This window comes from Chenopodium album, chromosome 20 (genome assembly GCF_948465745.1).
Source record: "Chenopodium album chromosome 20, dcCheAlbu1.1, whole genome shotgun sequence".
Classification (NCBI taxonomy): Eukaryota; Viridiplantae; Streptophyta; class Magnoliopsida; order Caryophyllales; family Amaranthaceae; genus Chenopodium; species Chenopodium album.
Genome location: NC_137853.1, coordinates 9,049,177 through 9,110,124, shown reverse-complemented (window position 1 = coordinate 9,110,124; position 60,948 = coordinate 9,049,177). Strand labels below are relative to the sequence as shown.

Below are 60,948 nucleotides of genomic sequence, written 5' to 3'. Positions count from 1 at the left end.
ACAGTGAGATGGATATAAATAAGTTATTGGACATTTCATATAAATTTTTTAATATCTCGACTTTTAAAATTCAATTCATCTTGGGTGAACCCAAAGTCTCACGTGCCCAAACCACCAAACAAAAGACACTGAAAATCTTCAGCCCAGCCCACTAACCCTTAAACTCGTAAAACCCCAAACAAAAGAAAAAACACTGATCTCTTTTCCATACATCTTCAGCATCGACGCCATTAACAATTCATCATCAGAGCCCAAATTTTTTTTATCTCTCCTTCCAATCAATATCATGATTGGTTTCGAAAATGAAACATACAAAATAATTAATGAAAGATGTGATATAATCACAATTGATATCTTATAATCATATCTATATTGATATAGGGCCTGTTCACTTCAGCTTAATTTTAGTTCAGTTCAATTTAGCTCCAATTTGTTCAGTTTAGTTCAGCTCCAATCAGTTCAGTTCAGTTCAGCTACTAATTTCCTTCTCTCATAAAATATTCATTTCAGCTCTAATCACTTCAGTTCAGTTCAGTTCAGCTCCAATAAGTTCAGTTTAGCTCCAATCAGTTTAGTTTAATTTAGTTCAGCTCAAACGTGAACAGGCCCTATGTCACTTTTATATTGATATAATCACAATTGATATCTTATTATCATATCTATATTGATATAGTCACTTTTATATTGATATAATCACAATTGATATCTTATAATCATATTCATATTGATATAATCACAATTGATATCTTATAATCATAATTATATTGATATAATCACAATTGATATCTTAGAATCATATTCATATTGATATAATCACAATTGATATCTTATAATCATATTCATATTTGGTCCAGTAATTGTTTTCTTATATTGCACGCATAAGCACACATTCTGCAATTTCTAATGTTTTTCGACTGAAATCAATACACTAAAACTACGAAAATTCAGGAGAGAAAACCAAAACTAAAAATTAAAAAAAAAAAAAAAATAGTAGAATTAAGCTAATAAAAACTAAACCCTAAAAATCAAATCAAATACTAAAATACTTCTTGAAAATGAAATTTAAACACTAAAATTGAAAATCTATAGTTAAATTAAACTAAATCAGACGATTTACACAAAAAATTGAACTAATTAATCGAAAACCTAATTAAATACCTTTGCAAGGCTGCCCGATTGATTATCGTTATCCTCTTCGTTTACTCCAATTTGATGATGAAATTCCATGTCTCGCCTTCACCATTGTTGATTTTAATGAACTTCCTTCTCTCACCTTCACCATTGTTGAAGTCTAATACATAGAACATAAAAGGAGGAGAGAGGAAAAAAAAAAAAGAAAGAAGAGAGAGAAAATAATCTGTCGGAGAGAGGAAATTAGAAGGAAGCTTCCAAAAAAAAATCTGTGATAAGTCACGTGATTTTACTCGGTCCACGGTAATATTAATGTGGACCGAGTTTTAGTTTCTAATTTTCTTCTCTCCTAAACAATTCATTGCAGCTCAATTCAGTTCAATTCAACCCAATTTAGTTTAGTAAATCAAAACAGACCTTAAAAGAAAAAATAATGCGTTTAAATTAAAACATCTACTACAATTAAAAACAGAAAAAGTATATTTAATGCTTATAGCAACCCGTCAACCTCAAGTAGCGAATTCGATTTAAGAAAGACAAGCTCTCACTCACTTCTTTGTACTTTTGCCACCATAACAAATTAAATAATATTCCAACCCAAACAGTAAACACCCCCTTCCCTTTAAATAACAATCACTTCTTCTCCTTTTGCCAGCCCAGTCCAGCACACCATACAAAAACACCTTCCCTAAACAAAACAAATCCAAAAAACTAATCAAACACATAAAACAAACCCAAAAATCAAAAATCAAAAACTCCCAAAAATAACACATTCATCCAATTCATTCATACTCTGCTTTTCTGGGAAATTCTACATACAATGTTGCCATACTCTACAATCGGAGAAGCCGAAGCTGCTTTAAATCGAACACTAACATTCCCAGAAACTCTTTGGTTCAATTACTCTGCTAATAAATCGGATTATTTTTTGTACTGTCACAACATTCTCTTTCTTTTTGTGATTTTCTCTCTCATCCCAATCCCTCTTGTTGTTGCCGAGCTTCTTCGCGCTGCCAATGTCGAGCGTTACAAAATCCAGCCTAAAGTCAGATTATCGTTTTCTGAGATCATTGCTTGTTATAAGACTGTTATGAAGATGTTCTTCTTTGTTGTGGGTCCTCTTCAACTCGTTTCCTACCCTTCTGTTCAGGTGATTTTTGTGATTTTCTTTCTGGGTTTTGTTTAATCTGAAGTGGGTTTTTGTGTTTTTGATGATTTCGTGGAAAAGTTCTTGTAATTTTGCCCTTTTTTGGTGGGTGCATGTTGATGATTCTTATCATGCTTTATTTAAACTGTTTTATTGAATTTTTGATGATTATGTTTGTGTTATTGATTAAGTATTTGAGTTAATTAGGATGTTTTTTAAGTAATTTTTGTTTTAGATTTGATGAGTTTTTGTGTTTGATAATGTGAATTTGATATGTATGTTCATTAGATTTGGGGATTGATGTTGTTGACAAGGTTGATGTTTACTGCATTTGGTGGAGAATTGGAGAATAATGATCATATTTTTGTGCAATTAGAGGAGGAATAATTATAATTGGACAAAACATTTTTTTGAAAAAAAATGCTAAAATTAGCATATGATATAGTGAATATTTTTGTATTGAGTGGTTTCAAATTGATAATGATTAGTGGAACTGAAATGATTGATTATGAAATGTGACAGTTTATTGGGATAAGAACGGGACTGCCATTGCCATCAGGATGGGAGATGTTGATCCAATTAGCTGTATATTTCATAGTTGAGGACTACACAAACTATTGGGTGCATAGATTTTTACATTGCAAATGGGGGTACGAGAAGATTCACAAGGTGCACCATGAGTACACTGCGCCGATTGGTTTTGCAGCCCCATATGCGCATTGGGCTGAGATTTTGATCCTTGGGATTCCATCGTTTCTCGGCCCTGCAATGGTTCCAGGCCACATGATTACGTTTTGGTCTTGGATTGCATTGAGACAGATTGAGGCGATTGAAACCCACAGTGGGTACGCATGCTTATGGCCCTCCTCTCTTGCTTTTTTCGTTTATGCGATTGTCATTCATATAATCATATTAACATAATGATGAAAAAACAGTTAATTATCACCTTTTACGCCTCTTTTATTTCATGTTCTAAGTAGACTATCAAGAAAGTGATTTGATTTTAATGGATCTTTATTAGCATCATGCTTCTTATCCACTGTGAATACAATCACAAGCCTGATCTTTCTTTGACTCATTGTACACTTTTTGAATTTCACATTGCTTCCTTAACTGTATCTGTTGATGAACTGTGAAATTAGTGCTTTAGCTTTAATCATTGACTTAATAATGAGATGTGGGTATTAGCATTAGATTTTTGTAGCTTACTGTTCTCTTCTGGCCTCAAAGTAGAAGTTGACATTGTAATATAATATATCTGTATTGACATGGTCTGTCAGTATTAAGTATTCTAGCAAAATGTATGGCTTTCATGTCTTCAATTGCATATTCCTATAGTCAATCCTTGATAAGCATATGTTTGAAATGTTAGTTTTTGCATGTTGTGCCATGACAGAATCATCACAAAAGTAATCGTTATCCTTTAGCTGTTAGCATTATTGATTTCCAGCATTTAACAGGCCAAATTTAGTCCAATTTTGTATGGCTAGTTTTATTTCTTTCTTGAGATTTAAAAATAATGCACAGTTTACTCTTGTCCTTGGTTTATGAATTAATTTGGTGATTCTAATTTTTGCCTGCTGCTGAATGGTTGTTTAGTTAGTTTCCTCGTATAATGTAAATGGAAGGCTAAGCGATGTGATTAAGTATGTCATGCATTGCTGCCTATGCAAGCCAAATTGCTACACTGTCACGTGTTTTGTGTGTATGAACTGTTGAGCTCTTAGTAATGTAATTATAGAAAGGTTATGTAGGAAAGGATGAAATTATTCAGACAAACCTACATAGAATTTTCAACACTTTTTCATCTTCAACTGGATCTTAATTCTGATAGATGAAAAAAATTAAACTCAGATACACTTATTGTGTGTTGGGTTCTGAAGTTTTTGGACAGTTAATATCAGGGGTTAGTCATCACGAACAGGAGGGATGGAATTGTGACCTTTGATGAGTTCCTGATCTTAGGGCTAGATTGCAATTAGCTCTATTTTCACCATACCCCTAGAGTCCTGTAGAGTTTAATTTTTTGTGGGAAATGGTATATGTAATTTTCTATTAGGTTCCTGCAGAAAGATTTTGAACCTCCTCCTAATCTGATTGGGCATAATCCTGAACTGGCTTTCTTTGTTTTGACTGTTTGGTGTCAAATAATGATATTTGCAGCGGGGTTTGTGCTGTGGATATGCTTGATTAGCTTTTAATTGTAAAAGTGTGGTACATTTAAATACCTTTTTTCTATTTGCTTTGACTTTATTTTGTGCATTAAGACATATTTTGGATCATTTCACATGTTATTAGCTTTTGGCTGTTCAATTAAATTTTTGTCATGATGGGGGTATTGGAGATTTGGAGAATCCTGACATTTAAGTGCATAATTTCTCCTGTATCCCGCCATACGACAAACATACTGCTTTTTTTTTGCATAGAGAGTATAGACTTAACAATAATAAGATTTTATGTTAATCTCTGTTTAGTGACTACTAATTGTTTCTCAATGTGGATTTCCTCTTCCAAGGCATAAGCTTTTATAAATGAAATGATTTAAGATTTCTAGTGCCAATTAAGTGAGAGATGAGACATAAGATTTGTATAAATGATGCATACTTCCTAATCGAGCTGCTTTAGTGTCTCACCTTTGGAAGGTTTTTATTATTCCTACTTGCCATCATGTAACTCCACCATCGTTTATGGGTTCATTTTGAGCTTTTTGTCGGAAATTCTGGCTAACTCTTCATTGTTGCTTATCTTGATATGAATTCGATTAACTGTTTACTTGCAGATATGATTTTCCTTGGAGCCCCACCAAGTATATTCCTTTTTATGGTGGTGCTGAGTACCATGATTACCATCATTACGTTGGAGGACAAAGCCAAAGCAACTTTGCTTCAGTCTTCACCTACTGTGATTACATCTATGGGACTGATAAGGTGATTACATTCTGTTTCCAGTGATTATTAGCTTTCTTGTCAAATGATCTTAAATATTATACTCACTGCTTATTCCTTTCTATCCGTTGTCTTACAGGGCTTTCGTTACCAGAAGAAGGTCCTTGCAAAGGTACACATTTGACTTAATGTCTTATGTGCTTGATATTTGCTACTTATCTATGTTGATAATGGTATCTAAAATTAGATTAATATTAGGTTGGCCAATAATCAACCTTGATCTGTCTAGAATTGTACTCATAAACAACAGTTAAGGTCTAATTATGTACTTTTATTGCAATTTTATATTTTACTTAGCCGATAGTTTTTCAGTCGCACTACAGATCAGTTTGTAGATGCTGATGCTGCTACCTTCACACTAAAGTGTCTCTGATCTCTAAAATAATCTTGGTGAATTATTTTCCATGCAGTTGAAAGAAGAATCAAACAGCAATGGCCAACAAAATGCGCTTAAATATGATTAGGAATTTCCGCGGCATGCTTAGTTTCTCTTTGTGGGTGGATTCTCAGCTATAGTTTTAAGGTAGATACGCTGAGCTGATTGTTCAACTGTTCCCCTATGTAGTGTAGTCAGCTGTTGCCCCTTCCTTTCCTTTTTTTTTTTTTTTTCTTTTTCTATTTCTTTTTCTTTGGGGGAGGGTTGTTACTTGTTAGAGTATGTAGTTATATTATACTTACTTTTTGGTATGTAGTTATGTTTTAATGTCCCATAATGGGTTGATATTTATGATGTGTTTATGGCCTTCTGTGTCTATCTAGGGAAACCATTTGTGTGTGAATACTACAATTACAAGTTTTTAATGCGTAAAATTCAATAACATTATTCCTCATTATATACCAAGCATTACCATTGAATTTTTTTAAAATTTAAGTGAGTAAAGAGTAATTAAGGTTTTTTGTAAAAAAAAAAATTTGTGAAATCATTTCAAAATTTTGAATTTTTGTGAAATCATTTCAAAATTTTGCTTTCAGATACATGTGGTCGTTAAGCAAATAGAATAGCAGAATAATGCTATGTTTAGTTTCACCTAATTTGAGCACCTTAGTGAGTTTATTCCTTTGTATTTCTTATCAAACCACAAAAAAAAAACAAAAAAAAAAAAAAGTTGATATTATTTTTTACCGTTTTATGTGCAACTTATACTTCCTCCGTTTCTTTTTAGTTGACACGTTTCTTTAGTCACGTTTGCCAATGCACGTATTCAATCATTAATATCTTTAATTATCGATAAACAAAAATTATGAAAAGTTGATATTTTGAAAGTATATAATGTGACGAATCTAACAAATTCCCACATGACTATATTTTTCATTACGTATAAAGCACAAAACACGGTCAAAGGGAGGTGTGTGAATAGTGCTAAAGTCAAAATGTGTCAACTAAATAAAAACGGAGGTAGTATCAATTAATATTTTAAATTTCGTGATTTTTTTTTTTTTTGAATATTACATATTTGGAAAATACTTATTAATACAAATATAATAAGACTTTATATGTTGTACTCCGTATGATTTATTTTTAATAAATTAGCGTGTATATACAAGGCTTAAAGTTAAATCAAATCAGACAGGTACATCTATATTATATTAGGAAAAAAAAAAAAAGTTGAACAAAATATAGCCTATGCTAACAATTAGGTTATTGTGGATCACTACTTCAAAATTCCAATTTTAAAATATTGTGGTTTACTACTTCCAAGATCCAATTTTGAAGGAAAAATGAGAGGACAACTTTGGGAGATCGGTCCAAAATTCAAAAGTACGTGAACTTCTCAAACCTTCACCTCAATGAATATGTTGTTCTATTGCAGCACACTAGTCAAATAGAGAATGCAACTTCACGAATTGAAGATTTTTGGCCAAATACTACCCACACAACATAGGCTCTAAGAAATACGGATTAGAACACTTTGGTCCCTACTCCATAGTCCATTCCTATTTCCTAGTCCTACTAATCTCAATATCTTTCGTTGTCTCTATTGTGGAGTACTTTCTAGAGATGGAATGGGCCGGGAAGACACGTGGGTCGGTTAGATATGGCTTAAAATGGTCCAATTAGGCACGAGCCTGTCATAAGCCCGGCTGTGCTTAGAGATTTCAAAATTTTACATGAACTGGACACAAGCTAGCTTGATGTTGGTCGTGCATGGGCTTCGATTGAAAGATCGACACGATCCCAACGCGACTTGTTCCGTTCAAAGCATGACCCGCTTGAGCATGAGGCACTTGACACAACACATGAGTTGCATGGTATAACTTAAGATGGGGCAAAAAAAATTTCACATCTTTGAAATGAGTAATGTTTAGAAGTTCATTTCCAACAATATTAGAGAGAACTGCCCCTTAAAAGATTGGTGGAGAGAAATTACCATAAAATCAACCATCATAACTTCATAAGAGACATTTTGTGATATCATAAGCAATCTTCAACTATGGGTAATTGTGACAATTTGTCTATTTATAGTGATGAAAAGAGCATTGTTTACATGAAAAAAGGCAAATCTTTCATTTCATTACCACCAAAGTTATGGTCATACCACCAAGTTGTTCTACAATTTTGTATCCTTAATGGGCCTCTCATAGTCCAACCATCAACTTTCAATTTTTTACATGTTAGAGAAAAACTGGGCCTTTCCTAAAAAAACAGAGAAAAAAAAGGGGTAAAATGGTCCTGTCATAGTCCAACCATCAATGCAGGCCCATTAACTTGTCAACCTTGTACTACATCGCAGGCAATTGGTCTTGGCTGGACCCTAGTGCAGCCAAGATAGCTACAACAAGTGAGGCCCAAAATGCGCGGCCCAAATAAAAAATGAACATTTAGTTAAAAAATATGAACATGAAAAAAAAATAAACTTTTAATAACAAAAAATGAACACGTTAAAAAAATAAACATTTAATACTAAAAGGTGAACATGTTATAAGGAAATGATCATTTATTAAAAATGAATCTAATTATCATATAATCATAAAATTGCTAGACCACGACCTTAAAATGAACATTTATTTAGAAAAATGAACACACAAAAAAAAAATATTTAGTAATAAAAATAAACACGTAAAATTATGAACATTCTGTAATAAAAAGTGAACATGTCAAAAAAAAATGAACATTTAGTATGTTAGAAATGAACCTTTATCATACAAACATAAAATTGGGATCATATACATCGGAAATTCTCCAACTTAAAGGCAAATTCATTGTACATATCATATAATTCTTCATCACTTCTTACTTGTTTCTTCACTAATTCAGAGTCTTTGTCTTTTACAAATACAATTAATCTGTACTCACTAAAATATACCAAATAATCAGAATTTTCATAATTATCACAACATATGTTCATAATAATTCATATGCTTCTTCATCACTTCTTACTTGTTTCTTCACTAATTCAGATTCTTTGCCTTCCACGAATACAGTTGATCTGTACTCACTAAAATATAACAAATAACAACAAATAATCAGAATTTTCAATCATAATCATCACAATATATGTTCATAATCATCACATTATATGTTCAAAATATTGTTTAGAATGTTCATAATATATAATCACTAATATAATAGTTAAAAATATAAATTATCACTCTATATGTCATTCGCGTTCATAATCAATAACAGATATGTTCGTAATAAAAAGTAACGAAACATATATGTTCATAATAAATATGTAAATTGTTCGTGTTCGTAGTTTCAACACTAAATGTTCAAATAATTCAACTTTCAACCTAATGAAATGAACATTTCATAAAAATATATACACTTTAAAAAATGAACAATTAGTATTAAGAAATAAAAATGTACAAAAATGAAAATGTAAAAAAAAGTTATGAACATTTAGGATATTAAAAATGAACATGATTTTCATATAGGTTCAGATTCTTGTATATAATTATTAACGAAAAAAATAAAGATATAATAAATTGTTGAAATATGTTCAATTTTTATGTACTAAATGTTCATTTTCAATGTACTAAAAGTTCATTTTCTACTAGATGTTCATTTTTAAATTACTACGTGTTCATTTTTTTTTACAGAAATTATACTCAAGTTCGATCGTAATTATTCTAACTCCAAAAAAGTTGAATATAATCAAATTAATCTTGATTCATCATAGAGAAAATAATTATTGATTTTTTCTTCAAAAACAATAATAATTATTAATTTTCCATAGAGAAAATAGTTATTGATTTGTAACATGATTGAGAATCTATTAACCACCAACAAAAGAGAGAGAAAGAATACCAAGAATTTAATTATTTTCAAAAAAAAAAAAAAAGCAATTCAATTACTATTCACATCAAAATCAGAATACCAAGAATAAAAATTAAATCATAAAATCAAAAACCAATTTATCAAGAGTATATTGAAACTCATCAAATTATAAATTCAAAAACAATTTAAACTCATTAAAAGTCTAACTTAATTAAACTAATTGTAAACAACACAAAAACTAACCTTCATTGATGATCTCATTAAGATTAACAACCAAATCCATAGTGTTGCATATAACAGAGGAGAGAGAAAATGTCAAATGAAAGAGAAGAAAGAGGAGAGAGAGAATTTCGAATGGAAGATGGGAGAGAGGAGAGAGAAAATTGAGATCAAAATTATTATTATGAAAGTGAAGAAAGAGAATCATAAAAGATGAAACTTGAAAAAGAAGATGAATTAAGTTTGTGTTTCATTCAGTGGAGGCTGCGTTTTGCCTTGATGCAGCTATCTTGGATGCATTAGAATGCAGCCAAGAATTTGTGCATCGCAGGCCCAACTCGGGCTGGTCCATCTTATGTCAGTACCTCGCCCATTTAAAGTGCTCTCACAAATCCTTCCTATGTCAACCTTTTCAATGAATAACTAGTGTGTATCCCGGGCGATGCCTCGGGTTGCTAATTTGTGTATTTCTTGCTTTAATTTAACAATTACGTTAGACTATTTGTGTAGTTAGTATGTGTAGTGGTTCAAGCATTGCCTTATATGTCACCTTTTTTTTTACATCATATGTATTTACATTTTATTCTTGTGAATGAATTATATTACTTCTAATTTACTTAATAAATGAAAGGAATATTATAATGTTATGTGAAATTTGAAACATTAATAATAGTTGGTTGAGATGGTAAAAGTATTACCTATATATTGGAGGTTATGGGTTCGAATCTTGTTGAAAGCATATTTTATTTCACTTAAATGAAGTGGCTAGCTTACGTTGCGCATATACGTTGGATGATGACGTGGCATTATGACATAGTTACACATACTTTAAAAAAGAGTGCCACGTGGCACCGTTCCTTTAAAAGAAACGCCTTTTAATATATAGTATAGATTTTTGTTGATGGTTAAGAAGCGAAAATATTTTTCAAACTCTGGTTTACGCCTTTTTTGTTTTCACAAGAAAATCATCCATCTATTGTTTTACTCCCTCCGTTTCAAAATGATGTTCCTGTTTACGAAAATCGATGTAAGTTTTGACCCATCTTTGACTGTAAATATTTTTAATTTCACGCTAGCAAAAATTATAAAAGTTAGATATAAATAATCTACTCATTAAGACGAATTATATTGGTTCTTATAGATTAAGAGAAATTTAGAAGATTCTCTCTTATTTGTAAAAAGTCAAAGATTCCAAACAGGAACATCATTGTGGAACGGAGGGAGTTTTTTTTTTTTTTTTGGACTAGAGTATATCCGTGATTCCATGGAATTGGAAGGGACATTATATCATTTGTATTGTATGGAATAATATATATGATTTCTTTTGTTTTTTAAAAGAAGCTGTTGAATTAAGGTAGTTATTAAATGATTTTGAATAAATTGTGATAGTTTCCACTTTTTGAATGATTATGAAGGGATTGTTTATAAATTAAAAATTGGTTAATTGGAGTTTTAAAGCGATGTTGTTTAAAAAACATTTTACTTTAATTTTTTTAAAAGGAAAACATTTTTATTATATACAGTATAAGACTGTACTTGGAATTTTTTTATTCCCCTTAACAATATGCTTTTTCCAAACTGTTTTATAAATTGATTTTGGAATATAACTTTATAAATCAGCATATGAACAACAAGCCCGTCTAGCTCAGTTGGTAGAGCGCAAGGCTCTTAACCTTGTGGTCGTGGGTTCGAGCCCCACGGTGGGCGATTATTTTTATATTTTTGTTTTCGCAACTAGGCTATATGGTATGGGCTTTTCTTGATTTGGAGTGATATTTTGTAGCCCACAATATGAAATCCAACTACAGCAGCAACTGGATTTTATTGTACGGCCTATTTTCTTGATCATACTCATCATCTCATGTAATATGCCTCCGTTCTAATTAGGTATGATCAACTTATAACGTTATAATTATTTTTGAAAAGTAATTGATATTTCGATGAGATAATATTCTCATTTCTTGGCGCTCCAAGAAACAACCTATTGTTCCATTCCAAGTCTTCCTACGTTCAATTTTGTGATAATTAATCTATGTTATATACTTGCCGTTAATCTAGTTCAACAAGTTTATAGCAAACAACTCAAAAGTGATTTAATTTTATTCATAAGCATGTACACATTATTAATACATACTCGGTACATTTTATATGGCATGGCCATCTCATGGGCATATGTGCAACAATGATGTATACTCCTACTCCGTAATAGGCAATGTTCTCTTCAGCTTAATTTCAGTTGTGTTCAGCTCTAATCAATTCAGTTTCTAATTTCCTTCTCTCATAAACAATTCATTTCAGCTCTTTTCAGTTCAATTCAGTTTAGTTCAGCTCCTATCAATTCAGCTCAGTAAATCAAAACATACCCTAATTGTACAGGACAATGGGAGGGGTATCAAATGTAAAAATCCGTACTCTTCCATCCGACGGGTCCAACAATAATGTAAATGAAGCAGCCAGCTGTATTAAATCAAGCATTACTGAGTAACAGCCTTTAATGTAAATTGCCTGTTAAATGGCCCCATATTTCTTTTCAAGGCTTTTCATAAAGACGAATTTTACCCAATGACTTTTGGTCATTATTTCATCCAGCTTTTGGCTTTCTATAAAAAGTAATTATCATAGGTACAGGTACAAGTCATTCACTCAAATGTTGTATTTCCTCTTTTCCATTGCCAAACATGTGGCAACATTCTTATTGGTAATCATGGGACCCAATTATAGGGGATTTATGTACCTTTTCCACATTTTTTCTACTCTACTTATTACTCCATACTAGAGACAAATTCTCTTGCAACTGTCCCAATTACCGAATTACCCTTGCTAATTACTGCATAACCAAACTCCATATGATAATTATGGTCTTTGTACTAAGCAAGGATTAGTGATTGATTTACCATATAATCTTGAGAATTGAGGCCACAACACACAAGGTTGAATCTTGACAAGTCTAAGTCTACTCTGTACAAGTATTTGGGGGTGAAGGTTGAGATTTAATAGGATCAATCGTCTTACCTAAATAAAATAAATTATGGTCTTTGTAATACAAATCTATATTTAACTACTTCCACAGTTCATTTACATATTATGTTCGACTATATTATGTTCATCTAGGTTTTTTGTTGGAAAAAAGTACGAGCATATATCACTATGCAACTAAACTTCTCACGAGCAAAATGAAGTGGATCTCAATTGGAAAGGACATGGATTGGAGCAAGGTTTGTAATGAGGTTGGGCAACATTGTAGCTAGGTTTGTAATGAAGTTGCGACTAGGAGCATATGAACAATGGAGGTATCACAATCACTAAAGTGGGTGCAGAAGGTATAGACGACACAGGAGTGTAGGCGCCAATGGAAGTGCATATGTGTGTGCAAGCATAGTCGTGAAAGTATTGTGGGATTGTGTTTGTGTATGCGCATGGATGTAGTTAGGGGTTGTTATTATTCATTAATGACAAAGGAGATGCAAAGTTTATCTAACAATAGGAGCAAGGGAAAGTCTGTATATTTCACAGTACTAAAGAATTGAGGAAATGAGATCTCTAAGACGGTGTTTTAGATTAATATGGTGATGAATACATGATGAGATAAAGGAATTGTGATATGATGTTACTCGTATAACATATGACAGAAAAAACAAATCAGATACTAGGCAACTTTCAAGTGCAGAACAAATCTAACGAAATAGATGTAAAAACTACGGAGTAATTTTATATTCTGCTATAATTAGTTAAAGATGCAATTTTTGCAGTCTCTTCATTGAAATGTCTATTTGTATTTGTATAAATTTTATTAACAATTTACATCACTTTTATTTTCACAATGAAAACTCATTTTATGATGGTTAATCTTATTGCTATGGGATTCTGTCTTATTCATGTGAACGTGCCATAATCCCATGTGGGATTGGCTAATTGACCTTAGTTAGAAGTTAGACAGCCTCTGAATTAGTAGTTGACCAGTTAAAGACGATACGACAAGCTTAGCTTAAATTGCTCAAGTGTTGTAAATGGAGTACCCATTTGAAATTAAATTACTCAGCACATTTACATCACTTTATATATTTTTTTTTCCTTAGATCTTGTTCTAATTACCTTATTGTTACTTATTTTAGGAAAAATAAAACCACACAAGACCACAAGGGTTATTAAGTTTAGATAAATAAATTTTAAAATAAATATGTTCAAACTTCAAAGCAATTTTAGGCAGCTTAAAAAATAAGGCTACCCAAATTCAATTAATAACACAAAGGAAGTTATACTCCATAACAAGTTTCCACAAGTTCAAATAAGTTTACGCTTGATAAATTCATTTTGAGATAAACCACACACAAATGACTCTCTACAAATGAGTCCACAAATTCATGGAATTGCTTACCAAACATAAGTTCCACAAATGACTCTCTACCAATTATCCTCTACACCAATTATTTTATACCCATTGTCCCGTTTATTTTTATTGTTTTGAGGGAATTGTCCCAATTAATTGAGTTATCGGCCATGTTTTTAAAAAAAAAAAATATTTTGAGAAAAGCAAGATGAGTAAGGGTCTAAGCCTAGGCTTTATTGTGATTAGCTCAGGGTTTTGGTGGGTTGTATTAAACAAAACTCTCTAATAGAAAATTTCTAGGTGCTTTGCTTTTTAAAGTGAAAATTGGTCCAATAGATCCAAAATGATAAAACGTAATGCAAAACAATAGAGTATCATATAGTTGCTTGTTACGTAGTATTGCTGTATTGACAATATGAAACGAGTAATAGATGGCTAGTCAGGCAACTAGTAGACCGTGATGCAATTATGCAAATAACGTGCAATATATATCTACAATACTTACATTTAATAGAATGATCCAATACATGCGCATGACCTAAATGGAATATGTGACACGAGAGGATTTCCTATGGTATGTGTAAGTAAGTTCAATGATGGGATATGTATGGTTTGACAAAGGGATGTCAAGAGGTCTTTTGAATAGCACGAGCCAAAATAAGGGAAAACAACATGCACAACATAACAAGATGGTATGTGTATGTTCAAAGATGGCACTGGGATATTGCTATTGAGTTCATTTCAAGGGATTGCAAAAAAGTAGAGAACTGAGATTGCAACAGTCTCAAGTAGTACTTACCAAGGATTTATCCCTCGTAGAAAACTGAGGTACTCCAGGATGGCAGTTTGTTCAGACAAGAAGTTTCCCTTGAGACAATCGCTACATAACCTACATTCAGTTAGATTCGTAGAAAAGCTTTCTTGGGGGCAAGACAAACAAGCGAGTGATTTGAAATGACACTGCAGTAGCTACTAAATGTGTTGTATTGAGTTGATTAGATCCTACCTATCTTCTACACTTATATACATTCATTCAACCACCCAAATGGTCGAAAAATCAAATAATTTGTTAGATGCAACGATGTCCTCGCTGGAATTGTCATGATGTGCTTTCGCATTGAACTTCACGGAAAGGAAACAAGAAAGCCCACCCCATCATTGAAATTACAAAAGAGCAGAGACAATAGGAAGTGTAATACCGTTAACCAGATGAAAGCCAGGTTACCTTCTTAATCAGCAATCCTTCTGTTCATCAGTTTCAAATTGTCAGTTAGTCTGCAAAGCACCAACCACCAACTTGCATGGACCTGACTTCCCAGAAACACTGCAAAAATTTCAATATGTTAAAAGCATCAATTGCCAATGTAAATCCACATAATAAAAAATAACATTTTTTTCCTACGTCAACATTTTATTTTAGTGGGGAAGCCAGGGGGGTAAGAGCTCATACCTGAACCTCTTCCTGGTGGAATGGAGCTCACAGGACATCAAGTCGTATTTTCTATTCCATTAGTCAATGCAAGGGGCATACTTGTAAAAGAAGCAAAAGGTGTATAGTTAAGCTGGTAATTGACTGGAGTTGACCCAAAAATGTTATACGTTGCAGCACTACTATAAGCAACTTCAGCATCTGAACGCTTCTTAAATACCACTCTAGCACGACTACTTTGCACATCTATTTCTGTCTCAGATTCCTTCAGAGGCCCAAAACGCCTGAACATTTTGTTCAAATTCACTTCTGAAGGTACAGAACCCATCTCACCAAAGTTCAGCCTGAGCTCTGTTGGCAGGTCCAGCCGCTTCTCGTCCTCAGTTGATACTACAGGAGTTGATACATGATTACTATGATGTAACTGTTTCCTGGAATGCTTCCTAGGATTTCGTTGAAGGGGCTTCTCATGATCACCAGATACAACCTGTTTATCCTTTCTCTTGCGACTACGTCGAGCTGGTTTAGCTTCAGCACTATCTTGGACAACCATGTCCGTCCAATAGGAGTCATTTCTATCATCAAATTCAAAAGTCTCAGGGGACCCAACAACTGGAACAGATGGCTTCTTTTTTCTGCTAGACCCTTTGCGCAATCTTTTCCTCTGAGTTGTGACAGCTACTTTTCTAAATTCAGAGAAAAAGCTGATAATGTCATTAAAGAAGCTGTATCCTTTCATGGGATCACGTGCAGATAAGTGAAGCTGAGAGAGCAATTCAACCAAAGAGCTTTGCTTCATAGTGCTTTCAGTCAGAGTGTCATTAGGAGGTTCCAAAACTTCATCAGCAACATCTCCTAAATGCTGGTCATTGCTTTTCTCGCTGCAACCTTTGATGGTTCTTGATGATCCAGTCAGCTGGCTAGCAACTCTGCGAATACAATCACCAACTTTAAAGGATTGCTGCGGATTTGGAGATGCTGTATGTGAAATCTTGGCCACAGAAACAGTTTTTGTGTTCTGAGGAGCTGCAAAATTGTCTTCAAAGAATCCAGGAGATTTTCTCCTAGCACCAGCAGTAGAGGAGGCCAAAACAATATCATCTTCCTCAGGTGTATCAAATTCATCATCAAGGTCATACATCGTCTCACCGACTAATTCAGTCATGCCTTTCTCCTTTCTCCTTTGGTACACAACAGCTTTCAAATTGTGTTTCCGTTTACGAGGGCCTGTCTTGGCATTGACTCTGGTCTTTGAATCTACAGGATCATTCTCAATTGACATCCCCTGATTTCCAGGACATGTACCAGCATCACGTTCCACCAACCCCTCATAATACTGGAAATCAGACAAAGCAACATAACCTCTCAGTCTATTAAAAGCTAATAGCTGAGTTTTTGCTATTACAAGCTCAATCCGTTCGACACCACTTGTTGGAAAAAGTGCTAGTGATCTTACATATTCAGTAAATTTATCAGGTTGAAAAGACTCTGCATCTGTTGATCTATCTGCTCCTTCCCTCTTACTCGACTCTTCCTTTATCCCAGAGTTTTCAACCATTTGATATTTGATCTTGCCATAGGCCTCTTCAGATACACAAGAACAGGCCAGCCCCAATTCCACCCTTCTTGCAACCTCTTCCAGAGCACAGCTCACAGCATTTCGGAATGCTTCTGAATTGTTTTGCCTTTCTGCCTGGGAGAAATGGTTTCTGAATGGCTTTAATACTGATGCTTCATTCCATGCAAATGTCCGATCTCCAAAATATGCCACCAAATAACAATCCTTTTTAAAATATTTCATAGCCTTTTCTGAGGAATCAGAAGGGTAAAATATTTGCCCAGGCCACCAAGGGTGGCTCTTCACCTTGCCCCAAACCAAATCATACACTGCAAAGTTACCTTCATGATCAGGTGGTAGCTGATAGCTAACATGGTGATCCATCATCAAACTTCCAGATTTTGGATATACACCTTTGGCACTCTTTTCTTCCTTGCTCCAAGGCTTTGCCGAATTAGAAATTAACTCCTTATTTACTTCTTGTTCCTCCGGTGATTCAACTTCAATATAGGCAGCTTGTTCTTGCACTTTCTGAAAATCCTCAGCGTTTGTGTCAGCAACATGAATAACATTAGCTGGTCTGTATTCCAGGTTCTCAGGCACCAAAAGGCCAGATTCATATTCAAGTCGCTGACCTACACCTTCAACATATGAATTGAGCAGTAAAGGTGGTTGTTCAAATTCTCTATCTCCAACTTGTCTAGGAGCAGAACCAAAGTCTACCCCTGAGCTGTCACTATTAGAAACATTATGTACGTCTACAAATTCCACAGTCTGATCTATTTCTGCATCCATCCTTCCAAGATAATCATGCAGCAATGCTAAACTTCCTTCCTAGGTTCACAAACATATACAAAGACATAAGTATGCTAGAAAAGAGTAATGATATGCAAGTGATTCAATTAAAAAAAGGAATAAAGATAAAGATTACATACTCTACGTCATTATGTGTTATATACATAATATATATATCAGCAATTAAGCATTTCCCTATATAGACAGAAGCTCTAACAAAGAGGGTTGTATGTTTGAATGACCCAAAATTTTTCTTGTTCTGTTTCTACAATTTCAACAGTTAAGTAAAAGCTAATTCAATGTAGGTTGTCACATAGCAACCTAATTAAGAGCAGGAATTAATATACAGAAAAGTTTCTATAAATAATAGAAGAATATCTACGATACAACCTAAATGTGGAGCTCCCTAAATGAAAAAAAAAAAATAGCTTTGGTTGTATCATACAATTGGTAGTGCCAGTTGTCCAATAGAAATTTCAAATCATGTACTGGAGTGGTTAATTACAATACTTATCTCAAGATCATGTTAAAAAAAGAGAAATAGTCACGTGATTCTGCTTTAGAAATAGCAAAGCATTAGGGAAAAAAGAGAAATAAGAAAACAAGACCAAAAATCCTAACTTCAAGGATTTTAATAGTCACGTGATTCTGCTTTTGAAATGGCAAAGCATTAGGGAAAAAAGAGAAATAAGAAAACAAGACCAATAACTAGGGGTTCGTTTGGTATCGTTGTCGTTTTCTGTTTTGGATTTCTTGTTTTTCAAAATCCTATGATATATATCATATAATGAATAAAAAATTAGTTAAACTTATTAAACTCATGATAATTTTGAAAATTGACAATAGAAAAGTGGAAACATCTTATTCATGTTTCCTGTTTTTGATTTTTTGTTTCAAGAAAAAAGCAAAAATCTGAAAACAAAAAAGGATGTCAAACAAGCCCTAGCTTAAAAGATACATAAGAGAAACAAAGCCCGCCAACGATAGGACTTAATAGAAACTCCTCGCCTCCAAAGTATACTATGTAACAAAGCCACGTTGGCGTATCCAGGAATTTCGAACCGTGGGTTCGGAATCTTAAAAAACAAACGATGCTCATATATTAATTAAATATTCAATACATAAGTTCAAATTTTTTTATTGCAAATGGATGGATTAAACAGTTACAAAATTTTAAAATAAAAATAAAAAAAAAACTACAAAAGCATTTTTCAAGTTTTATACTTTGAAAGCGTGCTAATACATTAGTACTTCTATAAATGATAAATCTATAATTCTATTGCAAAAAATCAATATTACACATAAAACAAAAATCCCAAGTACCCAATAAACACAAATTTGACAATGGAAATTTTTTCTAATTATCAATTAAAAGACCAAGTAAAAATTTTAAATTCTAAGTTTCTAAAATTCAATTTGTCAACAATTCGAGTATTCAACAATATATCAAAACTAATTAAACAAATCAGTAATTAATCTAATTATTACTAATTTACAAACAAATAAAGATTTAAGAATTAAGAGGAGTAGAGGAATAAGAGGGCTTTTGAAACTGATACGTACTAAAGGATAAAAATAATAATAATATTAGATAAGTATAAAGCAAGTAGAATAAGGAACTCAATAATATTTCTTCATGCTTAATTCACCAAATACAAGAGCCATATATGTAGGCTAACAAACAACAAGTAATAAGCTAAAAAACTGGAAGTATAATGCCATGATTAAACCCACTAAATAAACTCATCATGAAGAACAACGGAAGAAATCGAAAGGGAAAAAAAACAACAGAATAAATGAGAGCAACTGGTCTCGAACCCATGATCCTTAGAGGAGCCTCACTACTCTATTAGTCACTCCCTTACCAATGTGCCAGACTTACATATTTAGTTATTTAATTCACAAAAATTTCTTTTAACCTTATTATTTTTTTCTTAATCAAAACTTATAATTTTTTTCCAAAAATCTGGGGGTTCAATGAACCCCCCCTAGATCCGCCCATGGTGCCCACGTACCAAAAAGATAAAGAAAGGAAAGAAAAGTTTCACCAATACCCCCTTGGCCCCTTATGCATGTGTTATTACAGCATACAATAAGAAAGATCACATATGATTCACAGCACATAAAAATAGGAAAAAGCTGTATTCCTAATTCAATACCAGTTCTACTCCTACCCAAAACTCGCGATAATTTGCATACCGAAAATTAGTGAGGAATTAAGGACACCAAGGTAACAGTAAAATTACTTTATATTCTTAGTTTACGATAATTTTCTTATGCACTGAAAAAGGTTTAAAAAAGGATCACGTTAGAAAAGGGAAGATATTAAAAAAACAAAACACTTGTAAACAACAATGCACCAACCTTCAACAGAAATTAAGTAGCCAAAAACAAAGCTCTAAAAAAAAACCGCACATGATTATTGCACAATTATTAGCATCATTCTGCGAGAGCAGCTTATCTCTGAGGTGTCTAGAGTCACACACTAACACTTCAAGCTCTAATGTACACTTGCTCATTTCCGATGTGATAACGAACAATAAAACCAGACACAACTTCATACTATGATGCATCCATTTTCCACTATATTACTTTGCTCAAACTGGCTACTACAAATCTGCAATTTAAATTTTCAACCTTCTCGTAGAAATGTACCCCTTCCGTTCCTTAAAGAAAAACAAAGAAGCAGCCATGCACTTAGCCCCCAGCTCATGAAACGGCTTTGCTGCAATAGAGTCAACTGGAGAAGGTGAAAGACCAATAGTCCACTAGAAGGTGAAATTACAGTTCAAAAACTCTCCAAAGAGAGGTTGGTTGAAAATTAGGCCAAGAAACAATAGGCATATGACTATTCGAAATTTCTAAGTTATATTGTGTCACCTCACAACCTGGCCCTGGATTGGCTGCTTCTTTGTTTTCACCGCTGACAATGGCTTATGGCCTACCCTTGACTTACTCTTGAGTCTCGACTAAACAACTTGGCATCCATTATTCTGCTTTATGTTCCACTTGTTCCGCACTTAGGTAATTAATTCTCAAACTTTTTTTCATATTAATCTAGGGCCTAGACTAAGAATTTGGTAGAGCTCATGTTTTCCTTAGAAGCTTCCTTTCAAATAGTAGCTAAGAAGAAAGAGGAGATTTGGATTAATTGAGTTGTCCTCTATACCTTTTTCTGGACCAAAACATTAAAACTACTGAATCTGGACCAAATTTCTTGATCAAGATGGGTTTTGAGTTGTCCCATGGTTTCCGTACCATAAACCCCAAAATAAACAAAACAATCCCAAATTTTCTACTTTTCTACCAAAACAAATCAACCCGAAATCTTACTTCCAATTTGGCCTAGCATTTTCCACATCTATATTAGCAAAATTTAATCTTTATCCACAATTAGAATCAACCTAGAAAATCTCCATATGAGCAACACATGAAATTAACCAATATCTTCACCAAAAATGGGTTCACCTAGAAATAGATGCATCACCACGCTTAACATCAACTATTAACAACGATGAAAGATATTTAACAAACATTGAAGGGTATCTATTTCACAATAGAATATAGCTTCATAATTCACCGGATTACAACTTACAAGCATCATTGAACAACTGATTTGTATAGCTACTACAATAAGTAAATGTCTACATCACCAATAAGTTTATTAACCAACCATTTAACACAAATTCTTCTACAAAGTCAAGCAAGATTCTCCAACCATGATTACAAAAAAATCATGAACAATACGTCGTTTAGAAGATTAAGACCTAATGCCTCCTCCAAACCCACTCAAGACAAGTCCCCTAATTCCATTAAAATAAATTTATTTAAAAATTCGCCAACAAAACTAAATTCAACTAAAACCAGGCTCGTCCCTGAGCCATGGCAGGAGGGGCGGCCCGCCCCGGGCCCAGTGAGATAAGGTCCAATATCATAGTTCCATACTAGCATTAAAGGTTCTGCAACAAATTAGCAACCAAACTTGATTCAATTATCAAATTAGGCTCGAAAAATTCACATGATTTTTGGTAGAAAAGGTCCAATTTCATTGTTCCATCCTAACACTAAGGAAAATTTGATTCAATTATCAAATTAGGGTAACAAAATCACATAACTATCTTCTCTAGCAACAAAATCGCTCGTAATGATAATTGAGTTTAGAATAACCCTAAATTGAGTATACTGCCAATAAAATTAACAATAAACCCTAGATTGTGAAATTGATAATCAATAAACACAAAAGGAAACAACAGCTTACCTCAGAAGCTGCTTCAATGGAGGATAGAGATTGCAGAAGTCGCCTCAATGGAGAGCTTTCAGCGCGCTACAATGGGAAACCGAGAGAGAGCGGGAAACTGAGGACAGATAGGTTTATGTTCATCAGTTTTTTTTATAACTCCATCTACTATGTACTCTTACGCCACCTCCGAGGGTGAGACTCAACTTTTTGTATTGAAATACTTTCTCCGTTAAACATAAGGGGTGTTTACGGACTCCTACGCAAAATTTGATTGTGAGAGTAAAATGGAGAGAGAAAAAGTTGGATGCATGTGATGATGAGAGAGAGAGAGAAATGATTACCTAAAAAGGAAAGAAAACATTTGTTGCACATAATAATTAACATTCATTTATAGTATATGTTGCAAATAATAGTTAACTGAGGAATTATAAAATGAGTTGTTTTTTTATGATACCCAATCCACTTCTCAATTTAGCAACTCATGTAAAATGGTGAGACTCTAAAATATACTAATGTCGGCCCACCAAATCATTATAAGTTTTTTTCAGAAAAAAAATAAAATTAAAATTTAAATAAATTACAAAACATATTATTATATTGATAAGGGCCCACATTTTTTGTCAAATGAGACTTAAAGTTGAGTATCTAAACTTAGCAAAAAAACTCACTCAAGTCTCACCATTAGAGAGGGGCTTATGGCCCTGTTTGATGTAGCATTTTAAGAAGCGCCAAATACAAGTTTATGTGCCTGATAAACGAATTTTTGTTAATCTGGTGGCATTTCTATAAATAAATTGAAAAAACGTGATCATTTATTTAAGTACTCTTGGTGAGCTGTCCAATTACTGTTTGATGAGGAAATTACCCATGTACCCCTCAATTAGTACATGAAAAGATGCTAATACCCCTCCAATTGTACAGTCAAATTTTGTTTATTTGGGAAATTAACTGGGCACAACTCTTTAAGTAGCGATTAGCATTTTATAGATTATCGTGCACATAATGTCAAATTTTGGTCAAATCAGATCATTTGGGCAAAGTGAACTAAAAAGCTCAGTTAGCACAAACTTTTTGAAAAAAAACATAGGCGTACAATAAATATTGTATTCACACATCAATGGTACACTTACCCTGATCTAAAGTAACCCTAACGACTGACGTACATAAAAAGACACCTATGTTTTTATTAATCGTACAAAATTAAGTCATATTTACTTCACCTTAAAATAATTATATTCTGTAAAAATAATTTTAGTTTAATGAAAACAATTTCAATTCAAACTTTCAAAAAAAAAAAAACAAAAAAACAATTTCAATTCAACAAAGAAAAAGAAAGAGAACATAGCCTAATCTATATCTATACTTAGTATTTAAAAACACAAACCAAAATTGACACATGTCATCATTCTTTCTCACCTTTCTTTATTCATTCTCCCTCCTTATGTTTTCAAAGAAATTCTCTCTTCATCTCCCCCTTTATTTCTCAATAACTTTTATATTTTGTAATCTTTATTTTAATTCAATAACAAATAAAATTTCCTAAACCTTCTCCTCTTCTCATTATTCCATCTATCAATTCAATTTATTCACATTCATAATCCATTTCTTTAATTTGACCCCTAATCTTCCCCCTCTTCTTATATAAATACAAATTTTCAATAAAGATTTTTTCACACTCATTAAGTTTCAAAAACTAAAAAATTAGTTTATCTCTCAAAATTCTATGTGAAATTTCTACAACAATGAGGATGATGATTGAAAAGGGAAATATTGAGGTGGCAAGAATACTATGGAAATTCCATAGGATGACATTATTTGCGTGTCATGGGGCTTTAGTTTTGAAGATATTAAACGCAATATAAGAGACATATATTGGCAAAGACTAAAGAAGAATATCATGCCTTCACACTTGATGTAAAAATTATAAAATTATAATAAGTGTTTGGTATTTACAAAGTAGTTTTTTATACAAATTGTTGATTAATATATCATGCGATAGAGATATGATTTTACGATTTTAAGCCATTTTTTCTACAACTATTAGTTTATTACCACTAATTCATAAAATATTATAATATGTCAAAAGACGATAAAATAAATTCATTCAAATAATTTGTAAAGGTTTTTTTTTTGGTGACAAGATAATTTGTAAAGTTTCAAATAAATTTATAACTTAAGCATAACCCGTGCGTAGAACGGGTCCAAAAGCTAGTTCCCTTTAATAAAGAAGAAACATTATAAAAATTACATAGAATTTGCTATGTATGGAAATAACTACTTGTATATTACCCTTGTAAAACTTATAACTTATTTACATTAAACTTAGGAAAATTGGCTTAAAATAACCTCAATTCACGATGTATGCTAAATAGTACGATCTCAGCTATTTGCTATTAGCGGTACCACCTTTTGTACTATATGTCTATATGTGTAAAATGGTATGTCGCCCATCGAAGAAGATATCTCGAGGAATATTCTTTTTTATTATATATTTTTTATTAAATATTATCTTCTTTTTTTCAAATACATTAATAACTTCCTTACTAATGAAATTAATAATGCTCTGTACCTAGCTACCTAACTAAGTTTTGTATAGAAAAAAAATTTCTATTATCAATCAAAAGTAAATAGGGTATTTAATTGCATTATTATATTGATGTAATTGGTTTTAAAATTTGTTCTAAAAACCAATAACTAGTTAAATTAGGAGGTTGAGCATTATTATGGATAGAAAGGAAATCATTAAGATTATATATAGTATTATTTAGTATAAGAAATAATGATTCCTCGGTTTATATTAGATGCATCATTTTTTTGGATTATTTCACATGAATAATCCAACCTTTGTCTCGTTCTCTCAAAATAATCCAACCTTTTGATTAACCCTGAATAATCCTAGGTTTGCTATTTATTCTCTCACAGCAACCCTAACAGGTCACCTAACTCATTATAGTCGGTTCTAATCCACGTGTCACTTTCTCGTTGGTTAATTTTTTATTTATTTTTATTTCACAAATTCTGATATTAAAAAAAAAAAAAAAAAAAAAAACTCCTTTCTTCCTCATCTTCCTTCCATGGCCTTTCCTCCAATCCCTTCCACCACCTAGGCCAACAACACTATGGCGCCACCCCCACCACCACAACCACCACAAACCTCAAAACCCCCACAGCTTGACAACCAACTTATAACTCCACCCCCAACCACGAACAATCCCCAACGACCCTACAATCAGACCCCAAAATATTCAGATCCCCCTCCCCCCTTTAACCTCCCATTTCCTTTCTTTATGGCTGCTTTCATTGGGGCTTTAATCCCAAGCTTCCCATACTTCTTTAATCATCATCAATCAGCAACAATAATATAATCTGCCCATTGAATTAGGAAACAAATCAAACCATCCAAAATCATCAATTCCACACAAATGGTCAATGCCGATACGGAGATGTGGGTGCGTTGCGGTGCTTTAGATTGGTGGTCCGTAGGTGGGTGGTGGTCAGTTTATGTGCTGCTGCAGTGGTGTGATGATGTGATTAGGTGGTGGTTTCGGGTTCTAGGTAAGTGGGGTTAGGCTTTCGAGGTCTGGGTACGTGGGGATGGGGTTTTTGGTGGTTACGGGGTTTGAGTGAATGGAATTGGTGGTTTCAGTTTGGTGAGGTGAGTGGTTTCGGGACTGGGTAGCTAGGGGTGGAGGTGGGGTAAGTGGTGGCTGAGGTGGTGGTGGCAATGGCGGAAGGTTCAAGGAGGTGATGGAGTTGAAGAGAGAAGGAAGGAGGGAAAAAGAAGTAAGAAAAATAAGTTACCTGAAGTTCAGGTAACCGGTCAAAAAGGTTCACTAAAAGATAATAAGTATTAAACTTAGGATTATTCTAGATTAATCGAAAGGTTGGATTATTTTGGGAGAATAAAGCAAAGGTTGGATTATTCTTGTTAATTCCTTTTTTATATATGCCAGTTTTTTCAATTTAGATGCATCAATTTTCCTTTTAGACCCTGTTTGGTTTGATGTAAAACATTTTCAATGAAAAATTAATTTTCATGGAAAACACATTTTCAAGGAAAAATACAATTGTATACAAGAAAAGTTCGAGAAAAATAAAAACTAGGAGTAGGAATCTGAAGATGGATGCGATGTAAATAAAAAGGAGATAAGGATCGGAGAAGGTAGGAAAATGTGGACCCTTGTTTTGTAAAGGAAAATGTTTTCCATCATTAAGAATGCAATTTTCCACTCTTTCACAAACTAAACAAAAGAAAATTGAAAAAAATAGGAAAATTATTTTCCAAGAAAATATTTTATATCAAACCAAACAGGGCCTTAGTCAATACATTCTCTTTATCTCTCTTATCACATGGTCCTTTAATTTTTCTCTCTATCTCTCTCTACTCCAAAAATTGCCTAAGAGTCCGTAATTTGAAAAGTGATGCATTTAATAAAAAAAAAATGGAGGAAGTAATAAGATACACCATTCGTTTTGTAATAATCGCATTGACATATAGTGCACATGATTTAAGAAAAAAAATATATAGATTAGGTTTCAATAAAAATAATGCAGGTGGACAAATTTATTATAATATAAAGTATAATTAGATTGAGAAAGAAATATAAAAATTAAGTAGTGTAAGTGGGATTGGTATGAGCGAGAAATAATAAATTTTTTGTTTAGAGTGGGGTTAGTACTTAGTAGGAGAAAGAATTGATAAAATAGCATAGCTAGTGAATATTTACCAAATAAGAAAGTTTTGTCATTATTATGAAACAAACATAAAAGGAAAATATTGCGATTATTACAAAACGGAAGGAGTAATATAATCATCAATTCAATAACATAATACTGAAAGCGAATCTCACATTACACTAGTCAAGTTTTGACTAAAAATTTTCCAGCCACTTTTATTTTCCTTTTTTTTTTCCAAAACTTCATAAATATTAATTTATTTATCCTATAATATTTAACTTTCAATTTGGTAACTAAATACGAACTATATTCTATTGCATCAATGAAAATATTTTAACATACCTCTTATACATTTTATAATAGGTATTTTTTTATAAGACCATTTTCAATGGTGAGACTTGAGGGAGTATTTTTTGCAAAGATATCAATAAGTTTGTATCTGAACTTAGCAACTCTAAAATAAAAACGTTAAGTTTAGATACTCAACTTTGAGTCTCATTTGACAAAAAGTATGGGCCCTTATCAATATTATAATATGTTTTGTAATTTATTTAAGTTGTTTTTTTTTCTAAGAAAAAACTTATAATATGAAAGTGACATTAGTATACTTTAAAAAGTCTCACCATTGGGAAATTAGACTTCACATGAGTTGCTAAATTAAGAAGTGGGTTGGGTATTACCATTAAAAACAAGGAAATTTTGTTTTTTACCACCTCACAAAAACAAGAAAATCTCTTTTACCACCTCCCAAAAAAAAAGTATTACTTTACCACCTCATAAAAAACACGAATATAGGTTTTACCACCACTTAACTGATTCCGTTTAAGAATCCGTTAAGTGGGCCCATAAAGCCACGTGTCGTGTTATTATTGGCCAAAAAAAGAAAAAAATAAAAAAAAAAGAAAAAAAAATAAAAAAAACCCTAAAACTACCCAGCCACCACCACAACGCCACCACCACGCCACCACCCAACCCACGAATGCCCCCCCGAACCTACCACCGGCGGCGCGGCTCCACCCCCTCCCTCTCCAAACCCACCTGAACGCCCCCTTCCCTCTCCCGCAACCGCAATCGACCTAAAAACCACCAACCCACAACCCTCAATGACCACGAATCCCCCCAAAACAGCCACGATTCCGACCACAAATGGCCGAAATCGGCCGGCTAAGGCCACTCAGCCTTAAAACCGGCCGATATCGGCCATTTGTGGCCGAAATCGTGACCGTATTAGGGAAGGAGGGTTTTGGGTTTGGTGGTTTTTGGGGGTTACGGTTGCGGGAAAGGGAGGGGGAGGGTTTAGGTGGGTTGGGGCTGGTGGTGCGACGCGGGTGGTGGTTTCGGGGAGTGCTGTGGTGAGTTGGGGGGAAGGCGGCGGTGGAGCGGGGGTGGCGCTGTGGTGGTGGCTGGAGTAGATTTAGGTTTTTTTTTTTTTTTTGAGCAAATAAAATGCTGACATGTGTTACCGTGGGCCACACTTAACGGAATTTTTGGATGGAAACCGTTAAGTGGTGGTAAAACCTATATTCGTGTTTTTTATGAGGTGGAAAAGTAATACTTTTTTTTTGGAGGTGGTAAAACAGATTTTCGTGTTTTTGTGAGGTGGTAAAAAACAAAATTTCCTAAAAACAATTCATTTTGTATTTAATAATCAAAGTTTAGTCTCACCATTGGAGATGGTCTAACAAACAACTATGTACCACTACGAGTAAGGTAATATATTAGAACGATGTACTACTCCAATACTTCGCATCATTCTACATCATGTATTTTTCTTTGAAAGTTTTTTTTGTTTGCTCCAACTAGATTGACACTTTAATTTTTTTTATATATTTGTATAAAAAATTTTGTTGGTCAAAGTATGCTAAAACATTATGCCAATCAGAATATGCCAACAAAAAAGGGACATATGGGGTACATAAGTACATTAGACGGGTTAAAATTAACAAAAAATTTCATTCTTATATAGAACCCTATGATCATTAAATTTCTGTTTTTTTTTTTTAAATGTTTAATGATCAATAAACTTTGATATCTAATATAATATAAAATTCAAGTTAATTTTTTTTGAAAAGAAATTCAAGTATTTGTTTCAGTTAAAAATATTAATTTTTTTATAAAAATTATTATTGTTAATTTAACATTGTAATTCATTATTTGGTTAAGTAAAAACTGTGCACGAGACTTAAACTAGTAATAAATATGGATGAAATATTCCATGATATACCTTCTCCGGTGGACGACATACCGTTTTACACATATATTACAAAAGATGGTACTATATTGATAGCAAATAACTGAGGCTGTATTAAACGGACGGGCTTGGAAAACAATTTTGGAAAAAATTGAATATATGGGTGAGTTAGGACATGGAACATGACAATATTTATCGTAGCCTAGACTGTCTGACCTGTTAATAAATATAAGATAAACTAGGTTAGAACTCATGCGATGCACGATTTATATAAATCCTATTTTTAATTTGTACATTTTAATAATAATAATAATAATAATAATAATAATAATAAATCACTATTATTCATGAATATAAATAAGAATTACGTACATTTTGTAATTTAAAATCTTTTATTTTCATCAAAACTATAATATAGTATCTGTTCGACACTGTCTAATTCATAGTTCAATGTACGAGATCATTTATTAGTGTGTTATTAAAAATTGTTCAATTTCCTATGATAAATTGATAGGTTTTAGTTGTGAGATAGAAGTTTCTAATATTTAATTTTCAAAAATAAAAAAAAAAGAAAAAAGAAAAAGAGATGACATCATCATTGCATTTAGGCGGGAAATTTTTTATTAAAAGAACGACACGTGGGCAGTGATGATGTCATCATCTTCTGTTTTAGTAATAGTTAATAGATTAGTGCTATAAAACAAAGATTTCTGGCCCATAGGCAAGTCCAACCCGTTTAGTTATCTAGTCTGCATAAAAGGGTTTGATTTTGCTACGTCAAGTTGTTGGTCTATTTGACTATTTCATTTGAAGCTTATAATACAAGTGATATAATGTGTTTTAGTTATTTTTAGACTTCATTAATGCTTTTATAGTTTCACTCACTAAATAAATTCAACATAAATTTTTTTTTTACTTTTACCACAAAAAAAAAAAAAAAATCAAAAAATTGTTTTTTACCACCAAAACTTTTAAAAGTGTTATTTTACCACCAAATAAAATTCTAAAAATTGTTTTTTACCACCTACCGTAAAAAAAATTCTTCGATTTTTGTACACAAAACATATTTTTCATAGGTTTAGGGGGCATTATGGCCCTATGAGTCCAATTTGAGGTCAAAATGACAAAAAATGATCGAAAATACCTCGTTTTGCGTGTTTTACAAATCTAGATATTTTTAAACACGCAAAACGAGGCATTTCCAATCATTATTTGTCAATTCTAACCTCAAATTGGATCTAAAAAAATAAATTGCCCCCCAAAACCTCTAAAGACATTGTGTTTGGCACGAAAATCAGAGAATTTAAAATTTTCGTTAGATTTTTGAAGGCAGGTGGTAAAAAACAATTTTTAATTTTTAATTTTTTATTTGGTGATAATATAAAACTTTTGAAAATTTTGGTAGTAAAAAAGAGTTCTTGATTTTTTTTTTTTGGTAAAAGTCAAATGGGTAAATGGGTACCCAACTGATATTGGTTCCAAAAATTTGAGAGCCATAACAAGTTCTTAAGGCTTGTTCTGATTGACTGAACTGAGCTAAACTGAACTGAACTTATTGGAGCTGAACTGAACTGAACTGAATATTTTATGAGACAAGGAAATTAAGAACTGAACTGAACTGAACTTATTGGAACTGAACTGAACTGAACTTATTGGAACTGAGCTGGAGATAATCTGAAGAGAACAGACCCTTAGTTTCATTTTCAATTGAAGCTAAAATCACCAGATTCCATTATGGTTTTAAAAATGTCGGTATCCAATATGTTCTATTCAAATTTTAGGTACCTGATATTTTTTTCACTAAGCGAAACTCTAACTTTGATAGTCGATAGAGAGATATATCCAAATAATATTGGATTTTATTCCAATATAAAATGTCAATACTAAGATTTGAGACAATGAAAATAAAATTTTAATATAGGCTGAGAGTCTAAGACAATACCAATTACTTAGAAAATTCTGATATGCATAATAAACTATTAAGTCCACATTATGTTTTTTTTTTTTTAAAAAAAAAGGATTTGGGACGTGTTCGGCGCTAGTTTTATAGTAACTTTTAGTAGTTTAACCAAACCACTACTTGATAAAAAATTTGAGCGGTTACTGATGTAGTGATCGAGGTAGCTTTCTTTTAATGGTGGAGGTATCTTTTGTCAAAAGTTAATATTATTAGCTATTGAAAATTGAAGATAACTGTTGATGATATGATATATGTTGTTTTTTTTTTAAATTCTTTTTTATGTAATAGTTTATCAATAACTACTGACTAAACACTCATACTTTAATTATCTATCTTCACATCTATCAATTTATTGACAACTAACAGTTACCACCACAACTAACAACTACGGGCCTGTTCTCATTGACTGAACTCAGCTAAACTGAACTGAAATGAATATTTTATAAGAGAAGTAAATTAGGAGCTGAACTGAACTGAACTGAATTTCAACGTAAGAGAACAAACCCTACCTTTACAACTATATTTTGCCAAACATGCTCTTGTCGATCTTGATAACTATTATGAAAATCCAACTGTAGATGGTTAGTCCACAAAATAAGCTTTGAAATCTACGAAAGATTAATTAACTTTAATTGGCTTTGCATCCTTGAAATACATTATCTCCAATATACGGGGTATCTTTTCTTAATACTCCTGAAAGCAAATATAGATACGAGAATTACAAATAAAACACGATTTAGTGTTTTATACATTACATAAGATACCTAAAACTTTGTTTTGAAGATACTAATTCCTAATACTCCATAGAATACATCCAAGCATAATATTCTCACTTGTGACAACCAACCCCCAAGTTGGGTCTCAAATAAATGATTATAATGGTATAATGAACAATAGAGGTTAAACAAAGGCAAAAGAGCAAAATAGCATGTAGTTTGCCAAATTTGTGTATATTACCTACTCTTGAGGCTTTTGAAAACCCAAGGTTGGATTCCATGTAGATTTGGTAATACTTATTCAAACACAAAATTTTGCTCCTTCAACCTAATTGGTCAACACTCAACACCAATACTACTTCCCAACCCCAACAAATATTGGTGGGATCACATTAAATTCCTAGGTTACCCCTTTTATATATACCCCTATTCAAATATCACCACATGAATAACAAGCCTCTATTAGGGAAATCCAATTTTGCTTGCCGAAGATAAATCTTTCCTATATCAATTTTTATTATTTTTTAATAATATTACCCCCTCAAAAAGTTAAATTTTTTAAAAAATAAAACCAAAAAGGTATAAACAAACAAGAAGGGTGGATGGATCCCACATTTGAAAAAGAAATTTATTATTATTATTTCCTTTTTTATTTTAATTATTTAGTAAAATTTTTTTTTAAAAAATAATATTGGACTATCCTCCATTATCTGAGGGAGGGGCCCTCTCTCTTTTAACATGACCCCAACAATACCAACACAAAAAAAATGAACGATAAACAAAATAAAATAAAATAAAAATAAAAAATATACTCATAGAATTTTGATTCTTTTATTTTATTTATAAATTCAAATAAATAAAAAAGCGCGTGTATTTGAAACGCTAAGTGAGTGAGTGTACAGAGTAATGTCGTATAGTGAATTCGTACGTTGGACTTTGGGTATTGGTTTGAATAATCAAAGGAAATAAAAGTATAAATGTAACTCGCAACAAGAAAGGCGCGTGAATTAAATTCTGAAACAAATAAGGACTTCACAAACACAAACACAAACACAAACACAAACACTAAACACAAAACACAAAACACAAAAAACACCATTTCTTTTTATTTATTTTGATTTGATTTTCTCTCTCCTAAAATTTTCCCCATTTTCTCTCTCCTCTCTAATTACCCATCACTCACTGCGAAACAACTTCGCCAAAAAATTTGCTGTAACAAACCCACCACCCTTCTCACGAAATTCACTGACTCTCTCCCATTTTTCAGATCATTCATTTCTTTCTTTCCAACTTTCTCTCTCCTCTTTTTTTGGTGGTTGTTGTTTTTTTCCCTTTCCTGTTTTTTCTGTTTCTGTTATGGAGAGTCGCCGGCGATGCAAACTCCGGCGAGACGTTACGGTATTTTCCGGGTGAATGTGATTTTCATGTGAACGACCCCAGAAAATAGAAGTAGAGTGTTTTTTTTAGAGAGAGAAAGTAATTTGCAATTGGATAAATGTCGGCCGCAGCGGGGAACGCAGGGGAGACGGCGGGAGAGGAGGCGACGGCGAAAGCAGTGCATAAGAGGTATGAAGGGTTGGTGTTGGTGAGGAATAAGGCGATAAGGGGGAAAGGGGCGTGGTATTGGGCCCACTTAGAGCCGTTGTTGGTTCATAACGCCGACACTGGATTGCCTAAGGCAGTTAAGTTAAAGTGTTGTTTGTGTGACACAATGTTTAGTGCTTCAAACCCATCTAGAACTGCCTCTGAACATCTTAAGAGGGGTACTTGTCCTAATTTTAGTTCTCCGACTACGCCTAGACCTTTGTCGTCTGTTTCGCCACCACCACCTACGGCTGGTGAGGCGCAGTCGCTTTGTTTGTCATCTGGTGGTGGTGGCGGAGGCGGAGGCGGTGGTGTTGGTAGTACTACTATGACAACGACGAATAATAGTACTGGGACTACACCACCACCTCCGCAGCAGCCGCCGTCCAACCACCGGAAGAGGAGTTCTTCGTCGTCTTCCGGTGGTGGGAGTGCTGGGGGTGTTGGTGTTGGGGGTGTTCCAACCACACCCAACACCAACACCAACACTATGGGGAACACAAATGCGCCATATGTGGCCCCTATTAGTGTGATTGACCCAGCTCGGTTCTCGGCCGAGATGGGTTATACAAGTGGTGGTGCATTGGTGGTTCACCAAGTGCAATCACAACAGCAGCAGCATAATCAGGTGAATGTTCAGCAACAATTGGGGTTGGCGGGTGGTGGTGGAAGTGTTGGAGGGAGAGGGGATGAAATGTCGGATGCTAGGGATATATTTGAGAAGAGTATTAAGAGATTGAAGAGCCCTAAAGCATCACCTGGGCCTGCTTTAAGCAAATCCCAAATTGAGTGTGCACTTGATTTATTGAGTGATTGGGTGTATGAGTCATGTGGGTCTGTGTCATTTTCAAGCCTTGAACACCCAAAGTTCAAGGCTTTTCTTAATCAAGTGGGTGTTCCTGAGGTTTCTAAGAGGGAGTTTTGTGGGTCTAGGTTGGATTTTAAGTACGAGGAGACTAGGAAAGAATCCGAGGCTAAGATAAGGGATGCTCCCTTCTTCCAAATTTCAACTGATGGGTGGAAGCCTAAGGGTAGTTTTGAGGACAATTTGGTGAATCTGACTGTGAATTTGCCGAATGGTGTGAGTGTTTACCGGAGGGCGGTGTTTACGGGCGGTCAGGCGCCGTCTAAGTATGCTGAGGAAGTGTTGTGGGAGACAATGACAGACATGTGTGGCAATGCTTTGCAGCAGTGTGTTGGAATAGTAGCTGATAAGTTTAACAACTCAGCATTGAAGAATTTAGAGAATCAGAATCAGTGGATGGTTAATCTTTCTTGTCAGTATCAGGCCTTTAATGGTTTGATCAAAGATTTCTATAGGGAGCTCCCTTTGTTTAAGAATGTTGCTGAGAACTGCCTTAAGCTTGCAAACTTTGTCAACAACAAAACACAAGTGCGGAATAGCTTCCACAAGTACCAACTGAGAGAGTATGGCCTTGCTGGTTTGCTTCGAGTGCCTACGAAAGAGCACGAAAATTTGAATTTTGAGCCTATTTATGCTTTGATAGAAGACATAATGAGCTCAGCTCGAGTGTTACAATTGGTGCTCTTAGATGAATCTTACAAGATAGTATCAATGGAAGACCCAATTGCTAGGGAATTTGGTGAGATGATTCGAGATGTAGGGTTTTGGAATGACTTGGAAGCAGTGCGGTCGTTGGTAAGATTGGTGAAGGAAATGGCTCATGAATTTGTGACTGATAGGCCTTTAGTTGGACAATGCCTTCACCTGTGGGAAGAGCTTAGGACTAAGGTTAAAGATTGGTGTGTCAAGTTCCACATTGCTGAAGCTCTCATCGAGAAGCTGATTGAAAGGCGGTTCAGGAAGAACTACCATCCTGCTTGGGCTGCTGCTTACATTCTGGACCCCCTTTATTTGGTGAGGGACAGCAGTGGGAAGTACCTTCCACCCTTCAAATACCTGACACCCGAGCAAGAGAAGGATGTTGACAAGCTCATTACTAGACTGGTTTCGAGGGAGGAAGCACACATTGCGTTAATGGAGTTAATGAAATGGAGGACTGAAGGGCTTGATCCAGTTTATGCACAAGCTGTTCAGTTAAGGGAGAGAGATCCCTCTTCTGGAAAGATGAAAATTGCCAATCCTCATGGCAGTAAGCTTGTTTGGGAAACTTATCTTCCAGACTTCAAGTCCCTTGGGAAGGTGGCTATTAGGCTTATCTTTCTTCATGCTACTGCTCGCGGTTTTAAATGTAATTCCTCATTCTTGAAATGGGCTCAAGCTCATGGTCGTTCGAGGTTGGGGATGGATAGGGCTCAGAAGATGATTTTCATTGCTGCTCATTCCAAGCTGGATAGGCGCGATTTCACTAGTGATGAAGACAAGGATGAAGAGCTTTTTGCATCGCCAACCGGTGAGGATGATGTCCTAAATGAGGTCTTTGTTGGTCCATGATATGTCTTCAATGCAGTCCCTTTCCTTTGCATCTTCTTTTAGAAGTATAATCTCATAGCAGAATTTATTGAATTCTTTTAGCCACTTTATTTACTCCTTTCACCTTTGTATTTTTGTCTCGCACTCTGAAGATATTTTAGGGCACAGGATTGTGGTGAAAGGAGCTACTTACATTATTAGGGTTTCGATTTTTTGTATTTATTCTTATTGTTAGATGCCTTGAGTTATGATTTGCCCCTACCTGGCTATGACTTTCAGTCCATTAGATGTAGAAAAGATACTAGTTTCCTTTGTGAGGATTTCTTGGAGAGCAGGAAGAATGATGTAACCTTGGTTCTGTTGCTTTGAGTAATGATTTTTTCCAAGGGGGAATAGTTTTTCCATTTCTCCTTTACATTATTCGAATTTCATTCATTAATCAGTTCACCCTGTAAGTTGCAATGCTTCTGCTATCTACCATTTGCGGCACTGATTTGTTCATGCTCTTTTTAGAATTTAACTGCTTGGATCATAACTTATGGTAGATTTTCTCTCTTTTTGCTTAATCTGCATGTCGCCATGTCCACAACAATGCTCTGGAATGTTTGCAGCAAGCCATTACAACTGTCTTGTGTGTTTCTCTTCTTAATCTTGCTTTTTGTAGCTGACTTGTGAGGCCTAGTGCACTCTTTAGTCTTTACCGTCATAATAGTTTATGGTTGTTGCAAAGTCTTCAAGTTAAAGGACTTTTGAGCTCTTAACTTAATCTTATGTCCTCTGTTTTTGATGGTCTGCATCCTGTGAACATTTTGTGAATTCCTCACTGCTTTTGTCTTTGTTTAGAGATTATCTTTGTCCTTTCTAATTCGGCCAAAATTTTAACATCCATGTCTACTATTATTGTTAGATTCGTTGCCTTTTACTTTCTTTTCAGACGCATTTAGGGTTTCTGCTTATCCTGAACAGTATTTGCTGATTACTGCTGATTAAGTGCTTTCTACTATCTGTAAACAATCTTTCTGCTTGATGATTCTCAGCTTATACCTTGAATATATTCCTTAGTTTGCCTTGTTCCTGATAACTAATATGTGGTTCAGTGGTTATACTGGGTGTCAATAAGCGAAGCATTTCTATATCGCTTATTCAATGCAGGCCATATGTTTCTTTTTCTAGCTTTTGGCTTTCCTCCTTACTGCACTTCATTCTTTCACTGTGCTTTGTTTCTTAAATGTGGTATGATCTTTACATAAAAAATTCTGTTATTGATGAATAGTATGGACAGATGCTGAATAAACTGAGATTAACACTGATATTTATCTTTCAGTTTCAGTAGCTGCAGCATCAGACGATGAAACTGTTGGACTGGGAATCCCTCCTTAGACCGGTCAATAAACAGTAGGAGCTGTATATCGTGGAGGAAGAATAAGCTGAAAAAGACTTGAGCAGAAAAATAAACAGGAATGGCCAGATTTATTTTGTTTAAGGCGGCTTGTTGCTCTATCAATTTATTAGATATGGACGGAGACATGGTTTTTAAGGCATTGCAATGGATGCGAGAAGCAAAAAAATCTTTATAGCTGGAGTTGCACTTGTTTTTGCTGGGTTCCATATCATCTCCAAATGTTCTAGCTTTGTGTCTGCACAACACAGTGTGGAACCCCACCATAAAAGGAAGTGGGAGTCTTTTTTGAAGCTTTGGATGGTTGCTGTGGTTCATCAAAAAATGAAAAAAAAAAAGGTTAAGTTGGGTCATTACATCAAATCAATCTTTGAATTAGCTAGCTTCTGTTTGAAAACATCAACCTTAAGCTCATGATGTTCATGCAAAAGATTGATTGGTTGATGCATCTCATCCTAGTGTGTGATTACTGTTTCGCGGAGGACCCCAAAATGACGGAAAGACTGTCGGAAAGACACAAACAGATGAGTGAAGCTGATAGAGATTTCGCAACAAATTTGATTTGAAGATCAGGATTTGTGATATCAATCTGATAATTTTGCAGGTGATAGGAAGGATTTAGTCAATAATCTTAAGAGTAGGCATTTTAGTCCATGTACATTTGCTTCCATTTTAAGTTTGCAACTTTTTTTTAGTCAGTTTCATTATTTAACTTTGTGTCAATATTATTGTCATCTTCATTCTTTGTTAGTTAAGATGATGCATTTTTTATGAAGTCTGATGTAATTCTGATTTATGGACCTCTGTTTAGCTTTCGCTTCAATTTTGTTCAATTATTTGATTCTGTAGCATTCAGTAAACCAGACTTGAGTTTTTACAGAAGCTTACTAGCCGAGTATATTCGGTGTTTCCGGCTAAGAATACTGTATGAGTTGCCCCTGCAGTTCTGCACAGGGTATTCAAACATATTCTGATGAAATGAATTTTATAGTCAGTTCTTATAAAAAATTTACATACTTTGTAAGCAACTTTGACAGGAATAATCTCAGATTTGTCTGGTCTCTTTTTAATAATCCTAATTTATGTTGGTTTAGAAATCGGAATAATCTAAATTTGGGAGAATTTTTGTCAAATCTGATGCCAATTATGTTAAGTTTTTTCCTGCATGAAAGTGGCACCAGAACACCACTTTCTTTAGATGATTTTGAAAAGTTGCCTACTTGCCTCAAAAGGCCAGACTTGGCATTATTTTCGTCTGAGGCTTGTACAAACTTCATCTGCCTCCTTTTTTTTTTTTTATTTTTTTTATTTTTTTTTTGTATTTTTTTTTATAGCGAGTACTTGTAAAATTATTTAAGGTGTAGATTAAAGAATGTAAATGATCATTTAATTTATATCACTCGAACACCACTATGTGCCAAGAGAGTACTTGTATGTTGAAAGTTACAAATATATTGGGAAAAAATAAAGCAATTTTTTCTTTTCTTTCTTTTTTTTTTTTTTTTTTTTAAAGTAATACCCACAATTATTTTATTTTTTCAAAAAGGCATTAATCCATATTTTCTTATAGGAGGCTTAATCTAATGCATTTCATTATACTTTGTATGATTTACTCTTATCATTGAAAATCCAAACCCAACATTACAATTTATGTCTCATGATTGTTGTTGTCATTGTGAATTATAATGTTGTTTTAAAGATGATGATGATAATAAACATTTCAAAAATTTCAAATTAAATTAGGTTGTGTAAATTATATCATAGACTCTATTAGATAAGGGGGAAAATCAAATTAAAAACTAGATCTGGTCAAAATACTCATTTATTCGTCTATCTATATTCGATATCAATGAATCAGAATATATGAAAAATGAATATGCAACCTTAAAAACAAAGATATTAAACATAAACCAAATATCACTTACAACACTAGTTTCATTTTTACATAAGCCCCTAAACTACTTTTTTTTTTATTATTTTTTTATTTTTTTATTTTGAATGGACATAAGCCCCTAAACTAATTGTATTTGTAAACTAATTGTATTTGTAAAAGTGTTTAATGATTTTATATGGCCCAAGTAGCTATATATATATGTCATAATTATAAATAAATATATCATAATCATATCAATCCTTAGCTTAATTAATCCTTAGCTTTTTAGTTTGTTCTAAACATATCAATGTAACTATGTAAGTGATCTCTATATCATCCTATCGATTCTTCAAAAAAAATAAATTTCCACACAAAACTGTAATCTTAGGGCTTGTTTGGCATCAATTTTGGTTTTTAGTTTTCTGTTTTTTTGAAAACTAAAAACCAAAAACAGGAAACAAGAAAAAGGTGTTTTCACTTATTTGTTATCAGTTTTCAAAATTATCATGATTTTAATAAGTCTAAATATTTTTTAATCCATTATGTAACATATGTAATATACTTTTAAAAAACAAAAAACCAAAAAACAGAAAACTACAACGATGTCAAACGGACCCTTAATTTTCTCAAACTAAAAATAAAGTTTTGTTCTCTTTACCTTTTTTTACGCCAAAATTCAAGTACTAAACAACTAATGTAAGGCTAACATAAAAGAAATCCGGCCGAAGAAAAATAAAAAATTTATGTATATTGTATATATATGATCCTTATATGTAAGGATATAGCTTTCACTACTTTCAAAATGAAGATAAAATAAAGAAATTTTTTTTTCTTGTAAGGATGATAAATTCAATTCCCTATATTGACAAAAAGTGTGATAAGAATAGTGATTACTAAAGTAATGATGAAGTTCATGTGTTGATAGAGTAGACATAATTTCTGTATCTAGTTACTTGCAATTATTCTTCCCGGTGATTGGGATGGACAAATTATGAGTAATTTAGATTGAGACATTTGAGTGGTTGCAATCAATTATTATTATTATTACTTGTAATTACTTTTTTACTGTACTAAATATAATGAGTAATTTTTCATTTTCATTTTTTTTTATTTTTATTTTTTTAGTATTTAAGTAATTTTTTTTTTTTTTTGTTCTTCATGAAAAACTCCCATCACATGCGCGCGAGTAAGAGTTGGATTTACATTTTCTAGAACGTTAGAGACTAGATTCTCCAATTTGATCAGTAATCATTTACTTACTCTATTCATCATTATTATACAAAATTAGTGGTCATTAGTCAGAACTTTTAACTCATTCTCTGTCCTTATATTCTCTTGTGGTGAGAGAAAATATTGCCTATAGTTGGAAAGATAATTTGTATAATTTTCAAAAAAATTAATAATTTTTTAAGTTTTGTTGAAAATTTATTTAAAATTTTGGCAATTATAAATAGTAGAACTACTTATTTTATGACATGATATAAGAGAGAATCAAAACTTTAAAAAAATTTAAACTTTTGCAATGATTTTTACACTATTAGAATTGTTTTTACACTTTTCTTTATGAGAGTATACTTTATATTAATTTTTTCTAATTTTTTATCACTTAAAGGAAAAAGTGTAAAATTCTATCAAATTAAAGAGGATCATACATCAATTACTACTTATGGACATAAAACACATGACACATGCCCTCTCTATTAAATTCTAAATAGATACTCCCTCCGTCTCTAAATTACATTCCTCCTTTCTATTTTTGGTATTTCAGAATTACATTCCTACTTTCTATATTTGGTAAGTTTTTTTTAGTAAATCAACTCTCTTTTTTTGTTTTATATCTCACTCATCCTAACCTAATCTCACTCATAATCCTTGTGCCAAATTACAATGAATATGATTGGTTAAAAATTTTCAATTAGGAGCATGCGATTGGTCCTTTTTTTTGCAAAGGATTGATGACATGTCATGAGTAATAACTATTCTATCTTTGTACTTCCCATTGCATTATCTAATTATTATTATTTATCTTATTCTTCTCTCCTTAATTCCCGTGTAAATTTCCAAAAAGGAATGATTTAGGGACGGAGGGAGTAATTACTTTTAACTTTTAACATCAAACTTTCCAAACTTTAATATTACTCATAAGTGAAATTTATACACAAAATTCAACATCCAACAAACTAATGAATTAATTTCTTTTTTATTTTTTCACCAATGTACCAAGCCTTGGATATAATGCAATAAATATACACCATAAAATGTTGTGGTGAATATTACAAGCCGTAGTAAATGGGAACACGCATAATTATATTATTGAAGCCTTGATGGGTTGATTTATTTTATTGTCGTGTCTTTAATTTTTGTACAATATGATGTTAGTGCGTTTAAGTTTGTAAAGGAGCAACAATGGTTATGCAAATCGAGTTTGAGAATTTGACTGAATATAGTTATGCATGTGAATTAGTGTAAATTTTGTGTTATGAATACGATCTCTAATACTTTACCAACCAAACAAGCTAACACCGCATTTTTAAGCCATATGCAATTATGCACTACACTACATGAGTACATGCCATCAACACAAATTCACAAACCAATGTGCTTGATTGTATACCTAACAAGAATACAACCATAGTTTCCAACTCTTAATTTCTCAAATATAATTACCCCACCCACCAAGACAAGGGAAAATTAAACAGTAAAAAGGTGAAGAATCAAAATGGGGCTATCTTTAAAACTTTTTTCAATTAATTTGGTAGAGAGAAGAGTAGAAAATTAAAGTAGAATAATTGAAATAAGAAAAAAAAAAAAAAAAAGAAAGTATAATTATAGAGGGAAAAGCTAGTTGTATAGGAAGAGAAATGATATGAAGGGGGGGTCGTCGTCTAATTACTCTTCATTTTAGTGGAAGGACACGATTTTCTTGTCGGCAAATTAAAGCTAAGGGTTCTTAGTAAGCTGACTGCTTACCTACTAAAGTTTTATAAATATGTAGTAGTATTGCATCAATTACATCAACATTTTTGTTTAAAGCCAAAAGGAGGGGATATAATCATTAGTATAAGGACGACACATACTTACTTATCTCTCTTTTCTACAAGAATCTTTGCCTCTCCCAATGCTTTCTATACCCTATACATTTTTCGTTTATCATAATCGCAATGTTTAAAATTTTACACTATGCAAATTACACGCATAAAATACTTTTTCGATGATTTGTTGTGTTAAGAAATACAAGTAGTAAAATAGATTCATGTGTGAGATCATATTAGTAAATTTGTCTTGATGTAGCTCTTCAATGAGTGTTAAGAAATAGTAAAATAGATTCATATTTGAGATCATATTATTAGAATTGTCTTGATGATATATAATTTCATAATATCACTTTTTTTTAACTAAAAAACATTTACAAATATTACTGTTATAGTATAAGATTTGCACTACTAGTAAGTGTAAAACTCCAAACATTGAATTAAATAACAACGGATGGAGTAAGTATATATGTCATTCTAAGTTGTAATGGTCCTTAATAAAAACAGCCTGTTCATTCACATTCTTGTATAAAATCTACCTTGTATTTTAAGTGGTCCTAATATGATGTAGATAATTGTGTGTCCTTAGATTTATTTTTAACTCTTTTGCGCACTTTCCTCAATTTGATAATAATCTTGTGCTTGTGTGTTCGATTAGAATAAATTTGGTTCACCAAATCATTTAAAATGTGTCTATTTATAAACCTAGACATATAGTGGTGAGTTGTATGGTTTCCAAAAATCAGATTGGATAGGATATGAGGCTTATATATAGGTGTCATATTTTGATGACAATATGAGGAACAACCCTAGCTTGGAGGTTCAACTTATGCTTAAGCCTAAAGCTTAGGGTTTGAAGTTCAACTTAGTAAGTTTATATAATGTTATAATTAAAAAAAAAATTAAAAAAATTCATATATGTTACAATAACCTCTGCTGATAAAGTTTATAATATATTCTTACAAATAGGTGCATTTGTAAAAATCTCAAATTAAATGTGCACCCTCACTTGTGCACCCGTTATAAGCGCGTGCAGGGATAATATAAGTTTTGATAAGTCAAATAAAATCTAATACGTAATAGAATACATAGTTACATACACATCGTTCTAGGAAAAATCCTTATACAGAGTTTATAATCATCAAAATTTGATCATTAATAATTAATACTTCATATAATTCAGCTAAAACATTGATAATTAGGAACGCTATAGATAAAAGAAAATTAATTCAATAATAAGTTATATAACTATCAATTAAAAACAGTTTCAATCAATAACTTTTTACGCAGGCTCTCATGCACACAGCACACATATAATATGGGACACTGCCGCATATAATTAAATTTTGATTTTAATTAATAACCAATGTATCCCTTTTTTTTTTTTTTACTTACAAGAGAGTTCTTTCATCTACATTTTAAGTAGGCTCTCATGCACACTTATGACCCCTAATATGTTCATTTTATATTGATAAAGTTATGAGTATATGTTGATTACTTGATTATATAAACATACATTGAAGTAAATCTAATGAGATCCATGGTAATGTATGATACTCTTATAAAATACGTAGTAAACAATAAGCTAAGGGTTTTTCTTAATTTTGATTTCATGAACAGTAAATGGGAGAATTACATACAGAGGGATGATTATCTTTTTTGCCTCTTATTATGGAAATTAAACAGGTGTTTTTCTAGTACATTAACCATTTTTAGTTTTCTAGTACTTTGTTTTTTTTTTTTTTTTTTTTTTGGTTATAAAGTTTTTGATATGTGACTCCTTGGATGTATTAGCATAAGTCTTAGCTGTAATCTTGAATTTGTACACTAATTTTGATTAAGAAGTTCTCTCCTTCCCATCTCATCTTAATTATTATGTCGTTTGATGAAAACCAATAAGAATACAAACTATATAAATGACCAGGTTAATTTTTGACATGAAACAACTACTAGTATAGTACTGTAGTACGATCCAGCTTAGTTTTGGAGTATTTATAAAGTTCATTATTTCTAATTGGAATTAAAATCTTTTATTCTGTTTGAAATTATTTATCAATAAAAAATTGATATAATGTCATTTCCTAGCTATTTTAGCGACTGAGGCCAAGTCCACCAAAAAATGTTTAATATTATGTTTGTTTGATTTTGAGATTTTCAGATGCCAAATTTACAAACCTATTTATGAAAAAAAAGTTTGTTCCTATAAACTCAGTTCGACTAATATGAGAGCTATAGACAAATCATCATTCATACTAATGAATCGGCTTTGAAAGTTTGGATTCACCTAGGTTAAATAAACATGGTAATGCTCGATTCGTTTAATCTCTACATTGCTACATCCAACCTACTTTATTGCTGAAGTCTATTGTTTACTCCACCATACTAAAAAAACACAACAATTAACCTAAGCTATTAATAATTAAGTAACCATAAGTTGAAAGGATGACGCAAATTGAATGATATCACGAAATTTGACTACAAGGTGTACAACCACTATACAAGTCACAACTTTTGTTGTGTATGTGGTCCTTACTACATGTTCAAAATGTTGTATTAAGTTATTCCTAACTGCTAACCTCATTTTCAAATATATGTCACCTTGTACTATTTTATTACTCACCCAATCAATGCAACTACCAGGGACCAATTCATTGCTACCTTCATTTTTATTTTTTTTTTTACCGTTATTTAATCTCTATTCTTTTTTGAACTATTAAATACGAGTAGAATCTTTATAACACTACTATACTATGAGCTCATGTAATCAATAATATGTGGAGTATATTTTAAGGGTTACCTTGAATTCAACTATTTTAAGTTGATATAGTGGTACTACAATTAAGAACTGTATTTAACTATTAATAATTTTATATTTATTTATTATTTCAACATAATTTATCATGTAACTCCAAGTTATATGCGTATTATACTGTATATAACTAATGTTCAGTATGTTCTATAATACAATTAATTAACAACACTAAATATTTTTTTCTTTTTATGTTTGTAAAAGCTAGGTAAGCCCTAACAGAGAAATTTAATTTGGAACAAATTTATAGGCAAATATAAATTAAATTAACGCACAAAAGATCTATAAACCTCTGGCTAACACTATGAACTTCAAGTAAATAGCAAAATGAGCACTTTTTGTACTAAGGCAATATAATCATCTAGTCTATTGGAGGCAGCACAAGTTTAACTAGATAATTTCTAGATTAGACGCGAGGTGATTACATATAAGCTGACCATTCTTCTTAATCTCGCGACATGTACAAGCTTCTTCCTACGCCCTATATTAGTAGAAATGAAATTAATGAGAACATCGATCAATTTCCTTCTGAAGGTCAGGCAATTGCGCCATATCCCCATCAAGGAGTGACTGCAACATGTATATATAGGCCATAAATTCAATATCTGGTGTAACTCATGTGTAGCGAAATAATAGTAGAGTGCTAAGTATATACTTGTAGTATTTATTTGGTGATGACAAACAGTCAAACATATTAGCTAGAATTGATTTTATTAATATGTTGGAGATATATAGGTCACAACAATAATTTAATTTTGATACATATATCGCAAATTTGCAATCTGATCTATATTTTCGTCAAAGAAGGTTCTTCTTGAAAACTTTTATATTTATGATATGGTTACATAAATTATTTATTCATTGAACAAACTGAGAAGACGTATATAAATATTGTATTACTATTACAATATTCATCTACCGCACGAGTTATTGTGGAAACATAGCTCATATTCAATTTTAACCTAGACAGTTTCAAGGGTAAGAGCCGAAGTATTCGGCATGCATAGATAGGTCTAATTCAATTTTGTCCAATGGCAATAATTTATCAAATAGTATTACAAATCGTCAAAAGATTCTAGAATGACACATAGGGGAATGTCAACTACATCTTGCTCATAGCTAAATGAGGATATGTACGTAAGTAGGTTAGGTTTAATGACGCCAAGCTTTTTAATGGTAGAGATCGAGAGAAGGTCCTCGACATCACATCATTCATTCATTCGTCTCAACCTGGCTTCGGAATTTTTTTAAAAAATTTGATTAATTTGGATGAAATAAGGAAAAAGGTAAGAAAATTTCTACCCCACGTCACACACTCTCATTTCGTAAGATTTGAACCTATTAAATAAAGCAAGCTGAACCTTGCTTGGTGTGTATAAATTGAGGATTTGGCTTAATTTATAACTTTAATAACAAGATTTCAATACTCGAATTTTAAATGATCCACGCCTTTAATTAATAGATAATAAAATAAAATCAAATTATGTTTTCCAATAACAATTTACTCAACTAATTTCTTCAATAATTAAATCTGTTTATTTTTATTAGAATACATTCCGTATGTTAACATGAATGATAATGTTGATCATAAAACTATATATTTTTTTTCCATGTATCTCACATAAACCTGAAACCACCAAGGAGTAAAATACACGTCATAAGATATGTAGAATTAAGTGGACTAGGACTACTACTTACTAGGAAGTACTATTGTTGTAATTATATAGCCATGATCATTTAATTTGTCAAAAAAAAACACCCACTTTCCGTTGCTTCATAAGGAAGTTGTACGCAATAATACTAGACTAGATACATCATACATACATAATCAAGAGCAAAAAAATCTACCTTTATATTTATTAAAATTGATTGGTTTGTCATTAAATTAAACGTCTCCATCTGTTAATTAAGCAACCTTGATTTTCTTAGCAATTATGTAACAAATCTTCGATCATGTCCCACTAACAAAAAGTACCCTTTAATTTAACCACACAATTAAATATATTAGGTACAAAAAGCACAATCTTAAATTAATTAATCAGATTTTGGAATGTGGTTCATCGATACATGTATATATATATATGAGTATATTATATAGTATAATGACTAGTAATAATGTAATACTCCAACTACAATAGTGTATAGTTGATGGTCCACCTATTTTATTAATTATTTGATCTCTCTTTTTTAGGCATTAGAGAATTATTATTTGTGCATTGACTTAGAATTATGGAGCATCCATAGAGTAATTTCTTAATTATCTTTCTAAAAGAGTAACTGCTTTTTATGTGTTCAACTGTGCTTTCACATGGTATATCAATTTTATGTTAGTCTTTTAGGGTTGAGCATATACGCTAATTTGTGTCAACAATGCTTCTAAAAGCCTTTACAAAAAGCCATCTTTCCCCCTGAATAATGTGTAAACGTAAACTTATTATGGTATTTGGCGTGCTCCCGCTAAGATAGTTCTCCTTCTAATGGTGTGAGGTAAGGTTCAAAACCAGCACGGCAGTACCCAAATAATCAGGTGCGGAATCAGAAAATTATTTTCGAGAAGCTTAAAGATTTCATTCGACTTTTGGGTTACTAAATAAATAATTTAACCTAGTGTCAAAGATACATTAAACATTTTTACCTTAATTTTTTTAAAAATATGAAAATTGAGGGTATTAAGAGTCAGTCTTCCTATTTCTGCGATATTATGATACTCTCAATTGACCATGTGTAAATAGAATTGACGATAATAATGATCAGTAGGTCAGGTAGGTATAGCTAGGGTTAGTATTATTAGGTTATCGACTTATCGTAAATCCATCAATAGATCATTGAAAGAACATACTAATATATGCTTAGAGGTAAATCGTCATTACTCTCGATTTATTGTAAGGGTACAAATGTCGACTTCGTGCTTGTGAAGAAATAATTCATATTCAAATATTCCTTTTGTTCTTATATTAACAAATTAGGACCTTCATATATACTTATTACATCTGTAATTAATACTTCGTAAGTTAATGTATTTCCGTTATTCTTATAGCAAATTATTTTGTTTCACAATTGTAGTTAACTTGATAATATTACCTTGATACAAGGTTTGATGGTTAAAAAATCAATCTCATCAAAATTCAAGATTCTCAGGAGTGATTTACGATACATATACCAATAGTTTGAATTTCGCAATGATTCCCTCATATGCAAGGTAGCCCGTAACATGCAATAATCAAGTAGTTTTAACAAACACAATTTATCCAAAATTTTTTTGCACCTAAAACTTAATTTGATAGTTTTTGATTAACACGTGGGAAGATTTTCTAATACTATTACCCTTCAATATTTTTCAAATGGTCACGTGCTCCCAAGCAAGCTCTCACGTGATGAAGTTTTCTCTCTCATCACAACATCACTCATAAGAGTCATAACATGGTTATGATGGGAGTTGTTAACTTGTTATGTTGTCTTCTCTTTAGCCAATAGCAAATAAATAAAAATATCAATATTAGTATTTGTAATTTGTTAATTAGATTCGTAGTTGGAACTTGATTTTCATAAACAGTAAAACACATTGCTACCATCTTGTCTACTAATTTTTCCATCTATTCTAAATAATTAGCAATTATTATTATCATTGTAATATGAACTAGCTTTAAATTTTAAAAAATTTTCATTATCATCTTCCTTTTTGTCTATACATGATTGTATGTAGATGTACTGTACAACTTAAACCATATTATATAGAATTATAAAGTTTATTATTACATTTATATAAAATCTAGTGTATAAAATCATACTTTAGACAATATATATATTGTGTTACAATTTGGTCCATACATGGTAGATCATTTGTAGGGCCATACTGCCATAGTAATTGAATTATATTGATAATCGCTAATGGTATAGGTATAAAAGTTGATGAGTTAGTGTTGCTTTTAGCCGGATTTGTAGTGTTAGGTAGTTGTCGACTAATCTAATTTTGAAAATAAATTTGATTTCGAAAATCACTGTTTATTGATTAATACAATGTACCACTTAAAAAAAAAATTAAAATACAATGGTGGTTCATGCATATAAAAATACTAAGTAACTTATAGATCCTCTCAAACAAAATACAAGTATAAGACCCCCTAAAAGTATTCGATTAAGGCTCTAAGCATAATTTGGAAACGTATTCAAAGAATTATTTTATTTATTAGAATTTCAGCCTAATTGAAAAACTAATAACGTTTCTGTACAAATAAGGTATCAGATCTATGGAGTGAATTTTTAGAATTGAATGATCACGACAATTATGAGTGTATTCAATTCACATAAACTTTCATTTATCTTTATTTAGATAGACTTATATGAGCTTAGTTAACTAATTTGTACTTAATTTCTAATTTGTACCTATTAACTTTTACCGAGTTGGCGAGTTTAATATTTGAGCTAGATTTGTATTTGTTCAAATTTCTATTCATCATACCACTATCATATATGAGTACGAAGTATATATGTTGTATTATTGATAGGAGTTGGTTATAAAATAATTTTTTGAAACTTTAATAGTGAGATATTATCCCATGTCCCATCCATAACATAATTTGTACGTCCGAAATAAAATAAAATAAAAATATTAAGTTGAAATAATCAAACTCTAAAACAGGCGTACTTAGTTACTTGTAGTTAGATTCGAAGGACCAAATTCTTAGCAAGCTACTATATGATTATTGGCTTGTTTATCTTACCATGCAATTGTTTGCATCTCTTATTTAACATTGCTGAAGTAGTGAAGTTCCTATAAATTGATTGTTCGGGTTGACCGTTGAGTGCCAAATATTTGATGTCCACTACTCTATGAATTGCCTTTAAATTCTTGACTAGCGCACAATGTCACCTAAATATGGGTACAAGTATCAGATATGTTTACTAATTCATGCATTGAACGTTTTAGGGTCAAACCTTGATTATGAGATATACTACAAGTTCATTCATTTTAAGATAGTTGCACTAATATTTTTAATTTTTTTGAGGGAAAGATAGTTGCTCTAATTTGACTAAAGGTTATGTGATTTGTGCATTTGTCTAAAGGTATATTTTCAATGTATTATTTAATTTTTATTTTTTGTTTGTAGGCGATGCATAATTATATGTATTATTGACCAAATCAATGTTTTAGCAAGAAACAAATTAAATACATAAATAAAATAAAATGAAAAAATGAAATTAATTTGAAACTCAACATCAATAAAAACATAAATTTTTTGAACTTAGGGCCTGTTCCGATTTACTGAAAACAACTGAATTGAACGGAATGATGCTGAATAGAACTGAACTGAACTAAATAGAGTTGAAATGAATTGTTTATGAGTGAAGGAAATTAGGAATTGAACTGAACTGAATTGAATAGAACTGAACTGAATTGAATAGAACTGAACAAAACTGAAATTAAGCTGAACAAAACAGGCCCTTAGTGTGTAACTGTGTATCCTTTAGTCCTCTATATGTTACAAGCTTCCAACTATACACAAATGTTAAATTTTTATGTATATATTTACTTTTTTTTTTTTAATTTATTTTTTAAATCTGAAATCCATTAATAAGGGATTCATGACATTTGAATGAAATAGGTATAACTTTCTGTTTTCTCAAAAAAAAAAAAAAAAAGGTAAAACTTCCTTTTTAAAAAAAAAAAAAAAAAATTTATCCATGTCACTAAGTATTAGGCAATGTACGAAGTATATTGAAATAGCATTGCTAGAATATCAAAATTGGTAACGAGAACGAGTATATCGGTTAATCGGTTATAGGTAATGACTAACCCTAATCCATGCATGTTTGAGGCATTTTACCAAGATATCGTAATTTGTTTGAAGCAATAAACATTAGATTATGCTTTGTTTGTTTTTACTAATCTAAACTCTTCCTTCGTATTTGAGAGTATCACGACTATTGTGAATCAAACGCCTCCAAACCCAATGCTAAGTAAAGTTGTAGGACACTAGGACATACGAAGTATGAAGCTGTAGTCTATTACAGTGTGTGACATATCTATGGTTCCGAAATATGTAGTAGAAGATAAGAATGAGACTAGGTCACAAGCTCATGGACTAGCCTGTGATTAGGCCCAGATTGATCATTTAACTGATCCAAGCCTATGCCTTAGCCCACTAGCAGATAGTTAGCCCTATGTCAATACCTATTTGGCAGTGATATACTTCACCAAATACTTAATTTAAATCCGATTTTGAGATGAAGAAGTGTTGGTCAAGCGGCAGGGAAAGGAGTTAAGAGGACGATAACAATAACCTTCCGACAGTGAGGTTGGAGATTCGATCTCAATCGGGCTGTTAAGACAGTTTTTCTTACCCGATTATGCAACTTTCATCTTTGAGCTAGGGAAAAATGTGGCAAAGACATACGGGCTGAATCAAGTTAGGTTGCAATTGGATGACACACCAACTCTGTAAAGATAATTGGGCTGCACCATATATGGGACTACAGTCTTGGACCCGTCTTAATTTTGGTTTGGGCCATTACCCATTCCAAATTATTACAATACCAATTTTTTTTTTTCATTATGTGATTTTACTTTATCTTACAAAGTTACAAATATTTCCACCATTTCTAAAACTAGTGCGTGTAACGCTTCGTGCGCGTCATAGTTAGCCATGTTCGGGAGCTCAATAGATTTGATCTTATGTCACAAATTTATTTGTTAGCAACATTAATGAGGTAAATATGTAAATAAATTTTTTTACGGGTATTAATGTCCGTACATGCCATTCTTAAGAGTTCAAAAAAGGAGGCAATTAACATTAATAAAGGCAAATAAGTAAATAAAAATTTTAAAGAATATAATTGTCTAAGCACTATTCATAAGAGTTATCTCAAAACTTTTTAAAAGGTAGGGAAGCGCATCAATTAAGAGTCTGTTCACTTCAGCTTAACTTCAGTTCAATTCAGCTCCAATCAGTTCAGTTCAGTTAAGTTCAGCTCTAATCAGTTCAGTTCAGTTCAACTCCTAATTTCCTTCTCTCATAAAATATTCATTTCAACTCTATTAAGTTTAGTTCAGTTCAGTTCAGTAAATGTAAAAAAACCCTAACTTACAGTTGATATGTTTGCTAACATATAACTTTGGCTACTTTAATTGTATACTTCCTCAATTTCAATTTAATTGCAATCGTTTGCTTTTTATGTTGCTGATGCATAACTTCAAACATTAATGTCATATATTATGATAATGTAGAACTATAATAGGTAATCGCTAATATAATTAAAAATTATACTAAGACAAATATAGCAAGATCTTACTTGAATATATTTTGCTTTAGTTATCAATTATTAAAGATGGTCAAACAAAAATATGTGAATAGTGATAAGTTGTTGCGAGTTAAACAGAACAGAAAATTAATCGTATCCTTAAAAGAAAATTTTAATTATATATTGGTAAAAAGTATATAAAAATATTTATGACGGGTTTGTGACCGATCCATGAATCCAACCGCATATGACATAATAATATTTAATATTTATATATTTGCAATAAAATTCAATATATAGTTAGTACTCACTAAACAAATAGTGTGCAAAGTCAAATTAATGCATTTATTTGAAAACGGGAAGATAAGTAACAACTAAAAAGCAAAGCAATGGATTCTAAAATCTTAGCTTAATCTTAAAAATAAGAAATAACAACTTAACAAACAATGCAATCCAACCCTATCACTCTATATATGATGCCATCATTGAATTTTTGAAATCACTCAATGATGCTATGTGCTATCATTGTCCTTTCAACACATAAATAAAAGATGACAAGATCAACAAAATCTGTAACAACAAACAAACACTCCTCAGAAACTTCACGTTCATTCGCCATATAACTCCATCACACAACCGTTGGCCTCTATTTTTTGGCACACTTTCGACGAAACTTCGCCTCCTAAACTCTTCTCCCATATACAGCAACTATATAAACACTAACTAAGCAATGTACATGTACATCAAAACTATCATACAAAACATGTGGCCAACTTATATCGCTTCAATATATAATTCGAATATACGATACACTAGTAATCTAGGATAATGATGTACCGTCCCATACAAAATCATAGTCATCCTGCCAAGCCGCTTGTTCGTAGGCGGCTGACGAAGTTGTTGATAAGTGTAACAGTTCAGGGAAGAGTTGGGTCGGTTCAGATGATTATGTCGTCGGAGAATACTGTAGGACATTTGATAAAGGCAGTGTTAGAGGTGTATCAGAAGGAGAGGAGAAGGCCTTTGTTGAGTGAGAATAATAATCATCCTAGTTGCTTTGAGCTTCATTACTCCCCCTTCAGCCTCCAAAGTAAGTTTTCATTTTTGCAATTATATGCATGTAAAATGAATAAGATTTTGTCAGTCATACAACTATATATTAGTAATTCGTGTCTTTAAAAATGTCGTATGACTGTTTATTAGAAACATCATTTTTTAATGAATAAGTTAATCTAGTTATACTTAGCTTTTCGGTGTATAATTATGTGTTAATCTAACCAAATGACCACCTACTCAAATGAAAGTTTAGTGACAAAAATGCTTAATTATTCATTATTTTAGGCTCTGAGACACAAATTAAATTTGTTGTTTTGCAGGCCTGAAACAAGAGGAGGAACTGATAAATTTGGGCTCAAGGAGGTTCTTTTTGTGCCAGAAGCCTGTCAGAGAATGCTATGCAGGAACATGCATTAACCAATCACAAAAGACGGACTTATTTCCATTTCTACGGGCCAAGCTCATGGAGCTCTTGCTATAAATATAGTGATGTATGTAGGACATTTTGTAGCTTTTAAGTTTATAGAAATATGTAAAATTTATATACAGTTAGCAATTGTAATATTGTACCAAACTACCAATAAAGACTAGTTGATTTAAATATGTATGTATTTATCTTATTATTTACATAAATTTAGAAGAGTTTGACATATATAGCAAAGCTAGCAACTTTTCCCTGTTTTAAGAAAAAGGAAATTGGATATGTTTAAGGAAAATTTGATTTTAATAATCCAACCTTTGCGTATTCTTATTTTATTAATCCGACCTTTTGATTATTGCACAATAATCCAAGCTTTGGGGGGTGTCTTAGATTATCAGGCCAAGCAGGTCACTTAACCTTAAAATGCAGGTCACCTTCCACGTGTCAGATTGTCATTTGTCCAATAACTATTTATTTTTAAAAAATAAATTTTTAAAAAAGAAAAATTCCCCCTTTTCCACCTCCTCCTTCTTCTTCCCTTCAAACCACCATGACAGCACTACCACCACCGCTTCCCCTCCAAAAATCAACCACCACCGCTTCCCCTCCAAAAATCAACCACCACCACTCCCTCCCCTCCATAATCCGATCACCAGTCACCACCACTCCTTCCCCTGCAAAATCCGACCACCACCACGAACGACACCAACCATCCCCTGCAAAATCCGACCACCGACAGTCGGTCCTTCCAATTGCCGAGCACCCCACTTCCTTCCTCCTCCATAATTTCCGGCAGCCCATCCTTCCTTCTTACTTCCTTTCTCTTTCCTTCCTTTCTATTTACTTTCACTCTCCATTAATTTTGATCCCCTCGACCCAGCCACCCACGACTGACCACACACCGCCAACCTCCGTTTATCGTCCTCAATTTCTCTCTTCATTCCCAATTTCCGGCTGCCGCCTACGTATCCACTCTCGACACTGCAATATCAACTCGCCCCCTCAAATAACGGAACCCCTTTTTCGATTTCTAGGTTTTCGGTGTTTTAGGGAATTGGGTGGACTTCGAAGGTAGTCGGAAACTGGACAAGGGAGAAGGAGGGGCAGCAGCTGCGCTTGGGGTGAGGGGAGGGGGAGGGTCGGCAAGGGAGTAGGGGTGGTCGGAATCTGGAATAGAGAGTGCCAGAGTGGGAGGGCAGCAGAGGGTGGTCGGGGAAGGTGGGTGGCTGGGTATTACTTTTTTTTTTAATTATTTTTTTTGTCAAAAAAAATTAAAATTAAAAAAAAAAATATTACCTGAGAAACAGGTAGCAGGTCACTTTGGCCTGATAATCTAAGATACCCCCCAAAGCTTGAATTATTGTGGAATAATCAAAAGGTGGGATTAATAAAACAAGACTACGCAAAGGTTGGATTATTAGAATCAAATTTTCCTATGTTTAATTGAACTATGCTTTCTTTCATTATTTTAGGAGTCTATATCATATACAATAGGTGGTATATAGATAAGCGTTAATCAAGTGATCATCCTATAAATATCGTGCAATAGAATAGAGTAATTAGACACGTTGGACTTAGGGCCTGTTCACATTTACTGAACTGAGCTGAACTGAACTGATTGGAGCTGAACTGAACTGAGGAAAGATTGTAGATTTGAAATTCATAGGTCAAGGTATGAAAAGCCATTTACAAAATATTAGAATCATATTAGATAATACTAAATTGTAATTTGTTATTGAAGGTATCTTGTTAAGTAAAAATCACTTAAAGGCGTGATCTTTTCACATATAATCATTTGTCAAAACATATTTGAACTTACTACTAAAACTTATCAGAACTTACATAAACCCGTTATAACTAATTTTAGTTGTAAATTGAGCTTAGATAGCTCTTATTGATCAATGACTTATTTTTCCTAAAATTAAGTAAGTACAAATAATGTGAACAATAATGTTCACTGTAAATGTCATGTAGTGATAGAAATATTTTGAGTGTCCTATAAGTTGAGTATGGATACGCTATGTGACATGTATGTACATCCATATTTTCTAAATTTGGAGTTGAATTGGGTCACCTAATACTTTTATCTTAAAAATAATTCATATTTGACGTATAAACTAATAATTTTGAAACCAGCTTGGTTAAATTCTTTTTTCTATAACATTATAGACCTGTAGTCACATTATTACAAACATTTACCTCATTTCAGCAATTTTAAGTATTAGCGTTTTCAACACATCTATTGCGAGACAAAATTAAATAGTTGACTTATTAGTCAATGTTGGTTAATTAGTGAAAATATGGATCACATGCGTTACCTAGTACCAACTTTACTATATTGCCTAATCTCGTTTTCGATGCATTAGCTGCTCTCATAAGTCATAACTCATAAGTGATAACTTCATACTTGAATAGAAGTAGTAGCCCAATGTGCATGAAAGAGAGATGTGAACTAGTTCCACTTGAACATCTCCATTAGATGAGTCCAACTCCCCATAAACATAACTAGCTCCACTTAATAAAAATGGAAAGCAACTACTTACAAAGTTGTAAAATAGGCAGTTAATAGTAGTATTAAACTCCTCTCCTTACTAAAAACAGAACAAATTACCTGTCTTTAATCTTTTCTTCACACGATTCTTTCCCACGACTTCACGGCAATACACAAACACCCACCCCAACAAGGTCGTCGTCCCAATTTCTCCTTCTCTCTCCTCTCATCGGAAAACACCTTCGTCGTCGTTAACTAACAGAGTAACAGAGGAGAGAGAAAGTTACAGAGGTTTCAATTGAAGCAATAAGATCATGCTCGCTCTTTTCGCATGGCTGATTTCCTTCTTTGTCGTCATCGCCCTTCTTGTCGTCGTTGTTTACCAGGTTCCCCTTTTTCTCCCTCTTCAATTCAATTTCAATTTCGTAAACCCTTTTTGATTTTGGGAATTGGGTTTCTATTTTGTTTCAATTTGTGATCCTTTGTTTATTAATGGCAATATTTTTTGGAATATAAAGTTTAGATTTTGAGAATTTTAATATGTTGCTTGAATTTGCGTTATCTGATTTTGATTCATTGCCTGTTTAGTAGACTAAAAATTAATAAAAATTGTTCCTTTCAAGTTTTTTGGGGTTAGAATTAGAATTGTAAGTTGGGAAGCGTTAATTTTAGGATTTAGGTAAGTGTGGGAATGCATACATTTTTATGGGCTTTAATTGAATTAAAACAACTGTAGAAAAGCTATGGATTTTGGTTGTGTAATTGGGTTAGATTGCTGATTAGGAAACAGAAAGGTGGTATGGAGTAATTTTTTGGGAGGCAACCAAAATTGGAAATGGTTGGAATAGTGGAAGATTGATGAATCGTGTATTCGTGTTATAATTGGGAATTTGGGATAATGTTTTGTTGAGATATTGGAGTTCTATGGAAGTCTTGGCAATTAGTGAGGGAGTTCAGTTGACAGGCAGTTCTGGTTTCTTCTGTATATTTGGATGTATCCTCATCGGAAATGCTTTATGTTGAGACTATGGTTTGATTGAGTTATATTGGATGTATCCATTTAGGGTTTGTGATGTGAAATTCGGACTACTCTTGCATATAATTGGAGAAAAGGATTTGTTTGGATTGAATGGTTGATTTGATGGCGAATTATACTTTCTGACCGAAGTTACATACTGTGTGATTTAAGAAGTATAGAGATAGGTTTATTGCTGGTTTTTGAGATACTTGTTAGTAAAATCATTAAAAGATTATGATTTCGGTGGGGAATACTATTGGCTGTCGTATACTTGTATGGGAGAGGAAATGAATTTGATGGAAGAAATGCATGCCTTTTATTCTCTGTTTCATTTGGATATTTGGAATATAAGGGTCAAATCCATATCTCTTGGTCTGCCTCCCTTGTAATTCATCAACATGCCATTGTTTTACATTCTACATGCAAACAATCTCACAAAACTTCTGATTGATCTTAGCTTCACTTGCATCCATGTAAGTGACAAGTTACAGTTAGCTTTGAACCTCATTTTTTGTGTTTAGACAACTTATTCTTGCTTGAGGTAGATCATCTGCTGGGTTTCTCATTGGCCATGAGTTGTTGATCCATATCATACTTGTTGAAATTATCCCATTCAAAGGAAAATTTACTATCTTGCTAAATAAGTTTGCTCAAATCTTTAAATGGAATTAACTAACTACTTTACATCTGAGTGTTCTATTAGTTCTGAACTATTAATCTTGTACTTCAAAGATTTATGAGATTTGCTAAATGACAACTTGTTCTTACAAAGACATATCTTTCTCTTGAGAATCAAGCTCTTGAAGATAAAAGATTGAATTGAGTTATGAAGGTAGAAGATTTTGGTCATGTCATTACCTCATATATATTCTTGTAGAGGACTTTTTTTTTGCTATTTTTTCAGCATAATTATTGCAGTCAATTTGAGTATTGATTTTTCCCCATCCCTTTGGGGCGAGGGTAGGTGGGGAGAGGAAGGTACTTTTGGCTTGCACCTAGAAAAAGCATTGTATTCCTGAGGCACAAATTCATAACAACTCATAGTGTAAAAACTGAAAAGTTTGCTTGAGGGAGGACTTTTATTGCAATAACTTAAGCTTCTGAAAGAATCAGTGGTAAACCTCAAAGGGCTAATATATCATGTATGGCAGGAGATTTTACATTTGCTTTGTTTGAGTATAACTATCCTTATGGTTTAAGAAGGGTGAACTTATTGAAGCTGATATACAAACCTTACTTTGAGGAAACTTGCAATTGAATATGAGAGAGAGTTGCCATCTCCATGTGTTCCAAACGAAGTCATACCCTATCTTGAAGTAAACTTTGGTGAAGTGTTTGTTCATGGAAAGATATATGTGGACTTTATAACCAATCTCACTCTTTTGTGTCTCCTACATATTCTAGACTCCTACATATTCTAGAAACTAGATTGTGCCCGTGCAAAATGCACGGGATATATATAACATTAGAAATAAATTAAATATGAAGTATATAATATAAGAAAAAAAAAATATATTTTTAGAATTACTGTAAGTTGAATTTGATGTTGTAACTTAGACCCCGTTCATTTGGACTGCTTTGGTTTGTTGTGGACTGGTCTGTTGAACCCTACTTAGTTATGTTGTATTGAGTATTAATAATCTGCTGATACTTGTTATGCTTGTTGACACCTGCTCTGTGCTAAAATCTGATGTTCTCTGCTAATTAGATGCTCAAAAGAATAGGGTCTTACTCTTATATTGTCGATAGCCACTCAATATGACCAACTATTTTAGGGTGTACTTTGTCAAAGCTATAGAGGTTACTCGTTTAGTGTTATATATAGGGGTTACTCGGCTAGTGTCATAGGGGTAATTTCATCAGTGCTCTTTAAGTTCCTTTGATCTTTTGCAAGCAGTTATTGGTGAGGCCAGTCTGCACATTTTCGTTTTGATGTGAGAAGTTGAAGTTGTTTAGAGTGTAGTCCCTAAAAAATGCATATAATTAAAGGGTTGGTGATTTTGAGTGTTATGGTGAATTTTTGATAAAGGAACTTTATACACGTCGGTATTATTATGAGGTTTACTTTGTCAAAGCTATAGAGGTTATAGTGTCATACGGATTACTCGATTAATGTCATAGGGGTTATTCCATCAATGCTTTAGGAGTTACTTTGATCTTTTGCAAGTAATTATTCGGTGAGGCCAGTCACGCAAAAAGTGTGCTGCACATTTTTCGTTTTGATGATTAGAGAAGTTGAAGTTGTTTAAAGGGTAGTCCTTAAGAAAAACATATAATTGAAGGGTTGGGAATTTCGAGTGCTATGGCGAATTTTTGATAAAGGAATGGTATACCCGTGCTAATACATGACATACTATATACTACGTACAAAAAAAAAAAAAAAAAATAAAAACACAAAGTGAAATGTTTTTAATAGTCCCTTGAAAAAATAAAAAAGAAAAAAGAAAAAAGAAAATAGTAGGATGGGTAGTTATTGATTTTTGTATTTTAAAGTTCAAAAAATAAATAAATGAAGTAGTGTGGTGGGTAGTTAAAAAAAAAAAAAAAAACACAACTGAATGCATGAGAGTTGAGGATTGAGGTTTTGGAGAAACCTCATTCACTTACTCTACAATTATAATATAGATATTTGGGTAGGAGTTTTTCCTCTGTATAGGTGATTTGGAGGTTATACTGAAATATTTGGGCTAGAGTTTTTCCTCTGTTTAAGTGATTTGGAGGTTATACTGAAATTGTGATCTGTGATAATCTCTTTTAGTAGCTACAGAAGATTCTGAGAATGTTTTTCTTAGCAGCTGTGATCTACTACATCTGGGAGGAAAGAAACAAAAGTAGAAACTGAGTGAGGAAGTTGCATGATGATGTGCTTGTGAATTGTTTTATATCACAGGAGGTAGTGCAAGTTGTCTTTTATGCAGCTGATATAGGAACTCAGGAAGAGGACAACTTCAATGTCCTTATTCGTTTGAATTTTGTTTATCGGGTGGGAAATCTCTTAGCTAGTCAAAGGTCATAAGGTGGAAAGTAACAATGGAAGATCCTGACTGGTAATTGAGATAATGATGTGTTGATTGAAACGGTTTTTATATTAAAGTAAGGCATGGCCAGTGTCTATTTGGAAGCTTTTACGGTCTTACAGGGGCAGCTATAACTTTTTAATTTTTTGTACCTTTTCATGCTTATAACATACTGTGTTTAAAGCTCTTCATATATTTGATTTAAGACAATTAAATGCTAAATCAAGATGCAATTTTCTTGATTAGCAAGGTCATAAGTCGAGTATTTTCCATGTAAATATTCGTAGACCTGTTTGTTATAAAAACGTAAGACAGAGTTGTAGGGTTAGTTCGACAATTCAATTGAAGAAGAAACTTGAAACTTGAAAGTATAACAACTATAGTCAAGTGCTTCAAATTATCTATGTAATTGTTGCCTTCTTGTAGGAGAGGAAGTATAGCTGTCTATGATATTGTGAAGTGTAAATTAAAAATAATACTTCATCTCTTAGGTTGTGGAAAGAATTGAAAAAAGTATGTAACTGTAAGAATATCGACGGTGGCTGTGCTTATTATTGTGGTTGCAAGGATATCAATTGTGCGAGTTTCAATCACTTATAGTTTCATGAATAGAAGCTTTTCTTGTCAGTAATCCCTTTAGAGCATTTTGTGGATCAGCCTAAGTATATCTTTTCCTCGTCTGTTTTCTCCTTCAAATATTTAATTTGTTGGCCAAAGATTAACTAATGCTATGTTTTGACTTGCTTCTGTCTTTGCGTATAAGTTTTTTTTGGATTATTCCTATATAATTTTTCATATTGGTTACTATCTTTAGAGAGAAAATTCATGTGATGTTCATTTTAATGTCTGAGGATTTTTGATATGTATACACCTTCTACATTTGAAATTCTCATGAAACAATGGACACAGAATGTTTTACCTGTTTTTCAGCTGTACAGATGAAATTGATAGCTGTTTGCTGCTATGCTTGACAGTAATTATGGACTTATAGTGACACTGTACCATACTAGTTTTGCCAGAATATAGACACTTTTCAACATTTTTTTTTTTTTTTAAAGTT

The 60,948-nt window shown here is 32.6% G+C and overlaps 4 protein-coding genes and 1 non-coding gene across 9 annotated transcripts in view; 4 read left to right on the top strand and 1 right to left on the bottom strand.

Annotated features, from left to right (window-relative positions):
* The first annotated feature begins 1,725 nt into the window (after positions 1-1,725).
* Positions 1,726-5,990, top strand: LOC145597786 (methylsterol monooxygenase 1-1-like). The gene is made up of 5 exons (XM_081654032.1): positions 1,726-2,281; positions 2,801-3,123; positions 5,058-5,205; positions 5,303-5,335; positions 5,634-5,990. The coding sequence occupies exons 1-5, from the start codon at positions 1,952-1,954 to the stop codon at positions 5,685-5,687; spliced, it is 888 nt and encodes a 295-aa protein (XP_081510158.1). The 5' UTR covers positions 1,726-1,951; the 3' UTR covers positions 5,688-5,990.
* Positions 5,991-11,295: 5,305 nt separating this feature from the next.
* On the top strand, positions 11,296-11,368 carry TRNAK-CUU (transfer RNA lysine (anticodon CUU)). Its single transcript has one exon. It is a non-coding gene; the product is annotated as a tRNA-Lys (tRNA).
* A 3,319-nt stretch (positions 11,369-14,687) lies between these two features.
* LOC145598364 (PWWP domain-containing protein 5-like) lies at positions 14,688-22,151 on the bottom strand. Of its 2 annotated transcripts, none has more exons than XM_081654708.1 (3): positions 22,029-22,151; positions 15,439-17,809; positions 14,688-15,312 (listed from the first exon to the last, which is right to left on the bottom strand). In XM_081654708.1, the coding sequence occupies exon 2, from the start codon at positions 17,768-17,770 to the stop codon at positions 15,476-15,478; it is 2,295 nt and encodes a 764-aa protein (XP_081510834.1). In that variant the 5' UTR covers positions 17,771-17,809; positions 22,029-22,151; the 3' UTR covers positions 14,688-15,312; positions 15,439-15,475. The 2 variants fall into 2 exon arrangements, with proteins under 2 accessions (XP_081510834.1, XP_081510835.1); XM_081654709.1 differs by having other exon boundaries at positions 15,439-17,805; positions 22,029-22,145.
* A 10,475-nt stretch (positions 22,152-32,626) lies between these two features.
* LOC145598390 (uncharacterized) lies at positions 32,627-37,803 on the top strand. Of its 4 annotated transcripts, none has more exons than XM_081654736.1 (2): positions 32,627-35,598; positions 36,858-37,803. In XM_081654736.1, the coding sequence occupies exon 1, from the start codon at positions 33,050-33,052 to the stop codon at positions 35,552-35,554; it is 2,505 nt and encodes an 834-aa protein (XP_081510862.1). In that variant the 5' UTR covers positions 32,627-33,049; the 3' UTR covers positions 35,555-35,598; positions 36,858-37,803. The 4 variants fall into 4 exon arrangements, with proteins under 4 accessions (XP_081510862.1, XP_081510863.1, XP_081510861.1 ...); XM_081654737.1 differs by having other exon boundaries at positions 32,627-35,536; positions 36,858-37,802; XM_081654735.1 differs by having other exon boundaries at positions 32,627-35,513; positions 36,864-37,801.
* An 18,147-nt stretch (positions 37,804-55,950) lies between these two features.
* Positions 55,951-60,948, top strand: part of LOC145598086 (protein cornichon homolog 4-like) — an 8,752-nt gene continuing 3,754 nt past the window's right edge. The window contains exon 1 of the mRNA XM_081654386.1: positions 55,951-56,239. Coding sequence (XP_081510512.1) covers positions 56,168-56,239 — 72 coding nt within the window. The 5' untranslated portion in view covers positions 55,951-56,167. The remainder of the gene's footprint in view (positions 56,240-60,948) is intronic.

Coding starts and splice junctions, on each gene's coding strand:
- LOC145597786 (XM_081654032.1), top strand. CDS start 1,952: ATGTTGCCATACTCTACAATCGGAGAAGCCGAAGCTGCTTTAAATCGA. Junction 2,282..2,800: donor TTTCCTACCCTTCTGTTCAG/GTGATTTTTGTG, acceptor GAAATGTGACAG/TTTATTGGGATAAGAACGGG. Junction 5,336..5,633: donor AGAAGAAGGTCCTTGCAAAG/GTACACATTTGA, acceptor TTTTCCATGCAG/TTGAAAGAAGAATCAAACAG.
- LOC145598364 (XM_081654708.1), bottom strand. CDS start 17,770: ATGGATGCAGAAATAGATCAGACTGTGGAATTTGTAGACGTACATAAT.
- LOC145598390 (XM_081654734.1), top strand. CDS start 33,050: ATGTCGGCCGCAGCGGGGAACGCAGGGGAGACGGCGGGAGAGGAGGCG. Junction 35,514..36,857: donor GCTTTTTGCATCGCCAACCG/GTGAGGATGATG, acceptor TTTATCTTTCAG/TTTCAGTAGCTGCAGCATCA.